We start from the raw sequence: 71,941 nt of genomic DNA, 5'->3' as shown, positions 1-71,941 counted from the left end.
AATTAACTATGCGGTGCCTGTCCTCATTGTAATATCCGGTGTATGATAAGGGTTCAGGTGTAGATTGAAATAATCTCTTTCCTTGTGGGGATTCCCAGAGTTTTCCATGAATATAAACATCCCCCAGCAATACATTCCGTAGTGGGAGCTCACTGGTGGACTCCCTGTGGATGGCCCTGTGCTGTCGAGTCAGCAGGGGCCCCAACCCAGGCCTCTTCCCTGGTGGGAAGGCCCCCCAGGGTAGTGGACCTAACAAGTCCTAACTCTTCTACTGACAGTTTGAGTCTGAATTCCTGTAAGCAGAACATGATATTTTTGCAATGCTTGGGCTTTTATTGAATCATTGTCTTTTCCAGTCCCATCCAATCCCCCTGCTAGCGAAAAGTTTCCAGGTAGGGCAATGCCCTTTTCTAGTGCAGTGACTCTGGTAAGGACACAGAGCATTAGAAAGGGGAACAAGCATAGGAAGAGGGATATGCCATACACCAAGTCCCATGGAGCGTTTGCTGTGCAGATGTCTCCTCCTTGAAGTACTGTGTCAAGCAGCAAGGATGGAACGGCTTCCCGCAAGCAGGGAATTGGCGACAACCTGGATGCCCATTCTTGGAAGAGCAGACCAATAAAATGTCATGGATGAACAGCATGGAATTTAGGAGCACAGAGTGACCATACATCTTGGTTTGCCTAATACAGCCCTGTTTAACCTATTATTCCAGTGTAATTATTAATAGGCACCCCCTTTTATGATTTCTATGAAAATTATATGGCCACTTTAACTACACAGTAATTGGAAATAGTAGATTACCTATCCATATAGCAACATGAATGGTTCTCAAAAACAATGTGCTTAGATAAGAGTAAAATATTACATATGTAATAAAGTACCATTCACATAAATTAGAAATGCATGCACAATACAACACTATACAATTTGTGAGATATATACAAACAAAATAATGTACATTAATTATGAAAGGACAGCCCTGGCTGGTGTGGCTCAGTTGGTTGAGCGTTGCCCCACTCACCAAATCTTCACTTCTATTCCAGGTCAGGGCACTGCCTGGGTTTTGGGCAATCCCCAGTACGGGGGGATGCAGGAGGCAGCCAGTGGATATTTCTCTCTCCCCCTCTCCCTTCCTCTCTAAAATCAAGAAAATAAAATCCAGCATATTTCAATGTGTGTGTGTGTGTTTTTTAATTGATTTCAGAGAGAGGGAGGGAGACGTGGACAGAGGAGAAACATCAGTGATGAGAGAGTCATTGATCGGCTGCCTCCTGCATGCCCCGTACTGGGGATGGAGCCAGAAACCAGGCAGGCATGTCCCCTGACTGGGAATCAAATCATGACCTACTTCATAGGTCGATGCTCAACCACTGAGCCATGCAAAGCCCCAAAATATTTGAATGTATGAGGACAGTTGATTATGGAGGGGCAAAGAATGGGATGAGGCTTGGAGATTAGAAGGAGGAGAAGAACCTTCCATGGACCAATGATGAGAATGTACCAGAAACTGAGGAGAATAACTGCATCTGAGGCTCAATGAAAACATAAGTACCCAAAAATGACCATATAGATCCCTAACTTAAAGTTCTTTAGAAGCTTCCCGACATCTGTAGGATCAAGTTCACATTCCTTATGACTTGACTCCTGCATGCTTTTAACGTTACATCTTACTACATTCTCACTGCACAGGAAATAGCATCGCATATACTTTTTCATACGTGTGTATGATATATATAATAGGCTGAGGGTTAAAGCCTTTATAGAGAACGAGGGATGACTGAGGGGAAAAGTTTTATGTGAACCGTGTTTCAAAAGGCCTTCACTCTCAAAGCTATAGTTATCATTGAACCGATAGCTAATATATGAATAATTACGTCTACAGGATTCCTCATGACTCCTGTGCAGGCTGTGCTCCTCGCCTCCTGGCCTTTGCATACGTTTCCTTTATACTTTCTAGACCTCGTATTCATTCTTTAAGACTAATTTTAGATGCTACCTTGAGTGCATTTGCCGGCCGCCTCAGACAGGGTGAAGAGCTTCCTCGTTTGCGTGCCCATGTGTCATACTTTATACCCACTGCTTTCCTTCCACCAAGCGTAGGAGCCCCGTTAAGTCTGGATCCACGTGGTCATTTTCGAAAATCCTAGACTCTAGGTCAGTGTCAGCATATCAAAATAGTAGCCTTTAACAATGAATTGTAGTATCTTTTGTGCTTCTCTAGTCATCAGCATGGTTGTTTTAAAATTTAAAAGTAACATTTAAAAGATGAAATATTTAATATATGGCTTTTGTGAACTTAAGCTGATATTTAAATGTGCATTTACTTTTTATCCCAGTGTCACAGACTAGGTTTTGCTGACTGAAGTTATTAAAGAAGTAGCTTCTTTTTTATGCTCAAAGGAGTAGTAATAGTAAAAATAATTTGAAATGAGAGTAATAATGGGAAAAATGTATTCTTGGTGTTAATACTTAACAACGTATTATTTAGATAATTTACTATAATCACAGAAACTCCTTGAGCTATTTTTGGGTGCAAAAAAATAAAGAAGGATTATTTTTAGGTGTAAGAAAGAAAATGGAAGAGATGAAGTGTAGTTGCCATCTGCTGTCCTTTCTGTTGGAAACCACTTACTCTGAAACCAGTAGATTGTTTTTGCAACTAAGGTGTGTATTTAAAGACACCAAAGTCCTAGAAGTGATTTGGAAGTAAAATATAGAACTTCTACTGAAATATGGGATAAGCATATGAACCATTTTAAGCTTTTAATGAAAAATGATTGGTTTGCCAGCTTTAATCACAAAATGAAGAATTTAATGAAATTGTGACACTGGTTTCTCTTCCAATGAAATACTGTGCAATTATTTTCAGTCTAAGAATTTAATAAGCTGCCTGCAAGTGTCACATTGATCTATATCTATTTTTGGCATTAAGTGATAACTTAAACTTTATGCTAAGACCAATGGGGAACCATTGGAGGGTTTTAAACAGGGCAAGATTAGAAAAGTTATGAAAAAAGGTAAGATTACAGGTAGGAAGTTTGTGTGAGGCTTTTAAAGGCATCTAGGTGATGAATTTTAACATCTAAACTAGGGTTCTGGGAATAAGGGCGTGAAAACTAGACAGACTGAGAACTATCTGGGAGGTGGTAGTGTAGGACTTAGCGTCTGGTTAAGCACGGAAGGTGAGGAGGCGCGGTGACTCCAAGGTTCTCGTGGACAGTTGAGTAGATGACGGTTACTCCGCTGAGATCGAAAACTCAGGAAGAAGGAGGTTAGCAAGGTGCAGGAAATGGGAAAATAAGTTTGGACATGCTACATTTGAAGAGATCCAAGTGTCTAGTACCTTCTAGATAGTAGGATATATGGGTGTAAACTTGGTAAAAAATGTGAACTAGAGAAAGAGATTTGGGGGCTTCCACCTTCAGTGGAACATGGAACTGTGTTAAATATTAAACTAAAAACAAACAAAATAAGGTTTTGGGTTGTTTTTACTTAAATAGTTAGCGCATATGAATGAACTAGTAGACCAGAAGGGTTTACTACCTGCCTGCCACTGCAGTTGCAGTACTATCTATCATCAAGTGTCAAATTTAAAATGTTTGGATTAATAAACGAGCTATATGCAATTAAATGTCTAGTTTAAACTTATACAAGTCTAAGACCTCTAAACTTATCCTGTGAAAAATCACCACCACCAACAAAATACATCTGAATAAAACCTTCATGTGTGCTAAACTCATATTTTTATCATTTCCAAAAGTTTTAATACCTCTCTGGGCCTTTTCCACTTACTGTTGTCCATAATATTTAATACTTTGGGAGATACTAATAATGTATGAAGTACTGACCTAGGTAATTTAAATACATTATCTTATTTAATTCTCATATCTATAAGAAGGGCACCATTATTAGACCTCTGTTCACAGATGAGGCTCAGAAATGTGAAGTAATTTGTCCAGGGTTATTTAACTAGTGGTTAAACTCAAGTCTGTCTCACTCTGAAGTTGGTTTTCTGAGCCACTTTATGATACTGTCATCATGTAAATATATGTGATTATTTCCCAGTAGACTTCAAGCCCATCTGATCAAAGGTCATACCTATCTCATTCACTTGTGTCCCTGCCACATGGAGTAGATGCCAGTAGATAGTTGTTGAAAGAAAGAATAAATGAATGAATGACCATTTGAATTAAGGGTCCTGTAAGCAGCATTTGCCTTAGAGACCACGAAATTCTATTTGCTGTAATGACAACTTTATTTCAGTGTCATAAAGAAAAATTTTTTTAAATAAAAATATGTGGTTTCCTCAATTATACAAGGAAATTATGAGCTAAATGATAGCTATATTAATTTTCTGTTGGTGCTATATAATAAATTACCACAAACTTAGTGGCATATAACAATACAAATTTATTATCCTTACAGTTCTGTAGGTAAGAAGTCTGACATGGTCTCATTGGGCTAAAACTAAGGTGTCAGCAGGGCTGTGTTCCTTCTGGAGGCTCTGGGGAAGATTCTGTTTCCTTTACTTTTCCAGCTTCTCAACGCTACTTGCATTCCTTGGCTATGGATTTTTCCTTCAACTTCAAAGCCAGAAGTGCAGAATCTTCAAACCTGTCTCTCACTCTTTCACTGACTCTCCTGCCTCCCTCTTTCTCTTATAAGGACCCTTATGATTACATTGAACCTACCTGGATAATCCAGGATAATCTCCCCATTTGAAGGTCAGCCGATTAGCAGCCTAATTCCATCTACAACCTACATTCCTCTTGCCATGTAGGGTAACATATTCACAAGTTCTGAGAATTAGACAAGGACATCTTTGATGGGCCACTTTCCAGCCTACCGGGAGAGCTTAGCATTTACGCTAGTCTGAAAGAAGATGCCATTTTTTCTCAAGGTAAAATAACAATAATAGATGCTAAAATAATTGGGTGTTTACATGTTATAGCCATGTTCTAGGTGCTTTACATTTATTCTCATCAATCCTATGACATGTGTACTATGCTTATGCTCATCTTATAGATGAAATTTAGGAAAAGAGGTAAAATAACTTCCTAAGGTTCCATTTGAACCCAGACAACCTGACTCCAGGGCCTTTGCTCTTTGTTCAGGAGGAAGATGGTAGATGGAGTAGATGTGTCTCTTAAGACATATCTTTACAGTGTAAAGTACTATTTCGTTTTAGGTATTGCTAATTATGAGAATATACAATGTATTTATAACTATAATGTTGCAAGTTTAGTTGGGAAATAATCGATTATTGCACATCTTTTGGGCTAATACAAATTATTTGAAACTTGAGGGTGTTACAAAATACTTAGTATGATTACCTTAAAAGAAGGCATCAGATATTTTAAAAATATTTGGCTGGATATTTCCCATTATGGATTTATGCTTTTTCCTTGTTATTAGGGAAAACAGTATGACACTTGCATATGATGTAAAAACTCAGAATAGAAGAGTTAGAACAAAAAAAATTTATTTTATCACCCCTTTTCCTGAGTCTTTATAGTTCATTTTTGGTGTTTCCTCATACCCATTTTTGGGGGTGCCAATTGCTATTGCTCTTTATGAGCCCCTCTTTGCAGCTAGGAAGCATTAATTTAGTATAAGAGATAATTTTATTCAGATATGAAGAAAAGTGATAAAAATGTAAAGTAATATGCCAAATCATGTAAAATGATATAAAGAGGTGTAAGATTAATTTATTAGCAATGAAGGAACAGAGAGTAATGTGGTGAACAGAATTGGATGGTATTAAGCGGGGAAGCCTTGCTAGAATTAGTTTTAAAGATTTTCAGATTTTTGACAAGGCTGGGCAGGAAGGAAAAAGAAATTTATGGTGAGGAAAATGACAGAGTAAAAAAAGATTCTGAAACAGGAATTAGCTAATCACGTACAGGAAAAGGCAAACAGACATATTTGACTAGAGCAGTCCTGAAAATAGACGAGAACTTCCTTAGAGCAGCGAGGGACCACACTGTAGTTAATGAATTGGAAGAGAGATTGTTTGAGAGGTTTCCTGGGAACCTTGTTTACTATTGTGTTTCTAGGGAAATTATCATGAAATCTAAACTTGATTTTCAAATGAATTTTTGGAAAAGCCTGTCTGTAAATGAAGACCTGCAGTGTGGTGAGGGCAAAGAGCTCTGCGTAATGGTCAAGGGACTGACATGTACTATCCCAAGCAGCTGTTCTATGAAAAGTCCCTGCAGGTGCAAGTTTATTTAAAAACAGACCACAACACAGGTGCCATTCTCCGTATAAACATTTAACCACAAAACACTACCCTAAAAGTCTATGTGGGAAGCCGTTGGAAAAAAAGAGAATTCAGTTTTTGTCTTAATTTTTTAACTTTTTAAAAGACCCTGGGATGCAGTGTCTTCCTCATGTTTTGGGTTTTTTGTTAATTCAGCTGTTGCCTCCTGATGTCTTAATAAAAATTTTACCCACACTGATTGGATACAGACACACATTTGAAGAAATCCTGCATTCAAGAACCAAAATTTTAATGGTTAAAAAATGTCAATTAGATATTTTCCCATATAGATGTGAAAGAAATAATAATGGCCTTGGGTTTTGTGGGAGGGGAAATGAACTGGAAGTTAGAAGGCGTGTGCTCCACTTTTAGTTTTAGAATAAGATTGATTCTAACGTTCAAAGTAGACTCTAAACTTGTATAATTCAAATGGGGGGAAAAGTTCCTCTTATGAAGGAGTGCATGGCATCATCTACTATGGTTCTCCCCTTCACCCACTGCAACTCCAGGGGCCTTCTCTCCTGCTACTTGTCCTGTCTTGGCCTTTTACTTGCTGTTTCCTTTCTTCTTGGAAAACAAGTTTGTCTGGCTCTGTAGTAGGCAGAATAATACCCCTCCAAAATATGCGCGTGTCCCAATTCCTAGAACCTGTCAATATGTTACTGGTTACATAGCAAAAGATACTTTAGAGATGTGATCAAGGGTATGGGCCTTAAAATGGGAAGATTATCCTTGATTATCTGAAGGGGCCCAATGTAATCAATCACATGACCCCCTCAAAACAGAGAACTTTCTCTTGCTGGGAGCAGGAGAGATGAGGCAAAAGCAGAGGCCAGAGAGATTTGAAGCATGAGAAGGACTTGGCCTACTCTTGCAAGCTTTGAAGATCAAGGGGACCACTAGTCAGGGGATGCTGTCAGCATCTAGAAGCCAAGGACAGCCTCCATCTGGTAGCAGGCAAGGAAATGGGGACCTTGGCCCTAAAACCATAAGGGACTGAATTCTGCCAACAACCTGAATGAGCTTGGAAGTAGATTCTCTCCCAGAGCCTCAGGGTAAGAGCTTAGCCGGCTGGCACCTTGGTTTCCACATTGTGAAAGTGGGGAAAAGGAATTAGCTTGGCCTACCCAGGCTTCCCGATTTACAAAATTGTGAAATAATACATTTGTGTTGTTTTAAGCTGCTCAGTTTGTAATTTGTTAGGGGAGCATAGAAAACTAATACAGGCTCCTTTTCTTTTTTCCATTTAATCAAAAGTATATATATCTATATATTTACATTTAATACTGTTTTGTATTAGTTTCAGGTGTATAGCATAGGGGTTAGGTAATCATATACTTTATAAAGTGTTCCCCTGATATTTCCAGTAGCCACCTGCCACCATACATAGTCATTCCAATATTATTGACTATATTCCTTATGCTAGTCCAGGCTCCTTTTCATTTGCTCCTGCTTTCAGCCTAGGTATTACTTTTTCTGAGAGGCCTTTCCTTAGTATGTTTTCTAAAACAGAGTATGTCAACCCTAGGCCTGATGCTTTCTGTCACAATGTTTTGTCTATTTCCTTCATTGCACTTACCACAAACTGATTTTTTTTTCTTTTTCTTGTCTGTCTTCCCCACTAGAGTATAATCTCTGGGAGGGCAAAGCCTGGTTGGTCATGGTCATTTATATCTTAGCACCAAGGGTTCATCTTATCACATGCATATTAGGTCTGCAACATACATTTGTTAAAAAATAGTTTTTGATTTAATTGTAAATGAGGTAACGCCAAATGGGGTAGTAGAGACTTCATGGTGACCATGATATATCAATATAATGGAATATAATGTAACGACTTCAAAGGTTAACATGACTTCTATATCATGGAAATTGCTATATAAAATGTATGTGACAAGAAGGAACACAAAATAGTTTGCAGAAAAAAGTACGATTGTGTAAAATGCATTTATATATGCTTTTAAAGATTAGAAGTTAATTTTGGAAATAAAGTTTAGTATTGTTAATTCTGCAATTAATACTAAGCATTTGCTTAACCTATAATAATATTTAAAATGTGGGGTCATCATTTAATTCTTAAACGACTAAATAGATCCAGAGTTAAGATTCCAAAAGGGAGGGGGCAGGCATTCTTTGTTTGGAGTGGTGATTGGTCTTTTTTGGATAATAACTCAGTTGTTTTTAATTTATTGTGAATATACAAGTTGTGAAGGCCAATATAACCAACACCCACATACTAACCTTGGTTTAGGAAATAAAGCATGACAAATAGAGTTCTAATCACTTGTGTCCTCCTTAATGCTATTAAATGTTATCTTTAAATTTTTGTTGATAATGATTCTTCATCAGCTGCACCCGCTTTTGTGGAGTTGGGGAGAGAGTGGTCTCCAGGCGTTTGGGGAAGTCCAGAGCAGCCCAGCCAGGATCTTTGTGGGGAGAAACGGATTGCCACTCGGATCAACCTTTAGCTCATTTCTCTCATAGAAAAACTCCCTCTTTAATCTTTGTGAGTAACTATGTACGATGGATTTGTGGAACTTTGATGACTATAGGATGTTTTGGGACTTGGAGAATGTTTAAAATTAAACTGATAACAATTACATATTCATTACATTGTGCATATATACACACAAAGTATTTTCTGCTTTCGAATGCTTTTATCTTGCTTCACGTATTTTGGAGATTATTTTTGCTGTTAGCTACTCTTGGCAGAGATCTTTCCTCTTATGATAATAGGATCTTCCCTCAGTTTATTTTTGAGGCTCGAGTCAAAAGTTACTTTTCAATTTTCTAATGCCTCAAGGGTACAGGAGATAGGGATAGAGTGTTTATGGAGAGGGTTTAAAGGCTGTGTTCCTGATGATCCTGGAACTCATTTTAGAAGCTGTGCTTTTGGAGCTGTTTTGGGTAATACTGTTCATTACCAAAACTTGTTTTTCCTGTAAAGTTGAAGGATAAGTGGGAACAGTGCATTGTTACACTAAATGCAGAACTTAATCATTTAAAGGAAAATCAAGAGAGTTCAGCTACATCTTGGATTTAGAGACAAGAAGTTCTTTAAAAATTTCATCATCTCTTTTAAGTGTTTAAGTGGCAAGATGCCAGGATATCAAGGAGCCTTTTATATTATGGAAGACTTTTAAGGGGAGAAATCACATGATATTAAAGATAGAGGCTGAAGGGAGATTGACTGCTTATAATTATTCATGCTATCCTTATGGACAAAATGGAGAATTACAGTCTGTGTGATAGTATGGTATTATATGAGTTAACTTGAAATGAACTACTATGCCCAAAATGTGCATATTAATGGATTGGTGTTAGCTTAGAGGTGGGACTTTAGATGTATGCCTTAGAAGTCTATCTTCAGCACTACCACATTGAACATTTTTTTTTTTTTTAAATATATCTTTATTGATTTCAGAGAGAGGAAAGGAGAGGGAGAGAGAGAGAAACATCAATGATGAGAGAGTCATTAATCAGCTGCCTCCTGCACACCCCTGACTGGGGATCAAGCCCACAACCTGGGCATGTGCCCTGACTGGGAATCGAAACCCGATCGCCTGGATCCTAGGTCGATGCTCAACTGCTGAGCCACACCCGGCCGGGCCACATTGAACATTTTAAAAAAATTTATCTTTATTGTTGAAAGTGTTACAGATGTCCCCCCTCCCCCCATTGACCCCCTCTACCTGGCTGCACACTTTTCTTAATGACTTAAACGAGGATTCTGATGGCATGCGTATCAAGTTTGTAGGTGCTGTGAAACTGAGAGAAATAACTAACATGCTAGATTTCAGAACCTGGACTCAAAAAGAATCTAATAGGTTGTAATGTTTGTTTGAGTTTAGCAAGATAAAACTTAGGAGACCAATGCTAAATCTCATACCTAAATCTCAACTATTTAAATATTAAATGTGGAGAAGATATTACTCTATAGAAACATATTTTTTAAAAGGGATTTTAATTGACAGTACACTTAATAAAAACCAATAGTGTAACACAGCAAAAAAGAAATATCACTTTGAGCGGCATTTATTGAAAAATGTTAAAGTTCTGCTGTATTTGGCACTTGGTCAGGTAACACTTGGATTATTGTATACCTCTAGATACTATACTTAAAAAAAGCAGCATTGTTTAAAAAAGAGACTAATATGGTTAGAGGACTTCAAATTAGAAACAGTTTTCAACTCCTTGTGAAAGTGTCTTCCATTCATCCTTTCCTCAGTCACTGTGTTTTAGGCGTGCCTGTGCTGTTCTTAGGAAAAAGAAGTGAGCAGCCAAACAATTCCACTCTCAAGGAGCTTTCATTCTACTGAAGAGGAGACAGATACTAAATAGACTAAGAATTTCCAACAATGATAAATACTATGAAGAAAATAAAACAGGGCAATATTGCAGTGACTAGTGTTTGCTTACAATGATTAGCTACCAGGCAGTTCTCTCTGAGGCAGTGACATTTGACTTGAGACCTGAGTGGTGGTCAGGGACCAGCCATGCGGGGATATGGAAAGTGTTCATCAGAGGGAGAAAGTACAGAGGCCCGAGCAGCAGTAGCTGGAGAGTGATGAGTGAAAGGAAGAGTTGTGGGAAGTCGGGTAAGATAGTGAGTTTGAATTTATTCCAAGTGCAATGAAAAGCCAGTAGAGGGTTTTCAGTCAAATATGGTCTGACTTTCCTTTGGAAAAGATCACCGATGTCTGCTGAGGGGACAAGGACTGATGAGGGTAAGACTGGATGTAGAGAAGAGTTTGGAGCAGTGAATAGTTCAGTGAGTTTTTAGCATGAAACCATTTATTTCTTCCAGTCATTGCTTCTAAACTGCCATAATTAAATTTTCTTTTGACTTCCCTTGACAGTGTTTTAAGATGCTTCAGTAGTTTTGGTAGTTTTCTATTATTAAACGTCTGGTTTATTTGCTATGAACCTGAAATTGCTCTAAAAAGTAGTCATAAAATTCTAGTTCAGTTTAAAAGCATATCTCCAACTCACTTTTAACTTCAAGTCTCTAATACCCAATTCAAAACAAGATGGAATAATGGACAAGATTTACCCTCCCACTTGAAACAACTAAAAAAACCCAACTGTCAAAAGTTATAAAGCAATGATTTTTAAGACATCGAACAATAGGCAGTGAAGGATAGTGATCGCTGAGAGACAGAAAACAAATGAGGAGACCTCTGTACTTTGTGGCTTCTCTGTGTAATATCTGAATTGCCAGCATCACTGCTCTTTCGCTTTGGGGCCATTATTAAGTAAAATCAGGGCTACTTGAACACAAGCACTGCTATACCAGACAGTAGGTTTGATAACAGACTGCCACTGAGTGACCAGCAGACGAGTAGCACAGACAGCAGGACATGCTGGACAAAGGCATGATTCCCACCCAGGGCGGGGGGACAGGACTGTATGAGGCTTCATCATGCTACTCACAATAGCACCAAATTTAAAGCTTATGAATTCTTTATTTCTGGAATTTTCCATTTAATATTTTCAGACCACTGCTGACCATGGGTAACTGAGGATAAGAGGGAATGACTGTATACAATACAGTATTATTAACCATAATCACCATGCTGTACCTTAGAACCCTGGAACTTGTTCAGCTTATAACCGGAAGTTTGTAATCTTTGGCCAACGTCTCCCTATTTCCCCCACCAGCAACCCCAGTCCCCACCAACAGTCGCCATTCCACTTTCTGTTTCTATGAGTTCAATGCTTTTAGATTCCACATATAAGTGAGATTATACAGTGTTTATCTTTCTCCGTCTGACTTATTTCACTTAGCAAATGAACCTCAAGGTTCATCAACATTGTCGCAAATGGCAGGATTCCTTTCCCCCCACAGATTTATTTATTTATTTTAAATTTTAAATTACAGTTTACAATCAGTATTATTTTATATTAGTTTCAGGTGTACAACATAGTGGTTAGATAATCATATATTTTATGAAGTGTTTCCCCTGATATTTCCAGTACCCACCTGGCACCATACATACTTATTACAATATTATTGACTATATTCTCTCTGCTGTACTTTATATCCTGTGACTGTTTTGTAACCACCAAGCTGTACTTCTTACTCCTGTCGCCTTTTTCACCCAGTCCTCCAACCGCCCTCTCCATTGGCAACCAACAGTTTGATCTCTGTATCTGTGAGTCTGTTTCAATTTTGTTTGTTTATTTTTTCTTTAGATTCCACACATAATTAAGATAATATGGTATTTGTTTTTCTCTGTCTGACATATTTCACTTAGCATAATAACTTCTAGAAATGCAGATTAGTACAGTCACAATGGAAAAGAGTGTGGAGGATCCTCAAAACATTAAAAGTGGAGCTGCCTTATGACCCAGCGATTCTACTTAGTATATATCTGAAGAAACCCAAAAACACTAATTTGAAAGAATATATGCACCCTTATGTTTATTGCATCATTATTTACATCAGCCAAAATATGCAAGCAACCTAAGTATCCATCAATAGATGAGTAGATAAAAAAATGATGGTACATACATACAGTGGAATATTACTCGGCCATAGAAAAGAATGAAATCTTACCTTCTCTTTTATGGCTGAAAAATATGTCAGTGTGTGTGTGTGTGTGTGTGTATACACACAAATACACTTTCTTTATCCATTCATCTGCCTTCATCTGCCTGTGACACTCAGGTTGTTTCCATGGCTTGGCTATTGTGAATAATGCTGCAGTGAACATGGAATGCAGGTGTCTTTTTGAGATAGTGATTTAATTTCCTTTAGGTACATATTCAGAAGTGGGATTGTTGGATTAGATGGTAGGTCTATTTTTAATTTTTTGAAGAATCTTTATATTGTTTTCCATCATGTCTGTACTAATTTACACTTCCACCAACAGTGTGCAGTGCGCCCTTTTCTCTGTATCCTTACTAGCCTCTGTTATCTCTTGTCTTTTTTATAATAGCCCGTCTGACAGGTGCAAGGTGATATCCCATTTTGGTTTGGATTTGCATTTCTCTGATAATTAGTGATGTTGAATACCTTTTCATTTGCTTCTTGGCCATTTGTATGCCTTCTTTGGAGAAATGTTTAATCAAGTCCTCTGTCAGTTTTTAAATTGGGTTTTTTCTACTTAGTTGTATGATTTTCTTCTTATTTTATGTATTAACATTTAATCAGATATATGGTTTGCAAATTTCTCTCCCATTTTGTAAGTTGCATTTTCATTTTTTGATTTTTTTTGATGTGTAGAAGCTTTTTGGTTTGATTTCGCCCCAGCTGTTGGTTTCTGCTTTGGTTGCTTATGCTTTTTGTATTATACCCCAAAAATCATTGTTCAGACTCCTGTCAAGAAGCTTTTCCCTGCCTTTTTCCCCCCTAGGAGTTTTATGGTTTCAGGTCTTACATTTAAGTCCTTAATCCATGTCAAGTTAATTTTTGTGAGTGGTATTGGATAGAGGTCCAGTTTTATTCTTTTGCATGTAAATACCCAGTTTTGTCACCATCCATTATTGAAAGGATTGCTCTTTCCCTATTGAGTATTCTCTTCCTCATCAAATATTGACCATGTATGCGTAGAATTATTCTGTTCCATTGGTCTATGTGTCTGTTTTTATGCCAGTAATATGCTGTTTTTACTATTCTAGCTTTGCTGAATATTTTCATATATACCTCATAAAGGTCCTATAGCATGAGCACATGCCTACATGCCTGCAACCCAAGGCAAATAAATGTCAAGCTCTCCCAGAAATTCTTTTCTCAGACTTCATTACAGTTGATATCTTCTGGTTGGGGTGCATTTTCTGCAACTCAACAAGGAGTCACCAACATAATGATGGTGATGATAGTGGTTATGACAATGTTAATAATCACTGTTTCTCATATAGCATTTACCATAAGCCAAGCTCTGCTCTAACTTTTTTATATGCAATAATATATGTTAAGCCTCATGACAGCCTTGTGAAATATGTATTGTTATTATCCCCATATTACAGATAGGGGAATTGAAACATAGAGGTTAATTTGTCTAAGACTTGCCCAGTGTCACACTGCTAGTTAAGTGGTGGGTTGGGAGATAAACCTAAGCAGTCAGACTAAGAATTCTTTCCCTTAACTATTATGCTATATTGCTTCTCAGTTTCCTCTTTTTGAAGAGTCCCTGATCTCATTGAGTTATTTTCTTGAATCTCTCCCTCACTTGCCTTTGAGGAGAGAAGAGCACCCTATCCTCCCCTCTCCCAGTAGTAAACAGGGGAACTTCTCTGACCACAAACACTACTATTTCCACAAGGTCAACAGCTCCTGTAATGGCATTTTCCTTTTTTCTCCCAAGTCCTCTGAAGACTGGAGGAGGGAGCTTGGGAGAGATGAGGTGGTGGTTGATGGCAGTAAGTTGAGTTCTGTTGGCTCTTCTTAAGCTTGGAGGAAGTGTCTGACTCTCTTTAGAACTTGGGTACCTAGCCATTGTTGTTAGCCAGCTGTGAGTCCTAGTTGTGCTGGGGCAAAGGAAAAATCCCTTTTCCTTACTGAAGCTACTGTAGTAGTCTGAAAAAGATGAAGGGCGCTTGGACTAGGGTGGCAGTGAAAATAGAATCAGAGAAGTTTGGAATATATTTTGGAAATAAAACCAACAGGACACAATGGTAAATTCAATGTCAGGGAGAGGAAAAAAAGGAATCAAAGAAGAGGGTTTTAGCTTGAGCACCCAGGTGGATGTCGGTGCCATTGACCCAGGAAGACTAAAGGCAGAAAGGGATTGGAATGGTAGTGGGAGGGTGGCTTGGTCATCAAGAGTTCTGTTTTGCCTGGCTATGTACTACATACCTGTTAGGCAGCCAAGCAGAGATATCAAACAAAGTTGAGTATAGGAGTTTGGAGCTCAGTGGGCAAGGTAAAGTCTAGTGTTATCCATCTGAAAGTCACAGCATGTTCTATATTCAAAGCCATGGGGTCAGCTAAAATTAATTAGGGAGAGGCTGAGGGAAAAGAGAAGGCCAAGGATCGAGGACAATTCAGCAAGAGACTGAGGAGTCGCCAACGAGAGGAGGAAAACAAGGACAGTGTATTCCCCTGTGTCCCAAGAGAATAAAGTCTTTGTCATGATTTGAGTGTCCCGAATATAATAAGCTGTGCCACAGGAAGTGAAGCATTTACCGATTTCAGGTGGTTTTTAAACAAGTGCTGAACTCGGACTGTCTGCTGTATAGGAAATTGAAACAAAACTTGAGTGGGGAGTAAAGTAAAGAAGGTGGGACTAAATTACCTTAAGATCTGTTTCATCCAGATGAGTCTATCACTGAACCTTACTGTAAGAATCTTTTGTATGAATGTAGAAAAATAAACCATTTTGGTGAAAAACTTAGAACATGTAGCTAAGCTCCCAGTTACTTAGCTCACTTGTTTAGAAAGGGTTCAGCTATTCACATTTTACATTTTTTAGTGGGAAGAACAAAATCTAGAGATGAAATTGTTTAAAAATTAAACGGGGGTCTGTTTTATACATATAAATAGCCAATATATAGTTAGTTGAAATATACATCTATATAATTCTATAATAGCCAATATATAGATATCTTTGGTTAGTGCTAAAATGATGAAACAATTTGCCTGTATCACAGAATTATAAAAATAAATTCGTTTAAAAAATTCCATTTAGTAGCTTCTTGCTCTTCTATAGTTAATGATGCTAGTTATTCCCCCCCCCCAGGCTTCTAGTCTACCAGTTTTCAAATTTTAGTGTACATAAAATAAGAATCAACCGCAGGGCTTTGAAACAATATGTATTCTGAGATTACATCTTCAGAAATTCCGATTGGCTGTCCCAGGAAATCCGTATTTCAAGTAGTATTCCCAGTGATTCTAAGGAAGGTGATCCCTGGAACACACTTGGCACAACGCTGGCCCTGGCGCTCTAGTGCAAGTCTCTAACTCTTCTGGTGGCAACAGTGCCACGTGGATCTCCACGTCTCATTTTTGTTAAAATAACTTTTTAGACGCATAGTTTACATAATAGAAATATAAAACCCTAAGACTGAAAGAATATAAACATCACATACAGAACTTTTCTTTAGTATTTATGAATAAAATCATCTGCTTTTATTTAAAAAAATAGGCTTTGGGGGAAGCTTTAATTTGTCCTCAGGAATTCATCCAGTTGTTCTGGAGAGGCCGTCCAGTCTTGAGTTTATTTTCAAGGAAATAATAATTTAAAAAAACACACCAATCAAGCTAACTTCTAATTACTCTTTTTTTGGAGCGATGGACTAAATCAGTTATTTAGAAACTATAGTGAGAGGTGAGTCGCTCTTAAGTGGTTGATATTTGTTTTGACATCCTGACCACTTAATTAAAATGTGCTTTCAGATCTGTTTCTTTTTCTACTAGATATAATTGTTCATGTGAATTCAGTATATTTTCTTAACCCCAAATAGTTTCTAAATGCTATGGTAGTGGAAATTAAAATGAAAGTTAAAGTTTAGCAGTACAGTAATATTGTGTGTCCTAGAGCCTGACACTGCTGTTGCTAGACTTTGAATACATTGATTGAAAGAGAGCAATTATGTGCTAGACTTTATAGCTTTCACTCTGCTGTTTCTGCTGCCAGCTGTGAAATCTGCTGGCCTGCTTATGATCCTGAAATATTTCTCTGTTGCCTCTCAGAATTCTAGGAGATCCTTTAAAAATTAGGACTAAGAACCTAAAGTAGCACAGGTTTGCTGTTCCACGTAAATGTAACCAGCGTGTTCTTGGAACAAGGCTACTTAAGAGACGGAAAATTCTAGCACGTTGGGGTGGTGGGGAGTGAGGTAGGCATCTGGATGCTCTTTCCAAAAGCTTAGATTTTTGTTTCTGGGGGGTTTTTTGAACGAATTAATGAAAAAATGTACAAGAAATACTACAATGATTCTGTTTTCTGTGAGGCATCTTAATGAAAATCATTTCATGGGTTTACAATTCTGAAAGGTGTTACTAGATGAGCAAACACAAGGTCTGCCTTAATGCTGTCAAATAAAAATGTGGCAACTGATACATCTAGTAGCCACTTGTTTCTCATCCCAATTCCATGTTTGAGCTTATAAAATAACTGAAAGCAATCAGAATGTGTATATATTATATATAGGGTAATACCTGTATTAAATCTGGTAGCTTGGTTAATTAAGAAGAACAAGTTGACATCAGATATAGTTGGGAATGTTAGGAGCTTTTAATTCATTTATCCATCATTTCTTGTTCCAGCCAAGCACAACAAATGTCATCTATATTTGAAAACGTTATTAGCTAGGGAATAAAGTTGAAAACCCCCATAAATAACATCTTAATGGGCTCCTGCCTTGAGATTGTTATTAGTCTTCTGCATTAATTATATAGCATAAATGTAAAATAAGAAGTGATTGCATCAAAGCATGGCTTTGGGGGGCTGCTTCAGAAGAAAATAGGTGAATCTGAGCCATCCGCTTCTTTCCAGTGCAGCATTAAAATTTCAGACTTCAACCGCAGTTGTGATTGGTTTTAGTTTGTTAGCTGCCTGGAGCGTTATTTTAAGAAAGCAGAAGCAGCAGCATCTGCACAGTTCTTATAGAACACACACCTTGACCCTGACCTTTTAGCTCCAGCTTTCAGACGAAGCAAAGGCAAGATGAAGAAGCATTTGCTTTTCTGGGGAGTCCTGGCCATTTTGGTTAAGGCCCTTCTTGTGACAGGTATGTGGTATTTTGAAAATAAACCCAGATAAAGGAAAAGTATCACATAGATCTGTTCTTCAGATTTAAACGTTTGTGTTTTGGTTGGCCAGCTAGCTGGCTACTTTTTTCTAACATGCCTTAATCTTTATAAGGGCAGTGATCTTTTTGTAGATAAGACTCATTGTAATCCTTTTTATTATTTATTTATTTATTTATTTATTTATTTATTTATTTATTTATTTATAAATATATCTTTATTGATTTCAGAGAGGGGAAAGGAGGGGGAGAGAGAGAGATAGAACATCAGTGATGAGAAAGTCATTGATCAGCTGCAGCCCGCAACCCGGGCATGTGCCCTGACCGGGAATCGAACCCCAATAGCCTGGATCCTAGGTCAACGCTCAACCGCTGAGCCACGCCCGGCCGGGCTATAATCCTTTTTATTCTTCTCTTATTTGTTTGCCTACTATAACCTAGAGAATAAGAAAAATACTTTTCTGGATAAGTATTGATAGCGGTATTTTTCTGGATAAGTAACGATATTATATGAATATCTATATTGAATCCTGAAAATCAGTATTCCTCTCCTTGAGTGTCTTAAATTAGTATTCAGGATGAATGAAGTAATAATTACAGTAAATACAACATACAATGCATTGGGGTTTTATTTCCCCAGACAGACCAGTGTTAGTTCTAAAATCGTTTCTGGATCTGAGCCTACGGATTTATTATGACCCTTTAACAATGTTTAATGTTCTGCGGAGCCTATAACTTGATGGCCAAACTTTGGGTATTTTGTTTATTAACCTTTCAAAGTACTGTAGAAAATGGAATAATTCTGAATATAGAAGTAGAGTTTTTAATGATTTTCATCTAGAAGGGCACATGGATTAGTGTGTTATAATTTGGCTGGGTTGTTTCTGACACTTTCTGAGCTTATTATTCTTATTTTAAGACCGAGTATGATATAATTAAGAATAATCATTTAAAAAAGGGGGGCATCTCTAATACTCTCAACCATAAAGATAAAAAAGTCAAATATATTTTATACTAATTAAGAATAATGAATTTCTAATAATATTTATAATACATAATACTAAAACATGTACAGTATATTATCTATACATGTTTATAAATACACACATGTATACATATATGAGCTGTCATTTATTGAGCACATGTTCTGTTCTAGGTGCTATGCTAACTACTTTACATATACTATTCTATTTAATCCTCACAACAACCATTTGAGGATAGGTACTATAATTTCTGACATATAGTTGAGTCCACTGAGATTTAGAGGCCAAATATCTTACCTAAGGGGACACAGCAGGCACGTGGCAGGCGGAGCCCAGGCCCTCTGACCCTCTAGCCCACACTCGTAACTACTATCCTGTTTTTCCTGTGTAAGAGAATTGCCTTTTAGTAAATTAATTATGTCCATATGTAGTGTGTGTTATTAAGTCTGTTTTCTTATTTGTTTGAACTGAATTAAATTTAACAAATATTTATTGAGCACCTATTATGTCTCAGGTGCTCTTTGAATAAAACAAGGCACAGTCTTTAATAATAAGTTTATTAGGGAAAACGCTATCAGTGAGAGAATGTTAGAATATCATAAATCTTGGTGAATTGAAAGTATTTGTACATTTTCTAGTAGGTACATTAGGCTGCCTAATACTTTTCTTTAACAGCAGTAATGTTAGTTTTTCCCCAGGTTTCAGGTAAGAAAATAAATTATATATCACAAATGTAGGTACTTTCTATTTAAGACTTAATTGTCAACTCACATACTTGATTCCGTTTTTTTGGGGCGGGTGGTTCAGGCATTGCTCACTCATTTGTATTTTATTGAGAAAAACATTTAAGAGTCATGAATACAGCAGTAGAGGACACCACTTAGTCATCTTACTCTTCAGAGCGTTAAGAAGAGTTATATGGTCCTCTTGAATTGACTTCATAATGCCTCTTCTCCAATACAATGCAGACGTTAATCAGAAGATTTATTAGGAAGTTATGAATGACATAATAATGCATTATAAAATACTTCAAACAGTTATGAGTACAATAACAGTGACCCTAAAGTGTTTTTTACAATGATTATTATCATTAAGACTGAAATACTGCAATTAGGTTCTCTCTGCTCTGAGATCATTTCTGGAATAATTAGATTTCCAGTAACAGTGATAGCTATCCTGATCATTTAACCTTTATAACTTGAATTTATGTGCTAAATTTTTGGTGTTTTTTTTTTTTACAGTTGAGGCTTGATGGGAGGAAATTTTAAAGGTTATTTAGCTAAAATTATAGGAATAAAAAAGATATTTAACATTATAATTATTATTTAATTAGCACTATTAAATAAAGCTATTATTAACTCTTCAAATATCTGTTAACTGAGCAAAGTCCACATATTAATACATTTTCTTTGTTTACTCTTTGCAGCACTTACCAGACCTCTTTTTCTAATACTCAGATTAGCCAATAGATGTTGATACTCAGAGTTAAGGTTTTTATGGTCATCGGTGTATTCATTCATTTATTAATTTTTCTATACTTCTCAATATTTTCTGAATTGTTTTTGCAAATTTATAATACTATATATCTATATATACTATAACTTTAAAACTAATTCTTATAAGGAATATTAGTATAGCACCTATCATTGTATTTGATTGAATCATTATATCACAATAACCTGATTGTTGTTACGAAAAAGAAGAATATAATTAAGTTTATGAAGGGTGTAGTGGAGAATATTTAAAAATCTTATGAAGTAAGATTATTTGGGGGGAGAACGTGCCTGTGCTCAGCTCCAATGCAACGTAAAGAAACTGTGTATATAAAGGGGGCTCAGGAAGGATGTGACACTTCACACTGGGTTCACAAAGGCTAATATTATTGTTTTGTTCACTTCTGAATGGATTGCTTTGGCCTGAGAGGTTTTGTTTTCTCTCTTATTTTGGTACCTGGCACTCATTTTCACAAGGTTACATCATTCAGAGAGCCGTGCCTCCATTAAAGGCATTAGATTAAAACCAGAAATCTTACCGCGCAGGTGCCCATAGACTGGTCCAAGGGGAAAAGAGAAAATTCCTTTTGGAGTGCATTTGGATTTCCTTCACTGTGCTGTGAGATGCTACTCAGCTATTTTAGATTAGGAAGGAGAACAGGTGGAGAAAGCTGAACTTGATCAACCGTAAAATGGAATTTTTCTGCAGGAAAAAAGATTAAATCAGTACAAAGTTGACAAGTAGATTTTCGTTCCCACTTCTCTTTAATACGTTGTATCTTTCCAGCCCAAGACGAAGAAGAAAGGATTGTTCTTGCCAAAAACAAATGTAAGTGTGCCAGCGTTAGTTCCAGGATCATCCCTTCTCCCGAAGATCCCAGCCAAGACATTGTGGAGAGAAACATCAGAATTATGTACGTGGTATTTCATATTTCCTTTCTTCATGTTGTGAGCAGAGATACTGGCATGTCAGCCATTGTTTGAAGGTAGCACCTGTATCTTTGCTCCTCTGTTTTTGATGTGTAGAGCCTGACATGAGGTTGAATCTGGTTAATGGGCTTGAGCCAGTTTTGCACAAGTTGGGAGCAGGAACAAGGTCTCCACACAATCTAAAACCAGCCAGCTACATCAGATGATTATAACTGAAGATTCAGACCTAGTCATCAACATGCCCTGCTCATGTGGTTCTTTCCATTGGAATCAGAACTTTTAGTTGCTTTGATCAGTTCAAACTGAAACTTGAGATGACATTCAAAACTTTATTTTGTACCACGTCTTGACTGCAGAGTATTTTACATAGTACTTAGCTGTCTGCATAAAGGTAAGGTAGACTGATCAAACTGACTAATTTAATTTAGTCGTCACTTATACATTGGACTTCAGATACTCATTTTATTTCACACGTAGTCCAAATTATAAGTTATGAGTCTTGATGTTTAATTTCCAAAATGCTAGTAATATTTAAGAAATAAGATTCCTATTGGACCCAATCAGTAAAGTCTTCCTTGTGAACTCCCCCAGTGGGGTACCTCTTATAGAAACGAAGTAGCATTCAATTCCATCTAATCAGTGGAAGAAGTAGAACATGCCTAAAATCTTGTTTCAAGTTCTGGTTGGGCCACTTACTAGCTGTGTGCTCTTGGATGCAAGTTACTTATCTACGCTAAACTTCAGTTTGTTCATCTTTATATCTCGTAGGGCTATTGTAAAAATAAATCGAGATCTATTCCTTTTAGAGAATGTATAGTTCCTGGCATATTTTCGAAAAGCATTTGCTGTTATTTATTCTCCTAACCTACATGCCAGTTATCATTATGACACTGTACTTCTTAAAACACCTTTGCTGGCTTACCCCGCCTTGCTATTACAATCAGTTACAAATGCCTCCGCCTACCCTGCAACACTGAGCCTAACTCTCAGGCTCTTCCATTCGCACTTTTTCGCCTCATGTTTGAAAATCCGGCAGTATTGTAGTACTCTTGTTTTTCCTCACTCAGTGCTTTCTGCCTCTTCTGATTCTGCATGTGCACTCGGCTCCTTAAAAGCAGGACAGCTGGGGAGCATGCGACTGGAAGGGATGGAGGGCGTTCAGGACACTGGCACATAAACCATTCGGAAGAGGAGTGTCCATCTAATGTTTAAATCTTCAGATTTTTAAATGGCACTGCGATTCTCTATTTCATCTTTTTTCCTCTGACCATTCTTTTTGTGATATTATATTGTTTTCTGAATTCAGATGATTCAGTTCCTTCATCCGCTTTGCCTGATGTGGATTGTGGTTCTCGGGTCTCATTTCTGAGAGTTTCTGTTGTTATTGCCATGTCAGGAGGGCACTATTCCCAACTCCATCGCTTACTAATGATATGGCTTTGGGCAAGTCATTCAAGTAATTTGAGCCTGTTTCCTAAACTATAAAAAAGGGGTAATATGTATGTCGATATACACACATACTTTATAGGGTTGTAAGAACTAAATGTGACAATGTGTAAAAGCATCCTGTACAGCGTTTGACCCAAAGTAGACATTCATACATGCTTATTCCTTTATCTCTATCAATATTTAAAGCTTTTTATGATATTACTAGAGCCTTTTTAATCTAATAAAGAATAGATCCATTCATTTGACAAACATTTATTGAGTGCTCCTGAATGCCATTGAGGATTGGCACTGGGGACCGTTGGAGAATTTACAGTCGAGCAGGGAACTGTAAATGGCTAAAAAGGCAATTACAGTATAGCCTTGTAAAGGCTCTGATGACAGGGATAGGCATAGCATGTTGGAGGGCACCCGGCCCCATCCTGGGGGTGCGTGGAGAGGGCCAGCGGAGGCAGGAAAGGATGTTGGAGTAAGTGGGTGATGGCTGTTGGCTGGCCGAGTGGGAGTTAGCTGGTAGGCATGGGGGGGTGGCAGGGTTGTGGGTGAGGCACATCATTCTAGGGATGGGAAATGGTTGCTGTGAGGATTACATGAGGTTGTCGTCTCACATGGTTAGCATAGTACCAGGCACACTGTGGGCACTTAGTAAACGTTAGAACTGTTACTGTTTTCGTTATTGCTAAGACGTGGAGATGAGAAAAGCACGGTGAGTTTGTGGAATTGCAAGCTGCTGTTGACAGCTGGCATGTAGTGTAAAGCGGGTGGCATGGTGAGAGATGAGGCTGGGGGGTGACAGGCATGTCATTAGAGGTACCCTGTTATTTGTGGGGAGACTAGGTTTTAAGCAGAGAAGGGAAAATTAGGCCTGTATTTGAGAAAGGCCGTTTTGGCAATAATGTAGCTAATGCATTGGAGGGGTGAAGGCTGAAGGAGGGCATAGCTAGAGAGAAATGGTGCTGAAACAAGTGGGCAGGTTCACAGATGCAAAGAATTAGATTCAGTTGGACTGTGAGATGGTTTAAATATAGGTTGTGACAGAAAGGGAGGACTCAGGCATGGTATCCAGGTTTTAGCTCGGATATTTATGTGCGTATTATTGCTAAACACTGAGTTAGGAAACACGAGTTTTTCTTTGTATCTTTTGGTAGGGAGGGGTGCCTATGAGGAGGAATGATGACACAGATGAAAACATGTAAAAGTTAATAAAATCACCTGAACTAGTTGATAAGCATTATTTAATTTTTCATGGAAATCACCAAATCAGGAGACTTGGATTCCAACCGCCGCTTTACTACTTAGGAGTTGTGTGATCCTGAATAGGTTGCTAACTTCTCTGATTTATAATTTACGCATCTGAAAAATGTGGATAACGATATCTGTTCATTCGTTCCACAAATATTGAACATATTCCATGTGCCATACGTGTAGCGAGGTGCTGGGAATACATAAATGATTTTGCCTCAAGGAACTGTGTAGTCTAGGGAAGCAATTATTCTGTAGACAGGCAACTATGACGGTGTTTGTTATAATAAAGTGATATGAGCTTTAGTGCGACTACAGAGGAAGGAGCTTATTGGGGGAGGGGATGGGATCAGAGTAACCATTGTAGAGGGTAAAACTTGAGCTGATTGCTAAAGGAAACAGGGGTTTGCCAAGTCAGCAAAGATCACCGACAAGGGAGTTGTGAGGTTTATTTTGGATGGGAAATGCTTAAATTATAGCAAATTACTGTGAAATCTGAGCATTAGTATCACTATAGATTTCTTTAGAGTGCTAAATGTACTAAACGTCCTGATGAAAGAGCAAGTGCTGTCCTACAATATACCCATTACCAAAAAATAGCAACATCTGTTAACTTCATTATTTTGACTTGTTTTTTTCTTTTTTTTAGTGTTCCTGTGAACAACAGGGAGAATATCTCTGATCCCACCTCACCACTGAGAACCAAATTTGTGTACCACTTGTCCGACATGTAAGAGATTTTCCTTTATACTAATATATATGCAAGTTTTACTAACTTTTAAAAATTAACTTGTTAGTAAGAATGTTTTGGAAAATATGTTGGGGTATAAACATTTACCAATATAATTTGAACTTTTGAATACATTAATTCCTATGTTAATTATTAGATATCATAAACTGATAAAACTTTATCACAGATAAAAGTTAGCCGTAAGTTAATTCCAAAGAAGAAATATTTGCCATTAGTACAGGAAGGGTCACTTTGTCTTAATAGCTCAGTAATTGGATTTCAGACATATTCACATACAGGTGTTTTTTTGGAAACTGCAGAATTTAATATCAAACAATTGCTTAAAAAAAAAAATTCTTCCTTCTTTGTCGTATAAATAACTTGTTTAATTCTAATATGCGATTGGTAATGAATCTAACCGAGGAGAAGTTGCTGTATGGTGTAGGCAAAACAACCCTATTGCTTGCTTTCAACTAATTTTTATATTAAAGGTTGAAAAAATCCCATAAACTATCCTGTGTTGTAGAGCAGCTGAGTTCCGAGAGGAGTCGCCCTTTGTCAGTTGTCGGGCAGAGCTGCAAGAACTAATTGATTCTGGATGCAGCAGCATTTGATGGATTGTCTAATGCATAGGTTTGTGTTTCAGCTGTAAAAAATGTGATTCTACAGAAGTGGAACTGGACAACCAAGTGGTTACTGCCTCCCAGAGCAATATCTGTGAGGAAGACGATGAGGTCTGCTACACTTACGACAGAAACAAGTGCTATACAAACAGGGTCCCGTTTTCGTACGGTGGTAAGACCATCATGGTGGAGACAGCCTTGACCCCCGAGTCCTGCTATCCTGACTGACTGAAGCCATTGCTGACCGCACAGCTGCTTATCTTCAAAGGCTCTCCATTTTGATCCAGAAAGTTAATATATTTACTGCCAATGAATTTAAAACCACAATTTTTTGATAATGTTAAACTGTCCCCACCCCCAAGTGATTGAAATAGTAACATTGTTATTTTTATTAGGTAATTACTTCTCAACTCTAAGTATTGTATGTTCACATTCTGAGTGTTGAAATCTCTTACTTGCCTGAAGGGGTATATGTTAAGAATATAATTTCTAACATTTAAAAAAATAGACAAGGAGAGAAAGTAAAACTCAAGGTTAAAAATCAGGATACAGAATTAATTTTTTTTTTTTTGCTTTGCCTTGGAGAGCCAGAGCTTTTGCACATTCCATGCTGTTGTCTTCAAAGAAAGTAAAACTGTGTAGAGAAAAGTGCTATGTAAACACAGGTGATTATAGGTCTTCATTAGAAAATGATTGGAAAACGTGTTTTAGAAATACTTACAAAAATAAAATTGGATCCTTTATATTTGTGATACCAGTGAGCTGACATAATTATATGCATAATTGAAAAATATGTTTTGACATAACAGATTTGGTAGATGATACAGATTTTTTTTTGGATAATTTTTTTTTAATTTTTATAATCAGGCCAGTGTAAGAAATTTCCACTGGAAATCACCAATGTTGTAACTGAATCTAATGAAGTATGTGTTCCAAAATATGTATTCTCTAGCACAGTTTGAACAATTAAATAGATCCTTAAGCATATACCTGTGTGAAATAATTTATTGGGAAGAAGTTTGTGTTAACTTTGTGTATGTAAGTTAAATATAATTGATTACTTATGAATAGTTTGTAAGTATGATGTAATTATGCACTAATCACTGAATTCGTACATGTATATATCTGAGGTAGCTTTGTGATTTAAAACTAAAGTTAAATAAAAAGGAAGGTCCCTCCCAACAAACATAGTATTCATAAGTTCAGTTAACATCTGTCACCTCATACAGTTACAAAACCAATTTCCTTTCCTTATGATAAGAACTTTTAGGGGGAGATTGTTTCTGGAGTGGCTCCTCTACTCCCTTGCCATCTTTTCCTTTGTTCTTCTGCCTACCCAGTAGAAAAAGTTTTTGTTACTACATTGCCTCAAACTTACAGTCCTGTAGGTCTTCCTTTTTTCAGAAGTTCAGTTAAACTTGAAGACAATCATATTTTTATTTTATTTTTTTAAAATATGTCTTTATTGATTTCAGAGAGAGGAAGGGATAGGGGAGGAGAGATAGAAACACCAATGATGAGAGAGTCATTGATCGGCTGCCTCCTGCTCGCCCCCGACGGGATGGAGCCCGCAGCCCAGACATGTGTCCTGACCGGGAATTGAACCTCAATCTCTTGGATCCTAGGTCGATGCTCAACCGCTGAGCCACGCCTGGCTGGGCGACAATCATATTAATAACAATTTAGCATTCACCATTTGCTAGGCATCAATCAGTGCTTTATTAAGTATTAACTCATTCACTATAAATCCAGAGTAGCTGGTGGCTGTTAAATGAGAATGATTGAGGAAAGATGGAAGCTTTCCTGTTAGTTTCACTCATAGGTTTGCTTGTGTTAGTCAGCAGTTTAGCAGGGAAACACTAAGGAAGCGATGCAGATGAGGCAGCTCTGAAAGGAGCCTCCTGGCTCTTTGCAGGACACGTATTTGACCGGCAGCCCTGGTAACCCACCACTGTGCTTGTATGAGGCCCACGGGCTGCTCCCAGCCAGTGACTGGGAGTGTCAAAGACACTACGGCCAGTTCCTGGGAGACACAGGACTCCTCTGATGGGTGACTGACTTGGGGACTTCCCATCAGCTTCACTGACAATTTCTGAGCACTGCCCCACCATTATATATCACCTAGGCAGCCATCTCCTCCGCACGGGTTGGACCTGACCCAGCCTGATGCCTCCCCCAGCTGCCTTGGGCTCCCGCCCCATTTTCTTTTGCAGGGTTTTTCCTAATAAATCTCTTTACCTTTGATCTCATCTTGGATTCTGCTTCTGTAGGCCTTGAATGAACACAGTGGTCAATCATGGCGTACCTGATTTAGTGATGATGATGTCGATACTGAGCACTCTTCACATGCCATGTGACTCACCTATGTCATCCCATTTTATCCTCAGAATAACTCTTGGGTTTGCTTTTATGTTGTTAATGAGAAAATGAACTCAGTGCATAAGTAACAGTTTCACTGGTTCACTGGTCTAGTAAATGGCAATGAAAACTCAATCACTGCCATAGCCTCAACAAATACCAATAGATGCCCTTTGATAACCATTTATGCCCACTGTAACATCTTACAGTTCATGTGGCATTTTGAGGTCAGTGTGACAAATTCACTGATTTCTTGTAAGTCAATTATTTTTGTACGTCTTGTACTCCTTTTAAAATTTGAATTAAATGGACGATATTTTTAAAGGACAGGCTTAAGTGGGCATTTGTGGTGAGAATGTTCCTTCTGCACTGTGCTTAGCTATTACTTAAGTGAGCACATTCAGCACCAGCCAGAGAAAATTACTGTAAGAGTTAATTAACAGTAAGAGTAATTCCTTTGAGCCAGGCCCTTAAAAGCCAGCAGATCCAAGTCAATTATTGTTTTCACTTTAAGACTACTGTCATTTTGGATGGTTCTATGTAACTTGATATTCAAAACGAACCATAATTATGCCTCTGCAGTCACAAATATGCAGATGTATACACACTCATTACCAGACATGTGTGGACCCCCACCTGGGAGCAGTGGGATAGGAACGTTACCCGTTCGTGCACTTTCCAGGTCTTGGCTGGGGTGGCTGTGTAGTGTAGTGGGTAAATCCACGGCTAGGTGGAATACAGACTCTACTTAGGCTAAATGACAGGTCACTAAGGGCAAGTTCATTCTCACTGAAAATAGGAGTAAAAATAACTATTTCCTAGCTTTTTGTAAAAATAAGGATACATGCTGTCATTTATGTACAGCATGTATCACTTAGCACTGCTATTGTAGCATTCAGGAACCTTCTATAAACTGCACTTGTCACTGTGTGTTAATTGACTTTTGACTGCCCAGGCAACAAATCAGAGAAAAATGTGACCATATTGGATCACCGATTCTCAAACTTTAGCATGCATGAGACTCACCTGGAGGACTCATTGAAACAGATTGCTGACCCCCACCCCCACCCCCCGTGATGATTAAGTAGGTCTGGGAAGCAGCAGGAGCAAGTGCATTTCTCAAAAAGCTCCCGGCTGCTGCTGGGGATTGTGTGAGCCGCTGCTTTAGAGCTCTAGGCCGCCGTCTCCACCTAGGGGCTGGTTAACGAAGTACAATGTGTTTGCATTTTTTAACACGTTTCATTTAATCCTCAACTGCCCTATGAAATAAGTACTGTCTTCATTTTACAAATGCTGAAACTGAGATGCCAGAGATGAAGTAATCTTTGTAAGGTTTCACAAATAGTGTATGGAGAAGTGGTAACTGAATCCAAGACCGTCCAGCTCCAAAGCCAGTGCTCTCATTCAGTATGTTACCCTGTCTAACATAAATTTCGGACCATTTCCTTCAGTAATTCCACTTCTGGGGAAATAAGAAATGTGAACAAAAAGCACAAAGATCTTTGTCACAGCATTATTTATGATAGTGAAAATGCATAGTAAACGTTAAGTCTGTCGTCAGAGGGAATGATAATATTGGGTATACTTCAGAATATTTTAGAGATAACAAAAATGAAGTTTTAAGTAGTTTTAGTTTTGTGGAAATTGTTCATACAATGCAAAGAGGGAAAATACAGAATATTTCATAAAAGAATCACTTTAAGACCCTCCCAATACACACATGTAAGAGAAAATAGGCGACAATATTAACATTGGATGGTAGGATTATGTATTACTTTTGTTTCCTTTTACTTTTCAGTATTTGCCAAGTATTTTACAATGAGTATATATTTTATACTTAGAAAAATATTCATAATTAATTTTTAATCAAGTAATTTAAAGCTTGGGAAATTCTAAATTTCTACCCATTTACAAAATGTATTTAAAGAAAAAGTGATGTTTATTTAGCATCTACTTTGTGCTCAGCACAGTTCCAGTTGCTGTGATGGATACATAAGAATAGGAACTGGGCTGCACTTCTTGGGAGTTTTCTTCCCCCTTCTACAGGCCGAACTAACACAAAAACATCAGCACATGACATATGACAATATGTGATTAAATATAAAAGATGATGTGCTATGGGCCTTGGGGGAAGCTGGGGTAATCTGGAGGAGATATTCATGGAAGGACTTCATGGATGGAAGTAGAACTTTCTAGACCTACATGAGCCAAGCAAAGATACAGGAAGAAGCATAACCTAAATGTGGAGCAGACGGGACTGTCCTGCTCTTTGGGTTCTCCAGCGACCCTTGCACTTACATGCTTCATTTATACACATGCCCCTGACTGGTGATATTCAGATTTTCCAGGGGTCAAGACCTTTCTGATCCCCCTGTGGCGAGTGTGCAGTTGTCCCTTCTTTATAGCAAATAGCCCAGCACTTCGATACTCCAACTTCGGTCTTCCAACTGGCTGACTCACGGCCGCCGGGAAGCCCGTTCGTGACACAGAATTGCAGACCCCACTGCGGGTCACGGAGTCAGGGTCTGCGTTTAAGGAGGTTTGCGTGCACCCGAGAGCGTGAGAAACATAGAGCAGCGATGCGGGTAGAAACAGCCGAGTCCTGGGGAAGGGGCCTCCGCCGGCAGGGTGGCCGGCTGGGGCCGAACGAGGCCCTCCGGCAGCATGTCCTACGTTACCCTGTCCTGCACATGGCATGGTTAGGAATGGTTAGGGCTCACCGTGGAAGGGCACCGTCAGTGACTCGGGAGACTGCAGACCAGCCACACCTGAGAAGAAACCGTTCACCGGCCCGGGACTGCAAAAACCTGCTTTGTCCAGCGAGGCAAGGAATGAGTCGTGGTTATTTGGATAGGAGCCAAAGAGGAAATTAGTGTCCCAGCTCTGCTGAAGCACAGAGGAGAGGCTGCTGGGCCCTTAGGCAGGGGAAATGGGCCCTGAGGCAGAGGACCTGGGCCGGGGAAGCCATGGGGCTGAGCCGCTTCCTCTGTTTCTCAGCGATGTCTGTGTCACATCCAGCTCAGCTCCCTTCTCCTTTATTTGAAGAACCTGCTCTGCCAAAGGGGATTTTGTTTGTTACCAGCTGAATCTTGTTGGCTACGAATTCAAAGCGAGAGAGAAAGGGCCAGTGGCTGCGGGTGAGAGGCACCGAAGAGCAGGCGGACCCAGCCAAGAGCTCGAGTCCCTTGGGCCCGGTGACCCCCCGTTTCCCAGCAGCTGCGCTCTAATTGTTTCCTCCTGCACTGTAACTGGGCAGCTGGTCTGAGTCACAGCGAAACCTCGGAGGTTTTGTGAAGGAGCGTCAGAGCTGTTGATTTCAACCCAACATTTCTGGTTCCCTTTTTGGTTTTTAAAAATGAAGTTTGGTTTCCTGAGGGCAAGATGAATCTTCTTTAGGGTCCTTCGGGTCATGACGGAAGCAGAGAAGGATATGTCAAAGCAAGCGATAAAAGTGACTCAAAGGCCATGTGTCGTGAATTTCCTTTGAAGGTGTTTAAAGTTAAGACTGATGTGAATGAGTAAAGTAAAGCATCTTCGGGACATTCAAAAAGCCAGAGAAAGAGTCTTCATGATGATGGCTGCTCGGCCAAGTTTTCAGAGGTGGCTGGACCTCAGACTTCATCACCCCTTTGTTTCCTGCCTCAAGTGGAAGAGTTCCAGATTGCCCCCAGCCAGCTGGATCAGTGGCCAGCTACCCTCTAGAGAACTCGGTTACAGGCGGCGAGACAGAAACTCCCATAAGGTAGGCGTGCGTTAGCCTTGCTAGATTATCTCCTGTTTGCCATCCTCAGGTGTTATTTTCTTCTTGTTTATTTACTTCATCATGTAAAGACATCACCAGGGTATATACAGCCATTTAAAAATCAGCAGGTGACGGCCATTAGATGTAGGAACATGCCGTAGACATGGGGACGTGGCAGTGGCCTGGGAGTGCTAGAGACGGGAGGGGTCACCTCGGAGCCTGCACGCACGTCCCCGCTGCACGCACCTTAACTTCAGAGCTGACTTGAAAAGCTTTTTCAATAACTGAACAAGGGCACACTGAATAATTACTGCAAGGAACTCGGGCCTGGTGTCCAGGTTTGCAGAAGGATACCTATGCTGAGGAAATGAAGAGTCATTTTCTACAGGGATGTTCCCCGCCCCCTGTTTTTTTCCCACTCTACAGTCTCAAATTTAATAGATGTTTTTGTCCCCGTGTGTTTACATTTTGCGGTACAGAGGTCTCAGATGATAAGTCAAGTTTGCGGTGACCCATAGGTGAAGATTGTCAACGTATCTGCCCGAACAGATGTATGATCCATACGCTTTGATGAAACAGTGACATGAGAGAGTATTTTACAATGAAAAGTACTCATATCTAGATTAAAAATTCATTTGAAAAAAGTAGTGAAACATAAAATGTAATTTTATTTTGATGAGGATAATTCTTAAGACAGTTTATACAGAATAAGTTAATGGTTTTGCAGTTCAAATATAAAACTGGTGGTGGTGGAGCAACTAGGGGACGGCCTAGATAGCGTAGCTCTAAGATCCCTTCTTGCCCTGGGGTTCTACAATGCAAATGTTGCCGACTACATTACGCCGCAGAGTGCGGCAGCTCATTCAGCATCCCGATGGTTTGCCAGCAGGCAAAGCATACTGTGGTACTTTCATGGGAGCTTTAAAAGCTGTCTTAAAGATCAGTCAATCAATAAATATTTATTGGGTATTTACTTTGTGCAAGACACTGAGCCAGGAGCTTTAGAAGGCTCAAAGGACAAGATTCATCTCCTCAGGAAGTTTTCAGCATTGTATTTTCTCAGATTTCTGAGATCTTATGAAATCTATCCCAGGGGATTTTCTCCTAAGAAATTCCTTAGAGTTAGCAGGTAACTTTCTAGATAATTATGGGAATTCTTGTTCTCCAGGAAGGAATGTGCAGATAGTAGGCCAAAATGCCATTCATTAAAACAAAACACCTAGATGTATTCTAAGCAAGGCAATGTAGAAATGTCTACTTTACAAAATAATTTACACTATTTATTCAAGATATGAAGAAAGTGTGTCTGCAAATACTTCTACCAGGACATGAAGAATGAAAGTCTTTATGTTGCCCTGGCCGGTGTTACTCAGTGGTTAGAGTGTCGGCCAGAGCCCTGAAGGGGCAAAGGTTCATTTCCTGGTCAAAGGGCACATACCTGGGTTGCAGGTTCGATCCCGGCCCAGGTCGGGGTGCGTGCAGGAGGCAACCAATTGATGTGTATCTCTCACATCGATGTTTCTCTCTCTTTCTCTCTCCCTCTCTCCTTCTCTCTCCCACTCTCTCTAAAAATCAATGGAAAAAATGTCCTCAGGTAAGGATTAACAAAACAAAAAGTCTTTATGATACTAGTAGCACATATTGCTAGAATCACTTGTACTGTACTCTTAAGGAAAATGAACCGTTGTCTCCCTTATTTGATCAGGACCGTGTTCCCGGGCCTGCAGAGGTGAGCTGTGATGGGATGTGGTAAGCCCTGCTCCTTTTTTGTCTGCGTGCTCAGGCACAGAGCGGCAGCCCTCCCCACCTACTTTCCTAAGCCTTGTCCCCCTGCTGCTCATTCTGGGCAACTAGCCTGCCCCCTCCCCCCGACTTCTCCTGGAATGTGTTCCTCTGACTGAGCTGTGTTTGCCTGGTAAAGACCATAAGAATATTAAAAACGAAAGTAGGTACCAGTGTCTATGATTTCTGAAATATAGTCTACAATGATGGTTAGGGTGGGCCAAGAAAAAAATTAGGATAGAGTTTAGAGAGGAGATACAATAAAGGGAGAGAGACATGCAGTCTTAAGATAGGAAAATGCCCAGCAGAGCGGAAGATAAACTGCAGGGAAGAGAGGACTCAGAGGAGAAAGGGAATGATTGACAAGTGACACATCAGGAGGCAGAGCAGAAAGGTGGTCAGGGAGGAAGACAGATGGAGAAGACAGATGTGAAGACTGGCCATGGTCACAGTAACTTGGTATGTTGGAAGTGATAGAAAGATGGGAAGGAAAGAAATAGAAAGCTAACTACAGGATGGTCAAGAGAGAAATGAAAGAAGGAAGATGAGAAGGGAAATAATAAAGGTAGGAAACAAAAAAGAGGTAGTGGAAGAAAAAAGGCCAAAAGAGAACATTAACTCGGAAAGAAACTGACAAAGGCCGACACAGGGAAAAAAATGTACAATCATCAGGATTATACTGACATATAGATCTCCATACACAAAACGGAAGGTTCCTCTGCTTTTCTGTCTTGCAAAACCAGAGAATTTTGCAAGTAAGGGACTTTGAGAGAAAAAAGAATCAGCAAGCAAAGGGAAACTAAGCCAGACAAGTGGCTTCCAAGTTTCAAGGTGGTGGTGGTCGTAGACTTCTTCCTTCCTTCCTTTGTTTGTTTGTTTTTTAAGGTCTGCCCTAATAGTGACAGCACTGGATGTAGTGACTCCCAGAGACCCAACCTCATCAGCACCACTTGGGCCACTACTCCTATTGCTGGAATGGGGAAGAACTTAAGGCTCACCAAGAGGGTCAGATGCTTAATCAAGTCTTGCGGGGAAAACTTTGGAACCACTGTTAGAATATCAGATATTTCTCTTCTCCAAAGAATGCTCAGTTGATATACTCCCTAGGCCTGAAGTAGTAAGCAGTCTTGCACCTGGTCCTGTGGATTGGCCCCTATGTGAAGGGAATCAAATGGAGCGTGCTCATCCACATTAAATCGGTCTACATTTATACTCTGAAACTGGGTCCCAGTAGCTGACCCAGCCAATAAGTCAGGGATTTCAGTTGGCATCATCGAATCCCCATTGAATGGGCTTTGCCTTCCAATGCTGGATGGAGTCCCGGGGCTGGAGGAGTGGTACTTTGCTAATTTGGAGCCAAAGCATGGTAGCTGTAGGATGCTAGATGGTCTTTGTTGCTGCTTCTCGCCCTCATTTCCTTGCACTTCGCTTTGGATTCCTTCTGGTTTGGGGCCTTCGTCAGGTGTACCGATAACAAGCTGCTCAGGAGTAAGGTCAACAGTCCGTTCATTGAGCTGGTTGCCTTCAAATATTTGTTCCAAAACGTTGTCTCCATCTCCTCCAAGGTCATTTTTGAGACAAGGTGTATTCTTTGATTGAAGGGAACTGGCTTCAGAAAAGGGCATAATTCCCCTTTGGCCTGGTGGATTCTTTATAGAACATGGTGTGTTCCTCCTCAGGGTGGACACGTCATCTCTGAAAGGACCTGGGTTTTCACTTTCTTCAGGCTGCCTTTTCTCTGAGCTGTTTCTCTGGCTAGGTACGTTGCTTGTGGGGGAGATGGTATGTCTTGAATGTATGGTATGACTATCTTTTGTATACAGAGGGCTGGTGTCTTGGTTCCCCCCTGGTACAAGACCAAAGGATGGAGTGTAGTCTTGGAGAGCAAGTGGATCATCCTTGTGTCCAATGGAGCCACCAGCACAGCAAGGGCCTCTCTGGCTTTGGTGAAATAAATGTGCTTCTTTTTGACCTGCTGGGTAAGTTGGAGGAATTAAGTCCTGGGAAGCCAAGTGTCTGCTCTCTGGTGAATTTAACCTAGTCATCTGCATGCCATAATGCAAATGCTCGCCTTCACGCCATGTGGGATTTTTCTGAAGCCCAGCTGGGAAGTTACTGGAATAGGGCTGGTCCTCTTTCTGGTGTGGTGGACTAGCGGGGGCTTTGTGTAAATTGGTTGGCCGATCCCAGAAATTTCTGTTAAAGTATGGTCTTCTTTCTTTCTGCCCTTGGGCTTCTATCCTGTGGTCCCAGGAGTTCCAAGAAGGAAACAGAGAGCTTTCTTCTTGTCCAAAAGCTCTATTAGCATAGTAGCCCCTGCTCTCCACAGGCGGGGGTACAGTAGGAACTGTGTTATATGATGGAAAATTCTCATCTGGGTTCCAGGGGTAAAATTCACCATAAGGAAAATCCTCCCTGGGTTTTGATGGATTGTCTAAGGAATAGGGAAGGTATTCCTTTGGCTGATTTGAGGTATACTGTTCATCTTTGTAGTGCCTAACAGTGTCGCCTTCTTTAAAGCTCGACTCCTCCGCACCCCATCTACTTTGTCCGGGAAGAGGCTCATCTCCAGTTGGATCAATCGGGTCCTCTTCATTATAAGGGACTGTCTCTTTCGGGTCTGGAGTATTCATGGGGTACAGCGGAACTTCTGGCAGCCCCACAGTATTGGGAGAATCCTCTCTCTCATCCCATGTATTTCTTCTAATGTATGGAGAGTTTTCCCTGGGATCGTAGGGGTTATAGTCAGGGTAGTACACGTCTCCCCTAGAGCCTTGGGAAGGGTGAGGTAAGTGTTCGTCCTGCCTTCTGGGATCTTCCTTAAAAGGTGGAGAGATTTCTTGGTGGTTCCAAGTATTTCTTCCAGCAGGAAAATGTTCTCGTGCAGGGGAAGGGATGTCCTCAGGGTATGCAGGCTGATATGTACTGTGTTTTAATTCTGGCCGATTGGTTTCTGATTCATATGGGATCCTTCTTGGCTCTAAAATAATCCCTTTGGGCAAATTCTGGCTTTGGGTTTGCCCATCAGAATTTGGGGCTCTTCTGGACTCTCCTCTTGGGTAATAAGAGTTTTCACGTTGATCAATAGAATTAAAATTTGGGAGTGGCATGTTACCCTCAGGGTGAGGCAGTTTGTAATTTGGTTTATTAACGCCATAATCTTGAGAGTTTCTCCAGGGGCCAGTTGGAGCCCTTGTAGGAGTCACTACTCTTTCTTTTTGACCTAATGGCTTCTCTCTTGGATTTTGAAGTTTTTCATTGCGAGCAACAGTGCCACGTTTGGGACCCAAAGGGGCAACATTTGTTCCCATAGGGTGTTTATTTGGCCCTTGAGGTTTTCTTCTGAAATTTGCTGGATTTCCTGCAAGATTGAGAGAATTGCCTCTTGCAGTGGAAGCATAAGGTCTGCGATAAATTGGATTCCCTGGGCGATATGCTTGTTTGCCTTCCAAAGCATAGGAGTTCCACCGAGGACCCCTTTGGACTGGATTTCGGTAAAAAGGCCCATGCTGTCTGGGCCCTGTGGCGGTACCAGTGGGACGCCATTGTCTTCCCACAGGAAAACTTGGAAAGTTAGGATTTGGGTAATTTTCACGAATATTTGGCTGATTGGATCTCCATGGGATTTGACTTCTTGGTGCCCCCTGGCCTGAAGAGTTAACTGCAGGGGGTGGATTGCCCCCGTTTTGAACTGTAGGGTTGCTCACAGTGTTGGGCCCATGGCCACTGTTTCCTGTTGGGCTGGTGTCGTTTCCACCCTGACGCCCTCCTGGATTGGGTGCGTTCGGCTGGGTAGAATTGGTCTCAGGAACTGTTGAATTAGACGAGGGCTCGGTGGCTGGACTCTCAGTTTTAGGAGGGTCTTTTTCTTTGGGCTTTTCAAAATCTTGTTCAAACATTTCTTCTGAATAATAGGGAGGACGACCCCCAAATCCCTGATATCCAAAATATCCAAAGTAAGGATTCTGTAGGGAAGAAGATGGACATCGATAATTACTCTCTGTTCCCCACTACGGTGTTGCTCAGAACATCTTTTTCTTTTTCAATTTATCTTTACTGTTGAAAATATTATAAATGTCCCCCATTCCCCCCCATTGGTCCCCTCCACCCTGCACCCCCCTTCCAGGCCTTCACCAGGCTATTGTCTGAGCGCTCCGCGTCTTCTAATGTGGAAGGGAAGGGAAATTTTATCAGCCACAGGCCTCTTTTGACACTAATGACTTACGTTTTCTTTCTGGAAATCGGATTCCTCCTTGGGCCCCGTGACCCTTTCCCCTCTGGCTCTCTCTTCCTGGACCTGCCCTTCCGACCACTACTTGCCAGCGTTCTCTTCCTGGGCCTGGATCCTAAACCTCATTTTCCAAAGGTTGCCATCCTCTGTGCCCCTCGTTCCTCCGTTCTCATTTTCACACCTGTGTTGAGCAGCGTGTGGCAGGCGGACTCTTTCAGCCCCAGCGCGTGCCAGTGACACCCAGTGATGCCCACAGCGCGCCTCTGGCCCCTGGCACTCCCTCCCGAGGCTGGGACACAAGACAGCTTCTCTGACGATCTCCTGAGACCTCCAACTGGGTGGACCCAGGCTGGACTCATCTCCCCCGACACCTCCTTCTCCAATATTCTATGGCTAAGTGTCCCTCACCACGACCTCCTCAGTGTCCTGGGTTGTTTCTGTTGGTCTCCTCTATTTCCCCCAGTGATTAGTGACCACATCCCATAAAATCTAAAATTGTAAGCCCCTTCTTTTTGTTCCCTCTTCCTTTACTCCCCAAAGCCCTGCGCTATTGCAGCAGTTTTCTTGCTGGTTACTCTGGGTGCACTTTACCTACTCTCACCCTGCCTTTCCATTGCCAGCGGAGTAGCGGAGGTTGTGGTGTGTGCGTGGGGAAGTTCTGTCACTTTGCTCTTTAAATATAATTGAAAGCTGCCGTTACCTTACAGGATAAACTCTAAACATTTGGCTAACACACAGCGCAGTAATGAGTCTCTAGACAGATATGGATTAAAATCCCAGTTCACTGGAATTGGTAGTATGACTGAGCTAACCTCAGTTTATCTATTTGAAAAATGGAGATAACAAAAAAAAATCTACCTCCTAGGTTGTCATGAGAGTCAAATGAGATAACATATGTAAAACTCAGTGCCTGGTAACTTGGTAAGGGCCTAACAAGGGTTATACATTGAATAATAATAAATAATAATTTTAATTATCATCTGGCCCATAACTATTACATGCGTCATTTCCTCCCCCCTGTACTTGTAAATCACATTCGCTACTTGTAGCACTGTTCACAATAGCAAGGCATGGGAACAATCTAAATGTCCAGTAACAGATGAATGTATAAGGAAAACGCGATATATATATATATATATATATATATATATATAGATAGATATATATATATATCTATCTATATATATGGATATTATTCAGCCTTGAAAAAGTATGTGCCAACACGGATGAACTTTGAGGACATTATGCTAAGTGAAATAAGCCAGTCACAGAAAGACAAATTACGGCATGACTGCACTTGTATGAGGTATCTGAAACAATGAAACCCCCAGAATGCAGGGGCGCAGTGGCGACCCGGGGCTGGGGGAGGGGAGCGGGGAGCGGGGAGCCCCTAAACGGGCAGGGCTGTCAGGTGAGCAGGATCGCAAGCTGCAGAAATCTCTAGGGCGCCGGGCCTGCAGTTAGCGGTACTGCACTGTTCCCTTCAAACCTGTTAGGAGGGTAGACCTCGTGTTGAGTGCTCTGGCCACAATTAATAAAATAAAAAGAAAATTACAACCGCTACCAGCTCCCTGAACCCTGTTCTCCGTGTTCTGGTGCCTCCGCAGCAGCTTCACAGCGAACCTTCCCCCCAACGTGTCTATCCCTCCTGGCAAACCTGGCCCCTCAGCACTCAGCTCAGGCTCCCTCTGCCCGCTTCCAGGGGCGAGCGAGGCCCACTGCCAGGCGTCCGCAGCAGTGTAGACGTCTGTAACAGCTATCCCACTGCGTTTCAATCGCCCAGTTTCCTGGGATTCTCCCACTTGATTCTCCCAGGTGATGGTTTTGAGTGGAAACATTTTTTTCATCTTTGTTTTCTAGGTACCTACACGGGGGGGTGCTTAATAAGTCTTTAATAATGACATAATCGTCATGATTGCTGTCAGTATGGTTTTTAGACATCTGTGTGACATTTAAGGCATTTAGTTTTTCTTTTAAAACAAAGGCATTTCAGAGAAAAAGTATTGTTAATCCTATTTGTGGATGGAGATGATCTGGGTGCAGAGATGTTGCTGACATGCAGGAAATGGGCAATGTCCCCAGAGGTTGGGTACAGACTTCTTAATGCCTATGCTAATTGCCTGGGTCATTCAGCTTCACTCTCTCATGTTACAGCTGTGAATATTTAAAGTGTCAGTTTTTAGGCTGCATACAATTACCTGACTCTTTTATTTGGGATTATTTCACAACGATATTTTTGAAATCACCTTACGCCATTAATAACTAACACTTTTTAAAAAATATGTTTCTATTGATTTTAGAGAGAGAGGAAGGGATAGGGGAAGAAAGAGAAACGTGGATTGGCTGCCTCCTGCACACCCCCTCCTGGGGATTGAGCCCGCAGCCTGGGTACGTGCCCTGACCTGGAATTGAACCACTGACCTTCTGGTGCATGGGGCGACACCCAACCAACTAAGCCACACAGGCCAGGGCTAACATAGTAATTTTTAATGTCACTATTTTAACTTCCCCACAGCCCCCACTTCCCAGACGTATCAGGGTTCTGCATTTCACTGAGGACATATCACATATCTAGAGAAAAAGAGGTGGGGTGCTGTGCCATGATCACTGCAATGCCGTTTTGATGACACAGCGCTGGAATATATTAACAGCATACCACTCTGTGACATGCATTTGGCTCCTCTCCTAGTGTGGTACAATACAAAAGTCATCGGACTGGGTGTCAGAGACTTGGGTTCTGGGTCCAGTTTATCCACTAACTCAGTAGGTGAAATTAGTAAGGGCTTCAATGTATTTGTACAGTAGGGAGTTAGACGATTCCTTCTCTCCTGGGGATAACATTCTAAGGTGTTTTACTTCCTTCCCTGTGTCCTAGTTGCTCCGTCACTGTCTAGGGGCCAGCATCCACCTGGAGCGGAGATTATTAGGTTAGCTTTCTTTGAGGGAGAGGGAAAGGAAGAGAGGGAGGGAGGAGGGAGGAAGATTCTGATACATGAAGAGGAGAAGTGATGTATCACATTTATTTTATTTTTACTGGCTTGATTTGTTTCACTTTTTCTCCCTTATATCACAAGCATTTGAGCTATAGGTTCATGGGTTGGATTTTAACTTTCTTTTAGGTAGAGGTCAAAAAAGCAGAGATAAAAGGTTACAACTCCTAATGGGGAATGTAGCTTTACTTGTACTTACCCCCCCTTCTTCATTGCTGACTGGTGGACGTCCAAAACCCGGTGGTACCCTCTGAAAGGTGAAAAACACAATGAACACAAGAGAAAACCACTTTCTAAGCTGCTACTTGTTAGTTAGACTCGAGGTGTCTTAAAATAGTTCTTATCAGCGATTGGGTGTCAGCACTGTTAGCTTGTAGCATCTGAGTCATTAGCTCTCACAATTCAGCTATTAATACTTATAATTATAATCCGTCAGTGAATACTGGTAAATACAAAGGCTTCAGAAGAATCCTAGGTCATCCTACTAAAAATATCATCTCCATCACCTCAACTCACACACACACACACACACACACGCAGAGCGAGAGGTTGGGGGGAGAGAGTGAGTTGAGTGCCATTAGCGTCCAAACATCGGTATTAGAACATATAATAATGGAGAGTAAATAATGATGCTATTTTTAGAATGTCTACTTCACATTTAGGGTGACAAATTCACAATCCTTCCTGGATTATTACTATATTGTTTTTATTTCACCAAGGTTTATTTTTCTAATCAAATTTGGAGGCTGAGCTTCTACTCAGGAGGGTTTGGAAAAGCAGTTCACGTCCCGCAGATCTTCCAGGGGGTCTGTGCAGGTGAGAGTAATGGGGACTTCAGCATGAGAATCGTGCTCACCTGCTTTTTAACTATTCACGAGGTACTGCCTTAGTTTCCCTAGTTCAGTATGGCCAGTAAAAGGAGGCAATTCTTTCAAGGAAAAAAAAAATGAAGGAACTCTTATTGAAATGAATTTTTCTTTGTTAATAAGAAGCCTTCTTGGTTATAAGAGTCACAGACAAGAAAAACCAATGCCACAGCTGAATGAAGTCATCAAATATTTCTTCTTTTTTTTTTAACAGCAACTGGATTTTACTATTTCTTTAAATAATTTATTTTGCAATTCATATTTGTAATGCCTATGATGCAATTTCAATATTATATTTTATTTTAATGACTTTAAAAGTGTTGTAAATACTATTTTGTATGATTTTTTTATAATAAAATAGCTGTAGCTAGAAATAACATATGATGAAAAGGCCATTGTCTAATCATAGCTTATCATGTGATTTTCAAATTCCATTTTTGTTCCAATTTCCCCATTACATTAAATGAGTATTGTCTCTGTGTTTTCTAATCTCTTGAGGAAGGAGGGATTGGTAATGAAGTAGCACAACATTTTAAAATTAATTCACTAATGAAGTAATTAGCAGTTGTTTGGTGATTTAGGCTGTGTTCATGCCACAATTTGAGTAAAAAATTCACTTAAAAATGCTTTTTTCCCTACATGATGACTGATGAGATGATTTTGTTTCATACTCTCTACTGATTGGCGCATAGCATTCCATTTAGAGTGTATAAGCTCATATCGGTTTGAGATATAACATGCTACTATTATTTTTCACTTGTAATATGAAGGAAAAAGACTCACATGTGGAACATGCCATGGTGGATGATGATAGGGAAAGATCCCGTTGCCGAATGGTGGGAATGCCTGGAGAGAAAGGAAGAATCAGAGTGGTGTGGCGGTGAGAAGAATATGTGAGAAATAAAACAAAACTGGTCAATACAATTACTTGAAACTTAGGAGTCTACCTCTCCCTTTGCACTAACCTGTGGTTTTTAATTTCAGGGCGGAGATGATAGTAATAACAACAATTAGTATTATTGAACACATGTTCTTGGTATTGTGCTGAGCATTTGATACTGGGAAGCTTGCTTAATCCTCACGGAGCCAAAGAAAATATGTGGTATTATTATTCCCACTTCACTTAAGATTCTGAGGTTCAGAGAAGTTAGTCACTTGCCCCCAATCCCATAGCCGTAAATGACTGAAGCCAGGATTCAAGTCTTTTCATTTGTTTTCTCTGCATCTATAATAGTGTCTAACAACAAATGCTAATTGACTAAAAGACAGTATTTTCGAAGCTCCGCACTAGATGAGGTCTTGAGAAACCATTTCTACATGTTCTTGCTGTAAGTCAGGACCGTCCTGAAGGACTGGAAGCGGTGCTGCCCTTCAGGGCAACATTTGAGACCATCAAAGCATAGATCTCGGAAGGGGCTTCGAGATTGCTCAAGCTCATGCAGCGAAGAAGGGCTGAGGCTAGAACTCGAGTCTCTGGTCCCTGACACTTCTGTTATGCTCGTGTTACTATGAGCACATGTACCATGCCATGCCACCTCCGTGTTCCAAAAGGAGCTCTTAAGGAGAGAGCTTTTGGGTAACTTCTAATCAAACAAGGACTGAAATGCGCTTGCAGGCAGTTTTGGATCAGAGGTGGTGACGGCATCGTCTTGGTAGAAAATGTGAAAACTGAAGAATCTGTTTTGCACGTAGCGATACCAGTCCTGAGCGGTACTGAGGGGAGTGGGCATGTGGGGGCCGCCAGGCCCTGCGGGTCACTGAGGCGTGTGACTTGGTGTGGAGTCCTGCTGGGCAAGCCTTACCTGAGGTGGTTCGGCTTCCTCTTGGGGAGGAGTTGGGGCAGGTGTTGGCTGCTTTAAAGGCCGCTTTGGGGGTGGCTTTTTTGGTTGAGGCTGGTCGGGTTTCGGGGTCTCTGGGGCTTGATCAGTCTTGCTCTGGCGTTTGGATGCTGAGGGTTTCCGTGGGCGCCCTGTGTGGGGTGGTGGCTGGGGCCACATGGGCATCTGGTACTGTGGGAAGAGCTGAGGGGGTTGCATACCATATCCATACAAGGGGCCTAGTTGTGACATCTGCAAAGGTAGCAAATAACAGTGAGGTCACACAAGAGCTGAGATTCCCGCTCTCCCCACCCTCCGTGTCAGTCTCTAAACTCAGCCAGGGATCTTAAAAATCCTATGGAACTTAACAACGGCAGTGTCGAGATCCTTAGCTAGCACTCCTTTAGACGTTGCCTTACAGAAATGAATTTCATTCACTCTTCTAGAAAACCAACCAACCAAGCAAAGCAAAAGGCACATTGGGTGAGAAGTTTCAGTTTGAGAATGAAGCCCTGACAGGCGAGGCGTGCACAAGTCAGGTTAGAGAGGAATTGATGTCAAATTCAACCCCCCTGTGACTTGTAAGAGGCTGGACAGGAGGAGGAAAATCAAAAGGAAGATAAAGAAAGTGTAAAAAAGGCAAACGAGAGAGAGAGAGAGAGAGGAGGGGGGGAGAGGGAAATAGAATAAAAATCCTGCTGTGTAAACACCCTCTTGGTACCTGTGCTTCTTGATTACAGGTGAATCCTCATTAATTCCGTTTTCATTATCAGACTCTCCACAATTACAAGGCTGACATGGAAGCCAATGTAGTAATAATCTGAAAATGCTAATCAATGAGTTGACCTCTTACAGCATCAGTCCCCACTGCCCCTTCTCTGGTTTAACACCAGCCTCTGTCCCCGGTCCTCATGACTGACTCTCGTCCACCGGGTGACGTGCACCCAGCACAGGGCCGGTGGACGGTGAAACCACGGGCCTTGGTTAAGATGCAGTATTTTAGGACAGTCCAGTTGGGGGACATTGAAAATGACAGGCAAGGTCACTGACATCGAGAACGAGAGTTGAAAAGACTTAGGCCGATCCATCGTTGAAGGTGAGAAGATTGACAAAGATGATCATTTTCGGGAGGGGCTTTAAAAAACAATGACTTGAATAAAAAGCATTAGGAGAAAGCTGGTTTACCCCCAAATGGCTTTTACAGTCGTGCCACGAGTCAAAAATGGCTTATGACATCATCGTATTAACGTACAATTTTGTCAGAAAAGCTATGCCGAAAGATTGAACATGCGCCTGATTCATCCTTAGTTCTAAGAATTAACACACGGTAGTAAGTATAATATAAATTTATTTAAATAAGAACTGATTTCATAATTTTGGTGTTATTTTCAAGATAATTCAAATAAAATTTACAGCCCCCCCCCCGAATATTTACTATGCTATTTTTTGTTCTCATTATTTGTGAGTATATCTTGTGTGATTTTCCCCCCAGAACCAATTTGTCTTGGATATAAAGAACCCTTGTAATTCATAGATGAGTTTTATTTACTTGAAACAACAATAGTAATGACTAAGAAGAAAATTTGGTGTATGAGGACAAGTGAAATTATTTCTCACCCTTGAAACTCTTATAATGATTGCATTGTAATTAAAATGTGGGGATAGCTGTTGGTGTCTTTATTAGCTAAGGCAAACCGTATAATGTAATGATTTGCATATAAACAAGAAGTCATCAGAAATAGTATAAGTCATTAGAAATAATAACTTACATGTGGAGAGTTCATGAAGTTGAATTGACCATATCGCATCATCTGTGACCAAAAGAATCCATTAATGTGGCACAAGTGAAAATTTTTCAATCAATCCACAAATTATAATAAATAAGTTGAATATCTGATTTTAAGGTACAAAAGTCGTAATGTCTTTTATTGGTTATTAATAAATTTAAATGCAATTAAAAACTTCTATGGCATTTTAAATTTTTACTCAGAATTTTCTTTTGAGAAGAATCAATATAGAATAATACAGAATAAAAATCTTGTCTACTTTGAAGTTGTCAAATGTTTTACTCTACCCTTTTGGAGTTCAGGATAATTCTATAAAAAAGGTGATTCTCCTTTCTGATGAATAATGAATTTGGCTAATGATCCTGGGTATGAGTTATGTAAAAGTTATTTATATGCTTAAGTGTCTATCTTCTAACAACCCTTGGTACAAATGTCTACCTTAAAAACTTAGCCAAAAATCTACCTATAGGTAACACAAATTCACATGCATCCTAAGAAGGAATATTGAAGTACATCAGTAGGATGATGGGGGGAAATTACTATTTTGCCTTGATTTGAGAGTTTAAGTCTTTCAAGTCTCATTTCCTCTCTCTACTTCTTTCTTAAGAAATTTTATATGTCAGAAAGTTTTCCAATATTCTCCTTTTTATTTTTTTATTATTATTTTTAACATTCTCCCTTTTAAATGAACTCTCAGGATAGGGCTCTGGAAAACTTGTCCCAGAGACTAAACATACATACCTCTTCACTTTTACTGCTAAATCCAGGCATCCGAGGCATCTGCATCTGGAAGTGAAAGAATATCAATGACAAATTCAGAATGTCAGTTGAAATAAGCCCAATAATTTTCTCCAAGCTATGTAACAATAGAACACAAAAAAAGTCCTAAGTTAAAAAAACACACTCACTGGCATAGCAACAGAATTGCCAAGCAGACCTAGAAAGACCAGGAGAATCTTCATTTTTCCACTTGGTACCTGAAATAAAAAATTGAAGTTTACTTTTGGACTATGAAATAATTTTGCTGGGGTTGCTTTGCACTTATTTAGGCACCAGCCCACTGTCTGCCAAGGAGAATACAGAAACAGACAGTGATAGGGGCCTCTGCTGGCACTTTAGTTTTACTTTAATAAACTACTAGATAGTTATCTGGTACTGTTCTAAACTACCAACAGGGTCACAGTGAAAAGGAGAGATGAGAGGGAGGGAGGGAGACAGGGAGAGGGAGAGGAAGAGAGAATTGATGCTTGAGAAGATGGAAGATGGTTCATAGCACTGACATGTGGAAATTAGAAAGTAGGAGTTTACCTGAAAAATATGAATATTGCTGGTTTTGAATTTCTAGTTGCTAAGATGGCTTAGAAAGGCATAATAATATTTGACTGTATTCATTGTTCAGCATAGTCTCAGTTTCAATGAGGGCACCCTCCAAAATCAGTACTTTGAACTACTTTCTAAGATGCTATAGGCAACATTCCATTATATGGAGGCTAATTAAATAAGCTGGTGTATTCCAGGGCCCTAGACTTTTCTTCTGTCTTCTATTGTTTCTTTATTATTATTATTTTATCTTTTTAAAAATCTCTTCTGCTCAAGGGCTGGTCAGAGAAATAGAAAAACAGGCAAAGCTATAAATTAATCTCTTTGTTAGATACTTTGATTAAACCTATGGAGGGAGACCTAGGAAGCTTGCAGACGGTTTTCATTGATTTCATTTATCCCGCTCTGGTTAATTGTGCAAGCCTTGTGCAATTAGAAGTGTATTTACATCTTTGAACAAGGTCTATTCTGAAGCATTTCTTGGGGCAATTCCTTAAGAAAACTGTTCTATTTGCATATACAAGGGAGGAAAATAAAGGTTTTAATCAGAATGACTTATTTTCATGGTATATCAGATACAACACAAATTCGAGCATGGTAACCAGCACGTAGACACCAGCAGCTTCTCATTCCTTTTGTTCCTGCTGCTGCTTTCTAGGCTTGAAATGCGTCTAGCAGTGATTTGGGCCAATACTCTCCCTTCTGCTTGCTTCCCAGCAGTATAATTAAAGGACACTTCAGCATTTTCCTAAATTTTAGGTGTCATCAATTACCTCTTATATATCAGAGAAACTGGAAGAGTGTAATTAAACAAGCCGTAATATGTAAATGCCTTTTCTCCTAATTTAAGAAGGAAGCAGTAATATGTAAAATGCCTTTTTTCTTAATTAAAGATTTCAGAATCATAGCATTGTAGAAAATTAAAAATTCCAACTAAAACTAGTGTGTTTAGTATAGAAGGCTAATAGAGAGAATATTGATGAATGCTTTTTCCCCTCCCTAAGATTATGGCCTGAGATTTGGGGAACTTTTGGATGTTTAATTGCTCTCTTGCCTAATCATCCATTTAATCTCTATAATAGCTTTCACTTAGGTTCCTGATAATGTTACACACCCATATAGGAAGGTGTGGTCTTGTGTTTTGCAAACATAAAATGCCACTCATTTTCTCTTTTGTAAAGGTAATACACTATGTTGGATGACTTTTAAGATTCTTTCCATCTCTAAGAGTTCATGATTAGATGAAAGTGTACGATTCGCTATTTTTTTTAAAAATAACACTCATAATGATTGCTATGTGTTAGTTCTTACTTCGTCCATCCCAGCAGTCAAACTCAGATGCTCTGTTTTTTTCTGACATATTTAAATGGTGTTCTATCCTCTCAAATGTACTTCTGACAAAATTTAGTTTGATATGTAACCTGTTCTATAAGGAAAAATAAATGAAAATACTCACCAAGTTATCTAGATTAGGAAAAGGGGCTCCATGTCTGCACTGAAGCAGCAACATTTTTTCACCAAAATTTTCATAAGCCTTTAAGAAAAGTACAGATTTGACATGAGAAAAAACTCAAATATAGAAATGAAACAAATAAGTGAAATGAACAGCAAAACTTCAGTTCCATGGCTGCACATGTAATGCTAATTATTTTGTCCACTAATATCCTCGTTAGAGGGTCTTCAAACGTCAAGCTTAATCTGTTGTTATAGGGCTTGTGTGAAAACTAAGTCAGAGGGAAAAATGGCCTGGGCACTGTACTTTGAGATACTTCTAGTACAATGTTGACAAAACCTGACTACTCTATCAGAAAATGCACAAAATCACAGTGTTAAACGAGATGTAAGTAGGTTGGAAGGAACTTACAAGAAAAACAAATACACCAAATAAACCAAGGATTTTATCAGATCAGTCTGCAAATCATGGTTATACAACTAATATCAAAGAAAGCAATAAGGAAGTCAACCAACATCTATGAATTAAGTTCCCTTTTTGGCTCTATATTACTTATGTTGATAATCTCTAATACTCACCCGATGCCAGTTAGAAGCTCCAATATTTAAAAAATAACTTGTACTTGAACTTTGTTAGCCTGTCTTTGAGATATATTCTTAATGGTCTGCAGTGGAAATGACTACAAATTGCTGAAACCAGAGAGATTTCAAGAAGCAAGACACATTTTTTTCCTAATAATAAAGCAAATTCTTCACGAAGATGTCATGTTCTGTACCAAAAAGGCTCCTCCTTGTCAGAAGAGCTGGGGATAGCAAGGTCACATTTAAGCACTGTTGCAGACCTGCCCAACCAATCCGCTTTGAGGAAAGTGGTTTTGCCATCACAAGAGTTTAAGGTGAAAAAACACATCCAATGTAAAATTTGTAACGTGTTATTATAGGAGCTGTCAAATCAAGTCTCTTATTATGTATAATAACAGTCTAGGAAAATGAGCTTGCAGCAGTAAGATTTAGACGATGCTTTCCTTGACGAATTTGGGGCTATTCAGGTATAGAAACCTTGTTTATACAAAGGCATTTAGGGAACAAAGGTGAATATTTACTATATGCTATTGTCATATATCACTGAACATCGTCAAAAGGCAGGCCAATATATATATTCAATATTTAATTAATATATATTTAATATATAATTTAAATGAATTGGAATGTCATGTGCATGGACACTCTTGCTTAATTTGATTCAAATTACATAAGACTACCAGGACATAGTGTTTTTTCTGAACTCAAATGTAATTCAGTCACTGGGGATTCAGAATTTTAGAGGAGCTGGGCAAAACAGCAAATGAACTCTCAGCTATTCATGACAATATAACTTCTTTAAAATGTGAGTTGAGAAATTCACTGAAGGGGTTAGGAGCTATGTTATGGATTTTTTTGGAAACCTGACTTACCATAATAAAGACTTCACGTCCAAATAAATAGGACAAATATATTTCATTGGCAAGAATAAGCTTTGCTACCTTTGCTGAACTTGGATTCTCCTGTTCCCGTATGGCTCCACAAGAGAAAACATTTGCAGTGGTGATGTTTGCTTATTTTAATGTTTGCCTTTAAAAATTAAGAATGCTTAAATTTGATGCCAGAAGCTGGCTCCTACTTTGCATGATTGTGCACGGTTTGCCCAGTTGATCCCAGGCCACTGTTCTTCTAAGGCACGGGAGGTGCCATGTCCTTTCTCTTGAGCCAAATAACACTGAATTTCTTAGCCCCACTCCCATGTCCTGAATTTAGTACCATAAATTAAAATTGCCCCAGAATGTTTGACTTTAAATTAAGCTTTATTTTAGGTCGGTATGTTCCAAGATATATCGGCTCCAAGTGCCTGCTATCTTTGTCTGATTTTGTGGAAACTGAGTAGGAATTATACAATGTATACTGTATATACATTGAGATGAATTTGCAGTTGGTAAGACATCCAGGGCGCAGTGTATTCCTAGAGGTGAAATGGGAACTGTGATGTCCGACCACCCTGGCCTCCGCCTGGGTCCTTCACGTAGAGGCTGGAGTTTTGAATCCAGCCGTAGCTGGGTAGGTATTGGCAGATGCAACTGAACCTCACTTAAAACTTTTTAAATTATTTGTTTAGTTAGTTATTTTTAATCCTCACCTGAGGATATGTTTTTATTGATTTTAGAGAGAAAATAAGGGAGGGAGAGAGAAGCATCGATGTGAGAGAGAAACATTGATCGCTTGCCTCTCTTACAAGCCCTGACTAGATCTTGAACCCACAACCTAGGTATGTGTCCTGACTGGGAATCGAACCGGCAACCTTTTGGTGTACAGGATGACGCACCAACCAACGGAGCCACCCGGCCAGGGCTAAACCTCCCTTTCGACCTTCTCTATCCTGTTCCCACAGCTACAAGGGTGGTTAGTGGTTATAAAACAATCTGTGTTTTAAAAATCCAGCCCAGCTACTGAGTGGGAGAACTCTGAGTAGTGAGAAAAAAACCCAAGTCTCCTTTTTCTCAAAAACTCTAAAGAGGTGCTTAACTTGATAAAACATTTGAAACCAGCCCTTTGTGACCTTTCCCCCTCTACGCCAGTTATGTCTACTTATTTTGTAAATTCTTTCCCCCTCCAGACAATTACAACTGTTTGTGGACATGTTTCTGATTTGGCTTTTAAAGACGTTTGTGTGTCTGTGTCCCTCCTCCGGTCTCCATTTGTCTTCTTGTCCATAAAACGAGTTGTCCTAATGGGGATCTGTAAATACATGAAATTGTGTATAAGTATTCGTGTGTATGTGTGTGGTGTGTGTAAACCCACTTTTATTTTTCCCTGAAGGAGAACTCATATCCTCCAAGGGTGTGTGATCTCCCTACTTTTCTTTTCCTCCAGTTATTAAGATTTTCTCATTGCCCTAGAGTTTAAGCCGCTGGGAGCAGCTAAGTCTTCTGAATTTTTTATTCCAGGTTTGATGGGAAGAGGCTAGGCTTTGGTGTTGCCAGATCTGAGTTTAAACCTTTCACAAATTATCCAACTATTCAGTGTCCTGTGCAGTAAATTAGGGAGTAATAAGTTCATTCTAAGAAGTAAATGAAATAATGCATGTGAAGTGCCTGGTATCTAGTAGGCACTGAGTGATGATCAGTGACTGACTGATCAATACATGAGTTACTGGTACGGTTCCCCATTTCAGCTTGTAATGATTTGCTAAGGATTTAAGAGTAGTAAAAGCAGTCATAGTTCTTAGAGCAAATAGATCTTCTAAGCACAACTGTCGAGCTGAAGGTCTGTGGATTATTTTTAGTAGAATATTCCAACACTGCAGAACTTGAGACACTTGAGATAGGTTGTGTCCTAGGAATCCATTATTGGTGACCAGATAGTGTCTAAGAATCCACAACCTTGACTTCTTTCTGGAGCCATTCATATTGCATATCCTCAGGCCTTAAATCTGAGAAACTCTTCTAGCCTAAGAGAAGAGGGGTGTAGTTTAATCTCTCAGATATTAAATAGTTAATAATGCTTTATTGCACAAATGTTTCCCGAGTGGCCTCTCATGCAAAGCCCCAGGTTAGGTGTCACACATCCTGCACGAGGTTTTAGGATAGGAAATTGTCAGAGTCAGAACTCAGAATTGGGTTTCAATTCTGGCTTCATGCAGTGACTTAGCTGCTTTCAAATCTTGGTCAAGTGAATTAATCTCTTTAAACCTCAGTTCCTCACTTGTAAAGTGGAAGGTAATAATAGAATTTCCTTCATGGTTTGTTAAGAATTTAATGAGATAACATTTAAAGTTCTTAGCATATAGTCCAAATAACTATTATAAATAATAGATACATAAATGTTACCTATCTATGATTATGACTAGAGCTTGCTTAATAGTTAGTTGCTTTAATACTGACCAGTGACACATTTCCTAAAGATTTTTGAGGAGTGCTTCACCGCATTGTGCTTATGCATTAAAAAAAAACCCCAAAAAACAAGAATATCAGAAAACAAACAAAAAACCTCCCAAGGAGCAATAAAAAATGCACATAATTAGAACATAGGAAAAAGAAACTGAGTCATAAAGTTCATCAGATTTATCCAGTTTCAGTCCAGCTTTCCGTCTACAAATGCAAATGCTACTCTGTGGTGTCAGTGAGTTACAGCTGGTGGGTGGTTAGTTATTTGGACCACCCTCAGAGGTAGTGTTTACTTCTTGGAGCTCTGAGTAATCACTCCTATATGTGCTCAAGATCAGCTTTAAAGATGGAGACATTTATCTAAAAGTGGATCTAGACATTGTAATCTCAGACGCAATACTGTGTAAAAAGGCATAAGACTGGAGAAGTTCAGTGCATGTAGGAGGGAGTTTACAGAAGGCATCCCAGAGGGGGTGAGCGGTCAGCTCTAACCTGATGTCTGAGTTAAAGGTAGCCAGGGGAGCCTGAGAGGTGTTCCAGGCAGAGCACAGTGGTGAGTGAAGAGCAAGGCTAATCTGAACAACTCGAGAAGGCAGAAAAGGCTGAAAAAGAGCTCCAGGGCTGAGTGATGAGAGTTGAGGCCAAGAGGCCTGAGCAGGGGTAGCCAAACAGACTCTCAAGCCTAGTGAAGGGCTTTTCCATAAAATAAAGTTGAAAACTGCACTACATCTCATCACATGCATCATATCCAATGCTACAGAGGACATTTCTTCTAGAATTTTATTTCAGGAAAGACCTTGCTGTCTTCAACATGTATTAATTTATTTTTCTGGAATCATATTGCTAGTGGGGGAATCCAGACCAGTGCCTTTCTGTTCTACATCTTGTTTAAGGAATATTGATCTTACAGCTATTGTTAATAATTTCCTTCTTTGCCATAAGGAGCATGTAACACTCTGTGTTGTCCTATCACTCTGGTTACTAGGAAACTCAGAGCTAAATTTGATGCTTAACCGTGGATTCAGGTTATATGAGGCCTAAGCTAGTATACTTTAAGGGGCTTTCTTAAAAACACACACACCAAAATTTAGGCAAGAAAGTAAACATTTGTTTAGATAAGAGAAAATTGCAACAAATTTCAGATTTTAAAAAGGTGACAAAGAGTACAAACATCACGAAATCGAGAGAAACAACATTTTTACTAACTGTCTGACCTTTATCACAGCATCTGTACACTTCAACCCTGTCTCTCCTCCACTGCCCACACGTTTTAGCCTCAGCAGCCAAGGACCTAGTCCTATCACAATGTGCTTTCTGGTCTTGTATCTTTGGTTCACCTGTAGAATGAGCAGGCATTGAGAGCTAGGTGTGGGCAGTCGGAATATCCCTAGAAGCCATTCCTACATGAGAATGGCTAGCAATATTTTAACTATAGACAGAAGTTGACAGAAGCTAAGTGGATCACTTAAATATATTGCACTAATCCCAAATGAAAAGTCTCCCCATTTCAACTTCCTCAAAATGCCCATGGCCATTTCAACACCACTTGGCTTCAGGATGGAGGGACTATGGGAGTGGAAGGGGACAGCCATCTTAACCAATCGAGGGCGAATTTTATGAAAACGCATGGCCATTCGAGCACACCGCCTGTGCCCTCCCAGGGTGTGGAAGGGGCTTGTGCTTCACTAGCTTCACTGTGACTCTACCTCGGGCTCCACATTGAGCCTGCTGTGCCTGCCTTCTGATTTTATCAGCATTCTTACTATCCCTTGCTATGAACTGTCTAAAAATACTTTTTGAAAAGAGATATTTTAAAAAATTAAATAAAATGGTTACAATAAGCCTTGTCATTATGATTTTCTTGTAGCATTAGACCTTGAAATGGGTAACAGTAATACCTTCATTTACTATGTGCTGGGCACTGGGATAAGTGCTTTAGATGATTTGCCTTATTTAATATTCACAAAAAACCTATAAGGTAGGTGAGATGATTCCCCCCACCAACGTTTTACTTTTGAAAAAAATGGAATCTCAATGAAGTTAAATGACTTGCCGAAGGCTAAGAGGTAGCGTGGGGGTTTACCATCTCACTCTAGCGTAGCCACGTACAGTACGTATGCTTTTACCTGGGGACTCAGGACACGAGGACCAGAATTCTATAAAGGGTTTTTCTGTAAAAATGAAGTGTAATGTAAACTTAAAGGAAATTGGTTTGGTAAACTTCAACTCTAAATACTAACATGGATTGTAATTTTTTAAAGTTCAATTGTATGGAAAAATTGTTAAAAAGTCTTGCTCCTCTTGAAAACAAGAGGCTCTCTCTTGGTATTGGGAGTGTAGTGCATGCTGGGCAGGATGAATCAACTTTAAATAAATACTTAGAGCAGACTAGATAATTGAGTAAGTTGAAGCTTGTTGAGTCTATCGCGTCATTTCTTACCAGACATCATCTAATCACCTTTTTCAGAAATGCTAACATCTACACTGACACATCTACCCTGAAACGATGCACGCATTTGGCTCGAGCTCTTCTTCCTAAACAGGCCCATACACGGGGTGCAGTCCTCTGTTTATGGCTTTTGCATTGTGTGGGTTCCCTTTCCACCCACCAACACCCAAGTTCACCCATTAGTTCACAGGTAATGGATCTCATAAGCCCACCCTTGGGATGTTAGACGAATGTTTCCAAGGGGATGCTACCCACTGATTCAGCATGTGACCTGCGGAAAGAGTTGTGTACTTCAGAAATGCTGTCTTTCCTCACAACTCTGAACAGGGGATATTAAAGACTTGTGGAAACTGAGGCTCAGGGCGATTAAGACACAAGGCTGAGCTGAGGCCACACAGCTGAAGCGTGGTTTGCACCAAGGCTGTCTGCCTCCACTCTCCACTTGCCACAGTCCATTCCGCACAGGGCTGGGCAAACACCGGCATCAGGGACGACACTTGACCAGGGCCACCAGACTTACCAAGTCAAAGTGTCTCTAAAGCAGTTTCCCTCTGTTCCTGGGCTTGGGCCCATCTTTCCTCTGATAAGATCTTTCTGCCCCTGCCCCTGCCCCCGCCGCCCCCAGCAATTCAATACTTGCCTATCTATAAGAAAAATAGATTTCTAACCCAGCACAATTTAGTGTTGAAATAATAAGTACTGAAAAAGATTGGATTTTTAAACAAATGGACAATTTTTCTTCATTGTTTTATAAAAAGGTTATTGTCATAGATTTTTCTTTATTGCAAAGCTTCCTTAAGAGAGAAAAGAACTTAAAAGAGATTTCATACTTTCAGCCTTTTAGGAACTACTTTCTCAGTGAGCAGAAAATTCTGCCATAAAGAAAGAGAAAAAAACTTCTCTAAATTGTACAGTCTCAGAGTCAGAAGAGACCTTAGGATCATGTAAAGGGATGTGTCTCTGTCCTGGTTTCACGGACCTAAAACCTTGACTCCTCTCCCATTCCTGAGCAAATTCTGTCAGCTTTGCATTCATAGTAGATCCCGAATGGGACCATCTTGCACGACTGGGGTCCAATTTTACTGCCCTAGTGGTCTCTCTGCTTCTTGCTGCTCTTCAGTTTATTCTCAAATCAGCCGCCAGAGAGATGTATGAAATATGTAGGTCAGATAAGACCCTCTTCCAGTGGTTCCTCATCTCAGCCTGCATTAAAGACAGTCCTCCCTGGCCACAAAGCACAATGTGACCTGGTGCCACCTCTCTGCTGTCTGTCTCCTCGTACATTCTCTCCTTCCTTTTCTCCATCCACACTGGCCTTGCTACTTTGTCTTGATCATACCAGGTACACTTCTGCCTCAGGACCTTTGCACTGTCTGTGCCCTTTGCTCAGAAAGCTTTTTCTAGAGTGTACATGGTTCACCCCCCTGCCTCCTTCAGGTCTTCATTCAAATGCTACCTTCTCAGGGAGGCTTTGCCTAATCACAATTATAAGCCCATCTTCCTCCCTAACCCCTTCCTGCTTTATTTTTCTGCCTTACACTCATCATCAATTAACACATATTTTCCTAACTTAAATTTTTTTGGTCTGTCTTTCTCATGTACAATAAAGGCAGGGAATTTTGTATGTTTTGTCCATTACTGAATCCTTGGCACCTAGAAAGTAGTAGGAACTCAGTAAATATTTGTAGAATTAAATAAAACCTGGCAATTTAACACCTTTATTGTACAGATAAGGTAATTGAGGTCTAGGGGGATAAATTGATTTTTCCAGGCTTCCACCGGTGGTTAGGGTCAGCATTGGGAGCTTTGACTTTCAATTTAGTGTCCATTTCACCACGTGATGTTTCCTTTTGACCAATTCTTAGCAACCGATACCACATTTTAGTTTTTTATGTGTGTGTTTACCAGTTGTTCTTTCAGGACCTTTCCGTTTTGAAATCATCACATTCAAATGTCACCTCCTCAGGGAGCCCTCCCTGATCACCCATAGCCCCTTCTTCTTCTTTCTTCCTTCACCCTGCTTTAGTTTTCTCCACAGGGTTTATCATTACCTGCCATCATATCAGTGGTTTCCTGTTCTGTTACTGCTGCTTCCGATAGTCTAGAGTGGTGCTTGGTGCATGGTGGTCCTGTGAATCTTTGTTGAAAAATGTGTTTCCCAGGAGATTGGGATGTGCAATAACCCTCAGAACCATCATGGCCTCTTTCACAAAAATGTGTGCTTTGTGCCAACCTTTTGGAAACTGCGAAAAAGGAGACAAATGCTATATCTTTTAGAATCTACTATTAAAGGGAAAACTACATTTCATAAGCTTGGTTTGAGGTGGCTGACGTGGCATATCTGGGCTTTGGGTGGATATGAAAGAACGCCTTAGAGATCCAAGACAGAGAGACAGAGAAATCTATCAGGATTTCTTTCTTTTTTTGTTGCTTTTTATTTTATTGATTTTTGGGGGGGGGCAGGGAGGGAGAAACAGAGAGAAGCATCGATTTGCTGTTTCGCTCATTTATGCATCCGTTGGCTGATTCTTGTATGTGCCCTGACCAGAGGTCAAACCCGCAACCTTGGCATGTCCGGATGTCGCTCTAACTAATAGGGCTACCTGCCAGGGCCGATTTTCCCCCCTTTCTCCCCTTTCTCCCAAGGTTGCTACCTGCAGAAATGCTGCCATTTCTGCCACGTGGGCCTCAGCCCTCCTTGTTTCATGGAGGTAGCACAGCCCAGTCATACAGAAAAGACGTTCAAAGTGTGCTAGACGCATAACTCCAGGGTCGACCTTTTTGATGTCAGTTTTTCAAACACATCTTTAAACAACACCCAGACATTTCTGGTTTGTGAATAAATTAGAATGTAAGTCCCCATCCACTCTGGAAAACTCACAGTCATTTCCTTCGCTGTGCTCACTACAGCTTATTTTTAAGTCGTTATCAAACCAGTTGTTAAGTGGGTCTCTTGGCAGAAAGCTGCTGAACCCTGGGAAAGATGAAAGCGCAGGAAGGGAGCTGGAGGCATCAGCAAAAGGTGTTATGACGGACAGCTTCATAATGATCGCTTCTCGAAGCTGGGGCTTGTGTTTCTCATGTCTGGCCTCTGCTGAATGCGGTGGTTGGTCCTTCTGCTTTCCCCGAGTCTCCAGCGTGCATGGACGAAAGGAATTATCTAAACAGCTGGTTTGAGCTCCCTCTTTGGAAAATGCAGCACAGCCTGTCTGTTGATGTTGTTTGACCTGTAGTCACGTGTTGTCTACATGCGTCAACCCCATCAGCGCCGAGCAGTTTTTTTGTTTGTTTGTTTGTTTTTTGAGAGAGGGAGAAGAAGGAAGAGAGAGAGAGAAATATCAATTTGTTGTTCAATTTATTGATACATTCATTGGTTGATTCTCGTATGTGCCCTGTCCAGGGGTTGAACCCACAACCTGGATGACGCTCTAACCTACTGAGCTTCCCAGCCAGGGCTCTTGCTCAGCAGCTTTGGATGAAAGAGGAACACTCTTAGAAACTCAAAGCTTTTATGTGTTTGAGATTTATTTTCCGAAAGTGAGTGTTTTCAGGTTCCCAAAAAATTCAGACTGTGAGTGTGGGTTAATTTGAATATTTGCCTCAGCTTGTACAATACCATATACGGTAGGTACTTGAATGAGTAAACTTTAGGCATTCTGAGTAATCACTGAAGCTGCTGGCAGACTTTTAGGTGTTCTCTTCATTTACTTTTTAAGAAGAGATCATTCATAGCTTTCATTAAATTCTTGAGTGAATGCTTCACTGCCGTGGTTCTGTGTAGGACAGTGCTGAACAGGAACTACGAAGGCCTGGGTTTTTCACCCTCGAATACCAACTAGAACCTGAAAAAAGACAATACTCATCTGGGCATTAGTCTCCTTACCCATGAATGAGAAGACTGAATTAAACCAATGTTTTCAAACTTTATTCATTGTCATTTATGTACTGCCTTTATGATTGCTGCCATTTCCTACTATAACCTGTACTATTCACTTAATGTTTTTGAAACAATTTATTTTAAAAGGAACCTCATTGCCCAGCCGGGTATGGCTGAATGGTTGAGCATCGACCTAGGATCCAGGAGATCGCAGCTCAATTCCCGGTCAGGGCACATGCCCAGGTTGTGGGCTCGATCCCCAGCAGGGGCTGTGCAGGAGGCAGCCGATCAATGACTCTCTCATCATTGATTTTCTCTCTCTTCCCCTCTCCCTTCCTCTCTCTGAAATCAATAAAGACATTCTTAAAAAAATAAAATAAAAGGAACCTCATTTTTGCCTCTGCAAATGGAAAACCAGCATCACTTGATATAAGTAAAAATAAGATTATTCAAGTACTACATAAAAATATATACTTGTGAGACACACAGGAATAATGGATATGCGATGTTTACCACTCCAGATTTACTGCTCACTTTTCTCCATCTGGAAGGGCCCAGAGAACACTTTCCTCACTCAGGCATTATAAAGAGCTCTGGGTTATCCTCTGGAGGACAGATATGATGACAGTAGATGCTGCTTTGGACTTCCAGTGGGAAAAATAAGATTCTGAAAAGGAGGCCAGATTGTGGGGCCTATGTCTCAGAGACAGAGAGGATGCAGTCGGCTGCAGGATGGGATGGGAATCAGGGTGCTCTGACCGATAGGGATCTGTGGTGATGACTAGCAGATCATGGGTCTCTAGGGAAAAAATAGGCAACATCTTGTTGTTAAGGTGCTACTTGACATGAAAAGCCAAAAAAATTCCAGGTTCATTGAACTTAACTCAAGTCACCATAGTGGGATTCACAGTCTCTTATCCAGTTCCCAGACCTAGGGCCCCTCAGCTGAAGGGAGACCATATCCCTGTGAGAAACGACTGAGTGTGACCACATGCAGAGCATGGAAGTCTCCCTAAGCTTTCTCCAGAGGGACCTGAAGCAGTTTATGAGGGTGACTTTGTAGGGTGGGGCGGGAAAGGAAAATACCCAGACTTTCTGGAGGTTATTAGATAGTGGTTTGAACCTGAAAAGCCTTCATAGTTTACCAGCGAAAGCTTACAGAAGTCAGATGAGATATGGAGTCTTGGCCCACATCCATGTAGCAGTGGGTTTAATGCTTCTATCTTGTGGCTGTTTCCCCGGTTCCAGGTGTACAGCGAGACTAGATATACCTCGTAACTGGCAGAATCCCACATTGATTCCTGTCCCAGTGAAATGAAAGCTATTTCACTTGGTAGGAAGGACCAAGTGGAGGAAGCTCCTGGAACTGTATTCTTTCTTCCACCCCCTCCTCTAACTTCCAACAAGATGGTAACTGCTTTAGGGAGAATTGCAGAGCTCAGTGGCCCCTTTGAAGGTTTGAAGAATACAGGGAAGTTGTCCTACCACCTCTCCATTTAACTCAACTGTTCAACTGATACAAAAGCTAGAGGGATCATGGAGAACTGCAGTGGGTTACTGCAGACTCAGCAGGGTGGTGATGCCAGTTGTAGCTGCTCTAGGTGTGGTAAGTTTATTGTAGCAAGTCAGGATCTCCCATGGCACCAAGTATGTGGCTATGGATCTGGCAGATGCTTTCTTTCTATTTCAGTCAGTAAGAAAAATGAGGACCAATACAAATTTCAGCTATCTTGCCCCAGGACTGTGTCACTTCTCCTGCAATTTGTCATAATACAGTCCTAAGGATCCTTGATTACCTTCATTATTCTACAGGACACCACACCAGCCTGTGACACTGGAGACAGAATGCAGTAAGTTTGATTAGCAGGAAACAACAAGCCAGAGGATGGAAGGTAAATGGTGCAAAAGCTCATTGCGCTGCTAACACTTCCAGAGGTCTAGGAGTCTGGGGCACATCGGGATGGCTAAAAGGAAGGCAGGTTGTCCCACTGTACAAGAAGAGGGAACCACAGTGTTTTTTGGACTTCTTTGTGTTCTGAAGGCAGCCTGTGCGACACACTGTATAACTTGAAAGGGTGACAGTTTTGAGTAGGACTTAGGGCAAGAAAGGGGTTTGTACCATAGCATACTCTTCCCTATCACTTGGGCATTATGACACAGGGACCCAAATATGTTGTAACTATCTATGGCTACGTGGGGCCTCGGTCAGCCCTGACAGGATAACATCACCAAACCTTAGGGTTTTCTTTGTGAGAAGTAGATTTTGCCTTGCTGCTGAACCCTGATACAGACCATGTGCCTGATTGTGGGACGTCAAGTGACTATGATGTTTGAGTCGCCCATCTTGAACTAGGTGATAGATGACCTGCTGACCCATAAATTGAATAGAAACGGCAGCATTCCATTTTAAGTTAAAATGAAAAGCATGACACCAGTCTAGAAGGCTCCAGTAAATTGCACAAACAAGCGGCTCTGATTTTAATGTTCTTCCTCTTTATAACTTGATGCCTTCCCCTCATCCTACACATGTGACTCCCTGGGGAATTCCATATGACTGGAATAACCAAACGGCCAGGTTCTCCCTAGGTACTACTGCTCTCAACATTCATTCATCATTCACAATACCACCTTTCATCGCAAAAGTGTCCCAGTTTGAAGAATCAATTATATGGCTGCCCCACCTACAATAAGTTAGTGGAGAGGAAAGAGTGTGTGCCTGGCTCATGGATTCCTGTATGATATTCTGCCATCAGCCAGACGTGGACAGTTAACGTACCACATCCCACTCAGCAGGCAGAACCTTAACCGACACGTCTGGTTGTCTATTTTGTGTGGAAGGAGAGATGGCTTGAGATGCAGATTTATACTGACTCAAGCCAGTACCAGATTGGTTACTGGTCAGGGACTTTGAAAGAATGATATTGACTTATTAGTAATAAGGAGGTCCTGAAGGCAGGCTATGTGCATGGACTTCTCAGAATGGGATATGGTATGAAGATATTTGTTCCTTGTGTAAATATCCAGTAGAGGGAACCCCGGTGGAGGTAATTCTCAATAATTAAGATCTCCCCCACCCCTTGGGTGATATTTAGCCTCTTTCCATGGCCACTTGGTGTTCACTCTATGGGTCAGTGTGTAAAGTGTATTGGTGGCAAAGACAGAGGTTATTTGAGGGCTCAACAACACAGTATCCCCCCTTGTCAAAGTCTATCTAACTATTAACACAATTATTAAGTGCCCGGTCTGCCAAGAGCAGAGGCCAACTTTGAGCCCTTGATAAGATAATGTTCGTGAGGGAAACCAGCATATGTGATCTCACAAATGCATGTTCCAAATTGCCAAGAAGGATCAGAAGGGCTGTGTGTGGAGTGTGAATAGGAAAGCACAAGTTCATAGATAAAGGGAACAATCCATTCTTCCATTGTTACTGCTGCTGTTTTGCTAGGTTGTCTTTATGAAAAGAATCAGTAGGGGGAAAAAGGAAACTACTATGATTTGGCAATTTCATTTCTGTACTTTACCTCATTTAGTTTTCACAACGACCTTGTGAGGTGGGTTGGGTTTTAGCTCCATCATAAAAATGAAAACACAGGAGCAGAGAGATTAAGTCTCACTTCCAAACACTCGTAAATGGTTAGATGTGGTGTCAGGGTTTGAACCCAGATCTGTCTGTATGTCTTTAGCATTCTGCTTTTTAAGAGAGTGGGTCTCAGTGGGCTCTCTGTGGAGGTCATTCTCCTACTCTTGCACCTTTGCCAGAGTCACTGCAGGACAGAAACTGAATTTTAAACTCCTGCATGTCTCTTTAGGCTCTAGCCACAGAGTGGGGGTGAGCAGAGCTCTGCCAGAAGAGAGGGAGACCATAGGTGGAGGCTACATGCTCCTGCTAAGGCAGCTGAAGTGTCCCAGGTCAGGAGGCTCCTTGGGGCTCTTTTTCTGAATCCAGCATCTTCATAGGGGGTGAAAGTGAGTCTGGGTTCTGTGGAGTCTAAGACCTGGGCCTGGACAACTTAGGATGAAGTGGACAGACCTGGGCAGGAGGCTACTTCTCAGGGGTGACCAGACTGGCCTTGGAACCTCTTAATTTAGGCAAACAGCTTTCACTGATACATACGTAGTTTGGTGACAAGTAATCATCGCTTTCTGGGTTCCCTTTTCTGTTGTTATATTTCACAGGGATGAGCTAACTCTCACATGGTCTTTGGACTTTTCATGGCACTTTTCATATGTGTGGTGGGTTTGGAAAGATCTATTTTGCAGTGTTGTTGTGAGATAACATATGTACAGTACTTGAGCTTGGCCCAGAGTGGCTGTTTTTGCTATTATTGTGATTGTCTGTCTACTTGTCAAAAATCTCCATTATAAGTTCTCAGGGAAGGGACTACGTCCCTGTTGCCTAGTACAGTACCTAGGACATCAATAGATATTCAGCAAACTTTCTGTGAAAGAATGAATGAATTTAATAAAATGCGTTAAAGAGCAGCAAAGGTAGGAGGTGAGTATGCTTTTCTTGACCATTTAAATATATGTAAATAATAAACGTATAATTCCTGATTTTTCAGTGAGAAAAATTCTTTATTTAAAATAGGCTAAATGTTTTTACTAGAGTAAATAAAATACTCTACAAATGAGAATTTAAAATCCAACATACCAAACCCAGTAATACCAGTCAGGAATTTCCCACAGATCCCCACTAAATAACATTTGAATAAAATAGTTTATAACTCTGAGAATATGTGCCTTTGCTTAGAGAAAAATATCCAAAGCAGTGTCACATTTCCTGGATATAACAGTATCTGTCACACTAGTGAGAGAAATTCTATAATGCCTAAGAAACAGTGATTTTCAAATGCAGGGATTAATAGTATTCTAAGTCACAGAGACAGTTGACACCTTTTATTTCAATAAGAGAATGAAAGCAAGAAGGGAACCTACACTATTTCTAGCCACTTGTATTTATTGATTTGCCTTTGCTGCAGAAGGGTAGTAAGTGTTTTAGGGAAAAGATAAGCTATGGGGACAAAACTGGGGAGATTGTGCACACAGAAGTAGCTGATATCTCCAGGCTCTCAGGGCTCTTGGAAATGCCACGCATTGTGCATAATATGGGGCTGCTGGGCCTTGTTTCCCGGCATCGATGTTTGCTCTGTGTCTGGGGTCACTGTGGTATCCACGGTCGTTTCTCCCAAGGGTGTGGTCGTGTCAGCACCATAGGACTCGTAACCTTCAGCTAATCCAGGGGTCATCAGTGGGTCCGCAGCTGCTGGAGTAACCCTGGGGGATCCCTTGCTGTGCCCTGCAGGGCCCCTGGCCAGGTTGGGAATATCGCCCTTCGGGAGAGCAAGAAGCCCCCCAAGGGCACTAGGCACTACTACCTCTGGAAGGAGAGCTGGGTTTTCTGGGTTGGCCGGGTTGACCTCCGGCACTGGGGAGCTCTGCACAATTCCTTCACCCTTCTCTGGGCCTTTGGTTGCAGCGACTGGGGAGTCAAATTCCAGAGTAAAGTCCCCACCCATGCCTGGATGGGGAGGCATCCCTCCGAGGCTTGGCCTCATGCCTCCGAATCCTGGGAACATGGCTCCATAGGCCATGGGGCCTCCTCTGCCTCCCTGGAAAAAACCATTTACCAAAGACACGGTTATCACATATTATTACTCAGCCATGCAGTTGTACCTGGTCAGATTCACTGAGAAACCACAAAGCACTGATAGGGAACAGGGAGTTGGCTGACAGCTTTGTGTAAGCACATTTCTCACTAAACTGGCTTTGAAATACAAGAGAGAATTCTGCACTTTCCTGGGAGGGGAAGCCCACATGCCTGGCCAAATGGGTAGGAAAGAGAGAAGCGGGCTGGAACCAAGCCTATAGGCAAAAGGCAGTTTGAATTTCATTTTAAGAAAAAAGAAGCAGCTGAAATGGACAATACCATCCTAAAACAAACAAAAACGGATCCATTCCTGAGTTTGTTGAGGGATGTCTTGAAGGATCTTGTCAATATCATTTCTCAATATCCCCCAAATGAATGAAGCCCCATGGAAGAGTTTCTGTTTTTTCTTTTCTTTTTTTAAAAAATGTATTAAAAAAAGAAGCTTGATTTCTCTGGAGGAACTGAAGTATTTTGTTCCTTTGGACAGTTAGAATTCTAGAACTGAACATGTTTTGTTTTGTTTTTCCTTTGCTGCCCTAAATTTCAAAATTAAAACCTCGGGCCATTCACAACAATTGTTCAGGGCTTTGTAACTTGCATATCTGTATTCTCATTTCCTCACACTTTTTATTTATTTAAAATTCTATCTTCAGTTTTTTTTGGTTACATTTATTGTGCATTTTTCATAAGCTACAGCAAAAGCTTTTGAATGTGAGGCAGAATATAAATAAATAAATTAAAATCATAAGATAATAATTATCGCTTACTTGAAATTTCACCCAGTTGTGCTGGTGTTATATAGATACAATACTCTCCTCTTACTTTCTCCTGGCTCCCCACTTTCTGTATCATCTCCTCCAGGGATGGCATTTTGAAGCCCTGGGCCGGGCTAAATGCTACCTCCTTTCCCTCCCCTATAGCTCTGATGGCCTTACCACAGGACTTTGACATTATCTGCCTTCCTGCTGATCTTTTCCATGGATTCGAATGTAAGCTCCTTGCGAACAGGACACTTACTTATTTTGCCTCTGTCGCATCTTTCTGTGCGTCTACCTCACAGAAGGCACTCAGGGTCAAGGTGCACATTTTCTTTCAGGGATAGCCTGTGGGTGTGTTTATTAATCTGATGAGGTCTGTAGTTGCTGATGGTTTGTTAATTAGTATGGTTTTGTTTTGCTTTGTGCGGCAACAGATGTGACATGAAATCTCCTAGAGGAAAAGTCAAATCGTGTGAGTCTATGGATCTCACATTTTAAAGTCATAATGTGTGTGGATAATGATAACAGAATAAGAATATACTTGAATTAAGTTATTAATGTACTTTCAATTTTATAGCAATCAAATTTCAAACTTGGTTTATTTTCCTTTTTTCTTTTTGAGTCCTCAGTTTTGAGGTCTAAATGATTTGTGATGCTGTTGGATTTGTTTTGAGGAGTTAAATGGTCCAAGAAGGAGCAGGAACTTTGCATGTACCACGTGTATCTTTTATGGTTTGGGGCGTTTGCCGTTCAATGATGGCTTTTCAGGAGGGATTTCTCCTCTCCTCAGGGTCAAGAATTTGGGCAAAACCCTATGCTCAAGAATGGCCCCCTTCAGAAACGTCTGTCTGGGAAATGTGACGAACCCTTTGCACGCTGCTTCAGGGTGAAGCTGCAGGCCTTGGAGCGGAACACTCCGAGTCCCACGCGCCTGTGGGCTGCATTTACGGCCGGGCCTCCTGCAGCCAGGCATCTGTGACTGTTCTCCCCGGGCACTAGCTTAGGAAGAGCTGGAAGACACTACTCACCGCCATTTCTTCTGAGCTCATGATGCCCAGTCTGGTAGGGGCGTTCTGTTAAAAAAGAAACACTGCCTGTGTTATGGACCAACGGACTCCTATTGTAGCTACTCAAGAAAGTTAAAGGTCATTTAGTTTCTCCTTAAATCTTAAAGTTAGTGCTGTGTCCAGAGGCAGAGTAAAGTGGAGAGATGAGAGTAATTGAATAAATGTAGCCAATTTGGATAATTCAGGTAGCAAATGTACTTTTTCTTTATTGCTGTGTGTGTGTGTGTGGCCAGAATTATCTAACTAGGAAGTGCGTCTCTGACATTTCAGTTGCTAAATTAGGCATTCAGAGAACATGGAATCTATTGTGTGAGGGCTGAATTTTAAAATTTTATCTCTCAAGGTAACATTTAATTAAAAATTATACTTTTTATAGAATATGGACTTACCAATTGATTTGCTCCATAAGACATGTAAAACATTCCTGGATAAAGCTAAATATAAATACAATAATCATCACAAAATGCATTTTCCAAGGGAAAAACTTATAAGTAAATGTGGTATTTAAAAAATACTTACTGGAGATGGTTTATTTTGTGGCAGCGGTCCCTGAGATATCAAACGGGCTATTGAGAATATCTTTAAGTGGTAGAAAACAGAAAAGTAATTCATTTTTGCTACAACAGACACCAACCTCCCATTCCAGCCATTTCTAAGACTTATATGAAACATATTTTCAGATGTATTCATATGACAATGTGCTTAATATTTAAGAAAACAAAGGAACTCATTATATTTCATATTCATAATAAATGGGGCAATTTAAAATTTTTACTCTTCTTTCTTAAAGGATAGAGATATTTTCCCCAAGAAAGTCTTATTGAGATCTGTACTTACTGATGGACCTTGTGGATCAGCAAAGTCCATTCCTGGTAGCTGCAACACAGGTAAATATTAACATTACTAAACTATCAAAATAGACAAAGGAAACCGAACACACTTTTATTTACAAATGTGATAAAACAATCTCAAGTAAGTTCCTGATTTTTACTTTCATTAGTCTCAGGGGCTGCAGACTGAGAGACTGCAGTTGCCTTTTACTGACTCTCAATTGCCCGGCAGGGGATGCAGCGTCTGTCATGGGCTTGCTCTGTCTTGCACAGTAGAAAGTAACGAGCGTTGGAATCGGAGCATTCCAGGTTGGCTGAATCCTCACCCTGCCACTTGATTTTTGTGGGATACTGGGAAAATGTTCTAACCTCTCGAAGTCTGTCTTACCTTTTTGAAAAGGATAGTAACATCTATCTTTATAGCACTGTAGAAGGATGATATGGGGAAAGGTAAATGTCTGCAGATACTAGTTACATGGCACCTTCCTTTTCTGTCCGTCACTCTTGTCTCTACATTATTGTGAGATACTTTTGTCTTCTTTACCACCAGGTAGAGAAACAAGAATGCAAAATACTCCTTGCACTGCCTAGGGCTCCACCACTCTCTCTGTCCTTCCAACAGTGAAAAGGGCCCCGATGATAGGAAGCCTGGACTTCTCTGGTCTTCCCTATTTTCTCTAAAAGCTTTCATTTTTGGCGACTAAGAAACCAAATTTTACAGACACAGGATCTTTTCAAAGCCATGCCCCACTCCTGGTGGCAAAGGACAGGAATAAATGTTTATGTTCTACTCCCAGATATGCCAACTGCTTAAAACATATTTGTATCTTCATGCATTATGTCCTGAAGCTCTGATTATTTAAATGTGTTCTGCAAATGGGTTTTCTTGCATGAAGCTAGTGGGTGACCCCTTTCTGACTTTGGAGGAATTACCTCTGCCTTTGGTGGCTTATCTGATGGTGCCACCTGCTGTTGAATGATTGGCCCCTCTTCCTGCTGCAGGGGTGGCTGTCCCTGGTAAACGGGAGGCTGAGGTCCTCCCTTCTGGATTGTGTCTTGGATGGCGGTGACAACGGTCGGATGGAGGAAAGGTTTCTGCCCGGGCTGGTGAGGCTGCAGGGATGGCTGCGATGGGAGAGGTGGGGGGTGCACAGGCAAAGAATATTCATACTGCAGAGAAATTTGAAAGGAGTGTCAGGAGGCGCTGGCTCACTGAACGGCGCCGTCTAGAATTTCTAAAGCACAAGAGCTTGGGGCCTTCCACTCGGGAGAGCCTGCCCTGGACGGTGGGAAGCGATGGGCTTCCTCGTAGAGCGAGTCGCTTCCTCCCCTTGGTTCTCACAGCCGCCTCGTGCATCTCTGTTTACCACTTTCTCACTGGACCACAGTGATTTATCAGCCTCTGTCCCCAGTCGACAGGAGGATACCGTCTTATTTATCCTTATAGCCCCAGGACTTAATTTAGGTCCTAAGAAGTGCCTGGCACATGATAGGCACTTAACGTAGTTTTTGAGTTAATGAAAGGAGAAAGAGTCATTAAATAAAATGCCAATCACATTTCTGCACTACAGAGTCCATTGTGGAAAAAATCAAGAGGAGGAACAGTCACCATTAACATTATTTACTGTCCCACTAAATGTGGTTTGGTGAGCAATGCTACCTGTTGTGGGAGGCCAACTGGACTTATAAGTTCCTGTTAAAACAACCATGTTTTCTTGATCTTTTACAAAATCGCCTGTGGTAAATGGCTCTCTATTATTTTAAAATCGATTGCCAGCTCCTCACAGTGACATGGAGCTCACCACAACCGTTGTCCACCTCTGAACTCCGGTGGCTTTCGTCCCTCATCCCTCCTTTGTTACTTATACCTCACAACTTTGCACTTTGTAATATGTTCTCTTGTCTTATTTCCCAGTCAGATCTGAAATTCCATGAGCCTTGGAGTCATTCTTAAATATCTTCACTTGCATTCCCGAGCTACAATTTGGTTTATGTGTTAGGCACCTAACAAATAATGGTTACAGTTAATTGATGTGTTTATTGATTTCTGTAAGGCTCATGATGTTTCAACCAGGACTTTGGCATCATTTTGAATATGCCTTTTAATAATTATTTGGGGAATCTTGATTAACATGAGAACTGCCCAAGATTTAGCCTGTTTCCATTCTGAGGATAGTTTGTCTATTGTTATTGCTGAGATCTTTAACATAGGTTTTATATTTGGGAATCTGTATCTTCTTATTTGAAATAAATGTTCAAATGGGTTGAAAATTGGACCATTTTATTTATTTTATTATATTATTTTATTTTAGGAGTTCCAGTGGGCTTTTATTGAGATAAATTAACTTAAGTCAAGGTTTTATCAACCATCTTTTCTGAACTTTATAAGCTCAGCAGAGACTCCGGTCCATATGTGCACATACAACTTAACACATCCTGACAAAAACAAAGCCCCACTGGAACATCTGCCAATGAACAGAAAGCCAGTTTCCCTTCCCCAGTGTTCTCAAAGGTTCGAGTCCCCACTGCTCACTGCTCAGTGGAGCCCATCCCTTGTGGCTAGGGACAATGAAATCATACCCCATTTTTATTGAACAAAAATTTTTCTTCAGGTTTTAGTTTTGTTTCAAAAAAGGAAACGGTGACTTTGTTTTCTCCAGGCACCCCCTCCCCCACAACCACTAGCTAAAATACAGAAGTCTGTGGACCATTTTATTTTAAATATTCCAAAGTACTAAAAACAGTTATAAGTTTTGATGTATTTGGTATCTGGATAATTATTTGTTCATTACTCTGTGGGTAGTATATGACAACTTAGAGAATGTAAGTAGGGGAAGATTGTGAAGCTTGATGTTTCAAACACATTGATGCAACTCACTTACCTGTTGAGTTTCATGTTCCCTTGGTCTCAGCCATGGGAAGGAGGAATGTGGTGGGAGGAGACCATGCATCCACAAAGAATTAAATGATTTCCCAAAGCCAAATCTTGAATACTAAAGACATGGGGGGGAAAAAAGAGAGAGAGAGGGACATACTTCTATTTCAATATTGACTTAAACTTGTTTTTCATTTTCTAAAAGAGCCACAGAAAGTGTAGAGATAGCAAAAGTAAGAGTGATATTTAATATGGATAGGGAAACGCTCTCTTCCAACAGGCTTACATTCCATTCTGAGCCAGACTGCAATATCCTCATACACTTGTCTGGGATTTAGCTTTTTAAGCACTCATATTTTGGGTTGTATAATAAAATTGATAATGCAAAAAAAAAGATTTTGTTTTACTAAAGAAAATTCAATACTGTTTTTATTTCCCCCCACTAGCCGATCCCAGAATCTTATTTTGTTTTAGGTTATCTCAGTTACTCATTTGTTTTTCCAATATTTAGGAAGAACATACATGTTCTTCACAAACACATTTTATAAGTGACAGTATCACTACTATCATCACTGTTAATACAGTACTTGCAATAAGAAATATTTGAAAACAAGGTTACCTGAGAAAGCATGTTTAATCCCTGCAAGGTGCCCAACTGTCTCATTGTCTGTAAAGAAAAAAAAGTGGGTTACTTTTTAACATATATGTTCCTTTCCTGTACGACACAACTGATTTCTCAACATATATTATTGGCACAAAGTTTGGAGAGGTTCAATTTTAATAAACTAGAAGTAGACATGAACTATCACTGAAAAGTGGAAATGTTGAATGTGGTTCTGCCATTGTTGTAATTATTGATATTAAAGTAGTGAGCTTGCTTTTTATTATCAATTAAGAGAGAAAAAGCATCATTTAATTGAGGTCACATTGAAACATGGGAAAATAGTTCATTCAACTGAAAGATAAGTGGAAATTTGAGGACATTGCTTCTTTGACTCCTCCCCCCCTTTACCTTCCTTTGCCTTTTAAAATTCAACCTGAAGAGGAATTTGAAAAAACAAACAAACAGGCAAACAAACAAACAAAAAAATAAGACACCCTCCATTTCCTTCCCAAACAAAAAAATCCTCAAAATAAAATATATAAAAGACATTGGGAAAAAGGGTATCTGGATAGATTGTAAAAAATACTGGCAATTCAACAGAATGTCAGTTTCAATGTAATGGAAAGAGGTTTTGAGTGCTTTGAATTGAGTTTAAGCTAGAAAGTGAGAGAAAAATAACTCAGTGAAATTAGCTGGCATGTGAAATAGGCATCTAGTCAATATAGGTACTAAGTGCCCTTAGATTATTATAATATGAATAAATTTTGCAAGGTCATGATAAATTTATAATTTCATAAATATTCTTCTATTTGTAACTGTCAATATATTCTGTTAATAAGGTCAAATGGTTCTATTTTGCTGGGACTTTCTCAAGAGAGTCTATGTTGGTTATGAGAAGTACAATGAGAGTACCTACCACAGGTTACAGACTAGAGCAGGTACAATGTTAGTGTTATTTACAGGAGTTCTTACAAATAACTGAATTTTGTAAGGTAAATTTTCTTTATGGGAACTTTATAATATAAGATACTATAAGGAGAAAGAACTAAATATAAACCATTTGTGACTCAGAACAATGTGTTTGATTAATATAGTAATTATGTTAACATATATATAGTAGGTAGTAGATAATAGTATGGCTTTGATTCACATACAGATGACATTCTAAAGACTAAAACACCCGAGAATTTAAAACTGGAGTAAAATTATACAATGAGGCTCTCACAGATGTCATGAGCTTATCTAGAGCTTCATGGGACCCCTGACTTCTGACTGGGAAAACCAGAAACAGCCCATCCCGTTTCTCCCCTGTCAGGAACGTGCGAACGTAGACATTAAGTGCCAGTGCTCTGCCAGTACAAACCTCCAGGCTCAAACTAGCCATGCCCGGCGTCCCAGGTTGCTGAGGAAACACCTAAATGAAAATAAGAATAATTTGAGTTCTCTTTGGTGAGACACTTCCTTACTCACTGGACATAGAAAGTACAGCTGAGAGGCCACCATGTGGTTTATCACCTGAACGACTTGACCTGCAGATTGTTCAGAGTGCGAGGGGCCTGTGAGAACAGAGCCTTCTTTCCTCCCATTGGCCTGTACACAAATAAGGCATCTTAGGCAGATTCAACTACACTACAAAGTATACTTTGCTTTCCACCTGCTCCAAGTCATGAATTAAAGAACAATATTTGTATGAATGAAATAGGCAGGTGAAAGGAGAACACCTGATTTGGCAGGCAGTTAGTTGACGGTCCTGAGCAATTGTCTGGCTCCTCACAGTGGATCTGACTGTCACAGGTGTGGAGCAGTATAGGTTCCAATAGTGTCAGGGTATCAGACTGATGATGGAGGCTGACCTCAATGTCAATATCAGACAAAGGTAAGCTAGAATGGCAGCTTCAACTTTTCTTTCACTTAAAATTCATGTTGAACAATAGAATAGAAACTTTTTATTTGTAGAATTGAGGTTTTCATCCTTGTAATCAGTTTTCATCCCCTTGCTCCAAAATGTTTAACTTTAAGAAACCCAAATAGCTAACCTTCTTTATCAAGGAAATGAAATATTTTAAAGTTCATTTGAGGCTGACTATGAGCTCCCTAGACAGGAGACGAAGTCATATTTACCTTCATGTCTCCCATGTCCAGCACATTGCTGGGTGCTTGGCAGG

The 71,941-nt window shown here is 40.2% G+C and overlaps 3 protein-coding genes across 4 annotated transcripts in view; 1 reads left to right on the top strand and 2 right to left on the bottom strand.

Annotated features, from left to right (window-relative positions):
* The first annotated feature begins 17,030 nt into the window (after window positions 1-17,030).
* On the top strand, window positions 17,031-26,584 carry JCHAIN (joining chain of multimeric IgA and IgM). Its single transcript, XM_081132238.1, has 4 exons — window positions 17,031-17,942; window positions 21,224-21,350; window positions 24,704-24,784; window positions 25,431-26,584. The coding sequence occupies exons 1-4, from the start codon at window positions 17,879-17,881 to the stop codon at window positions 25,633-25,635; spliced, it is 477 nt and encodes a 158-aa protein (XP_080988364.1). The 5' UTR covers window positions 17,031-17,878; the 3' UTR covers window positions 25,636-26,584.
* A 7,808-nt stretch (window positions 26,585-34,392) lies between these two features.
* On the bottom strand, window positions 34,393-47,810 carry ENAM (enamelin; the record flags this gene model as incomplete). Its single annotated transcript, XM_081149677.1, has 8 exons — window positions 34,393-37,254; window positions 40,710-40,760; window positions 42,160-42,222; window positions 43,179-43,445; window positions 44,963-45,004; window positions 45,722-45,766; window positions 45,889-45,957; window positions 47,757-47,810. The coding sequence occupies 8 exons, from the start codon at window positions 47,808-47,810 to the stop codon at window positions 34,393-34,395; spliced, it is 3,453 nt and encodes a 1,150-aa protein (XP_081005803.1).
* Window positions 47,811-62,583: 14,773 nt separating this feature from the next.
* Window positions 62,584-71,941, bottom strand: part of AMBN (ameloblastin) — an 11,174-nt gene continuing 1,816 nt past the window's right edge. Inside the window, exons 3-11 of one of the 2 annotated variants that reach the window (XM_081140705.1) lie at window positions 71,140-71,190; window positions 69,792-69,839; window positions 69,180-69,290; window positions 67,231-67,467; window positions 66,305-66,343; window positions 65,987-66,046; window positions 65,857-65,901; window positions 65,429-65,473; window positions 62,584-63,604 (exon numbers count right to left, since the gene is read on the bottom strand). In XM_081140705.1, the coding sequence (XP_080996831.1) occupies window positions 63,065-63,604; window positions 65,429-65,473; window positions 65,857-65,901; window positions 65,987-66,046; window positions 66,305-66,343; window positions 67,231-67,467; window positions 69,180-69,290; window positions 69,792-69,839; window positions 71,140-71,190 (1,176 nt within the window). In that variant the 3' untranslated portion in view covers window positions 62,584-63,064. The remainder of the gene's footprint in view (window positions 63,605-65,428; window positions 65,474-65,856; window positions 65,902-65,986; window positions 66,047-66,304; window positions 66,344-67,230; window positions 67,468-69,179; window positions 69,291-69,791; window positions 69,840-71,139; window positions 71,191-71,941) is intronic. The other variant, XM_081140706.1, reaches the window with a different exon arrangement.

The sequence above is a fragment of the Miniopterus schreibersii genome (genome assembly GCF_964146895.1).
Source record: "Miniopterus schreibersii genome assembly, chromosome: 1".
Taxonomy (NCBI): Eukaryota; Metazoa; Chordata; class Mammalia; order Chiroptera; family Miniopteridae; genus Miniopterus; species Miniopterus schreibersii.
Note: the sequence above shows the minus strand (reverse complement) of the source record. Positions and strands in the feature narration are given on the sequence as shown.

Bases quoted from the DNA above. Each gene is read 5' to 3' on its own strand.
- JCHAIN (XM_081132238.1), top strand. From the start codon at position 17,879: ATGAAGAAGCATTTGCTTTTCTGGGGAGTCCTGGCCATTTTGGTTAAG. The intron at 17,943-21,223 runs GTATGTGGTATT...GTATCTTTCCAG, and splicing joins TAAGGCCCTTCTTGTGACAG to CCCAAGACGAAGAAGAAAGG. The intron at 24,785-25,430 runs GTAAGAGATTTT...TTTGTGTTTCAG, and splicing joins GTGTACCACTTGTCCGACAT to CTGTAAAAAATGTGATTCTA.